The sequence below is a fragment of the Corapipo altera genome, unplaced genomic scaffold (assembly GCF_003945725.1).
Source record: "Corapipo altera isolate COAL_440 unplaced genomic scaffold, ASM394572v1 95, whole genome shotgun sequence".
NCBI lineage: Eukaryota > Metazoa > Chordata > Aves > Passeriformes > Pipridae > Corapipo > Corapipo altera.
In genome coordinates this window covers 2518063-2589833 of record NW_020884947.1, presented here as the reverse complement: position 1 = coordinate 2589833, position 71771 = coordinate 2518063, and the positions used below count along the sequence as shown (strand labels likewise).

At 46.8% G+C, this 71771-nt stretch overlaps 1 protein-coding gene and 1 long non-coding RNA gene across 3 annotated transcripts; one reads left to right on the top strand and one right to left on the bottom strand.

The window, feature by feature from the left end:
- Nucleotides 1-12919: 12919 nt before the first annotated feature.
- NAT8L (N-acetyltransferase 8 like) lies at nucleotides 12920-41088 on the bottom strand. Its single transcript, XM_027662720.1, has 3 exons — nucleotides 40527-41088; nucleotides 39071-39235; nucleotides 12920-13334 (listed from the first exon to the last, which is right to left on the bottom strand). Exons 1-3 carry the CDS (start codon nucleotides 40858-40860, stop codon nucleotides 12967-12969), a joined length of 867 nt encoding a protein of 288 aa, XP_027518521.1. The 5' UTR covers nucleotides 40861-41088; the 3' UTR covers nucleotides 12920-12966.
- A 9001-nt stretch (nucleotides 41089-50089) lies between these two features.
- LOC113956324 lies at nucleotides 50090-53037 on the top strand. 2 transcript variants are annotated; one of them, XR_003530808.1, is made up of 3 exons: nucleotides 50090-50206; nucleotides 51411-51523; nucleotides 52869-53037. It is a non-coding gene; the product is annotated as an uncharacterized LOC113956324 (long non-coding RNA). The 2 variants fall into 2 exon arrangements; XR_003530809.1 differs by lacking the exon at nucleotides 52869-53037 and adding an exon at nucleotides 52732-52862.
- The last annotated feature ends 18734 nt before the right edge of the window (nucleotides 53038-71771 follow it).

The following is a 71771-nucleotide window of genomic DNA, read 5'->3' as shown; positions in this document are numbered from 1 at the left end:
TCCTACCCTTCCCAGGACACTGACATCCCACCCAACATTATCTGAAACAGAATGTGATGAACAGAGCTACCTTTTTTCTTCTGTGTGTAACATCTACAAAACTTAATTGGAATGGAGGTAGGGGTAGGTCAGTATAATTTTCCCTGCCATTTGAACCTCATTTATCACATTTGGCAGTGCAAAGGATGTATCTCCAGTTGGGTTATTTCTTACAGTGGACTCAGTGGAAGAGGTAGGTGTATAATATACATCTGTACATTCATAAGAGAAAAAAAGTTAGCTGCATTACAGAAATACATATATATTTATGAGTTTTGATATGAACTGACATACATGCAGGCTAGCAATAATGCTTTTCTTGCATTAAGAGAATATTTTGAACAGAAAGCTAATCTTTGCAATGTGAAGTAGAATCACAGTCTGGGGTTTTTTTCCCTTTGTTAACCTCAAAGTTATTTCAGGTGATGTTTTGCTGGATATACTGCACTAAAATGAAAGGAAGAACTGCTTCTCTATCATGCAGTTGTCTCTGTGTATATTCACCATGGGATATGCCCACAGTGTCAGCTGGAGACCCGTTTGCCTCAGGGCATCCACAGTGACAGACCTGACCCTGCTCCCCTCACACACACCACGTGTTCAGCTCTCAGAGCCTTGACACAAAGTCTCCTGGTTTTGGAGCCTCTCACCCACCTTCGGGGCTGGAGTAAACATTTAGCTATTTGTGCAGTTGTTACATGCAGCACGAGGTCATTATACCAGGCACAAGGCTTTTGTCAGACCAAAGCAGACTAAACCCTACAAACACCTCTTGGATTGCTCAGCTCCTCTATATCCATGAAAAAAAAAACAAAAAGAAGAAGAAAATCATTATCTGAAGAGGGCATCCAATCCTAAATTCATTTTCTGGTGTGATCTTTTTGGGTTTGAAGGCTTGACCTTCTCTCTCTAATGACTGTAATAGCTTTGAGACCCCCCCTTGCTTTAAAAGCAGGAGGAGAGGCTCATCACTGATGGGACACCATGCTTTGAAAAAGGCCAAGAACAAGCATTTGTAACTGTTTGCTCATCCCTCCTTCAAACACTCTGACGCTTTGGTGAGAACATACTTTCCCAGGCGGGGGTAGGATCCATCCTTCCCACTTTGTGGGTCCTGGTCCAATACTGAATCCTCTTCCCTTTGATGCTCTGCCCAAATGTCTTCCTAGAGCACATTACTTATAGGGTTTTAAATGGTCCACTGACTTCTAGATTTTCTTCTGTTCCTTAACATGTTCCTAAAGAAGTCACAACCTGTAAGACTTAAGTATCTACTTTTTTCTTTGTTTTCTTTACCTTTCCACAAAGAAAAAAAACACAAAAAATTTATTAATGGAAACCTGTCTCATCATACAGACCATTCTTTCCTGTTCTTGAGAAACAAGATCTCTTCAGCTTAGAAGGCTGTAGGAGCTTCTGTTTTTACTGAGAAATCCACCAGCTGTAAACCAAAGTGGTCCCTAAACAATGGAATTGAAAGAATTATCTTAATTTTTAATGGCTATTATTCAGTGTTGCTGTGAGATAAAATATGTATGACAACATAAAGCAAATAAAGAGAAATGAAAGATAATTCAATCTGCTGTAGTGTTCCTTTCTTCCATCCCACTTACCTCTCTGCAGAGAAACACAGAGTAGCTGTTTATTCTTTTCCTACTCTATCAGTTCTTTCCTGTTTAGGTAAAAAAAAAATCTAAGTAATATAAATGTAATATAAGTACTAGGGGTGAATAATTGATTTTCACACTAGTAGATGGAACCACAGTGCAGCTAACCAATGCAGCTGGACCAGACTAATGACCACCTGAGCTTTTGCAAGTAATTTGTCTTTACCATAGCATCAAACCTTTGATTCTTTAACAACCAGGAACATAGTTCCCTGTTAAATCTTTAAGCTTCAGGGATTGAATAAAACCACTTACCTTTAAAGCCCCAATGAATTTTTGCTAAAAAAAATGATAATTTTTCCTTCAGCTTCCCTGAGTTCTCTGGTACAATTAAGCTTCTCTACAGAGGCATCATGTTAGGATTTATCTCACCTTAGGTATTTCTAGGATAGACATCTACTGCTGGGCCAGTCTAGACACACCTTGAACTGGTCATTAATGGAGAGAAATGAACACTTCTGGAGCGTGATTCATCTGACCCTGCCTTTGACATCCAGATGAGAAGATTTATCTCTCTACAAAGCTCATCCCTCTACTGTTGTAACTGACATGAGGTACTAAATTTTACTTTATTGACTTTGCAAATTCAGTCAAGCACAGAAAAGAATGAAAATCTACCACAAAGAAACTAATAGTTTATTTTCCTGGCAAATTTCGTAAGAAATTGTATTATCACAAATGACCATAAATATGGCCATTTTCTCCCCCTACTAATAGTTCATATTCCAACATTTTATATGCAATTGCTGTTGACAGAGCTGATAAGTCTACAGATTTCATCTTGTAGGAATATCAGCCTGGAAAGCTTTGGTGGCAAGAACTGCCAGGGCCTGAATGTATTCTGGCAATTACACAGAAACACTGTGCCAAACCAGGGGTTGTCAGGACTTTGGGGAGTCAAGCAAACCTCCTGTGGTGCCTCACTCTCCTTGATGAGGATGCCAATCCAAAAAGAAGCTCTCCTTGAGGTGTTTGCTTCCCAGGGGAGTGTAATCATACCTTGAGATGATGGGGCAGTAAAAAGAAGCTGGTTTGCTTTGCTTCTTTGGCCAGTAGTGTTGTAAAGAGCTGCAATAAAAAATAATCTTTGGGACAGGACACCTTCACCCTCATGAGTTTTTTCTATTTGTTAAAATGGAAGAGATGGTAATTATGGTGTCTAACATTTGTGTAACAGAGGTGGCAGGGGGGCAGAGGGAGTGTTGTGAACCAGAGATGCTTAAGGGAGTAGAGAGGGAAATGTAGCAGAAAGACTCTAGAGAGGTGAAGGAAACTTCTGGGTGACTCCTGCATGTCCTCAGGAGCACTCCAAGAAGACTCTGGCAGTAACTAAGTAGACAAGTGAGAGCTTTCTGTCAGACTGGCAGGTGATGGTGGGATGGCTTTTAAAGGGGAGTGATTGCTGGAGTAGAAATGCAGCCTGGAGCAGCAGGACTGGGTGTCCAGCCACAGGGCCAGACCACGTGTCCCACTGTGGTGACCACACTCACCACTTGCACTGCTACAAGTGCATCATTACCCAAATGTACCCTACCTGATAAACTCAGAGTCACCTAAGCCTGAACTAAAAGACACAACCATAAGGCACAGGGGCACATAATCCTCCTTGCTGCTGGTCAGCCCTTGCTGCTCAGATAAGCAAAGGGAGGTCCAGTTTATGACTCCTGGTGAAGCCTAGATATGAAATGACCTCAACCCCTGCAGCTGTGGGGACACAGGGGAGACTGGGGGAAAGCCAGAGGCCCCCAGATCTTGCCACAGCACCCTTTGCTCAGCCTGACAGACAAAAGCCAGCCAGCAGCAAGGAGCTGTCCAGGAGAGCAGTGGGCTTGTGGTGGAGAGTGGTGGGAACCTCCGTGGAGACAGCCCTGTCTCTTGGCAAAAGGTGGGACAGGACGGCTGGGTGGATGGACAAAGGTAGATAGCTGGATAGACAGGTAGGCAGATGGAACATTTTGTGGCTGTTTGGCTGAGATAAAAGCAGTTTTGTGGGTTGGATGTGCTCAGCTGTTAGATCTGGGGGCCACCCTGCCCAGTTCCAGCCTCAACCTCCTTCCCTTCCTTTGGGAGAGTACCAAGCCCCTGAGGGAGGCCATGGCTGCAGCAGAGGGGTGGGCTTATGTTGCTGCTTTGCTTTGGCTTTTTAGGAGGCAATAAAGTGCACGGGTGTACAGGGAAGTCTGCAACAGGGAAGGGGGTCACAAGGTCCTGTCTCATCCACAGCATGAGCCATGTACCTGGAAACACTGGGTGTGGAGGCAAAGTCCTTGTCCCCATGAATTCTAATTTTTTTTATCTGGAGAAAGTCACCATGAAGGGTGAAAGAGACCAGGACAGGGATGTATGGCCTGTTAGTGAAGAGTTTGAGCCCAATTAGCAATTAATTGAAGTGCTTTAAGGCACACAGCACACCCACACTCCAGCTTCTAAAACCAACACAGCTTTTGTTGCCACTTTTCTGTAATTTCACTGAAGCAGTTTTAGGGTAGAGATGATTTTTTTTTAGCTCTGGTATAAATTAAACGGTGTGCACATGCATGAACTTCGAGCTGTTTCTCCCCAGAACCTCCCCAAATCCCACAATACTTGCTATCAGTCCCAGAGGTGTACTGCATACTCCTCTGAGATACTGCTATCGGTGTCTGCACCTCTGGATACAGCAGGGAATTGACAGGGGCCGGATCCACATGGCAAAGGCATTAACCTTATGCTCCACATCCCTGCCTGACTGTTCAGCCAGATAACCCTGAACATCCCAAAGCTTCAACCCACACTCCTGGGAGGGGGATGGCCCCCAGTGCCCTTGCTGGGGGTGCTGCCTGGGTGATCTCCAGAGCCAGGTTGCCAGTGGGATCTTGCCTGGGTGTCCCTGGCTGGCAGGGCCCTCCTGCAGCATTTATAACTGCCTCCAGAACCTGCTGTTCAGGAACAGACATCCCCAGAGGCCATTTCAGCAGCTATCAGTTTATTCCAGCTGTATCTAATTGGACTGAAGGCGGGAGCCCCATTTCCCCTCCCCAGATGGAAGGCCAGAGATTCTCTGCCTCACAAAGATGTTCCAGAGTTGGTCAGAAATAGCATCCTGTAGGTCTCACACACAACCAGTAGGGAACAGCCCATTTATGTTGTTTTTTGCATAAGGTACTGCACAGGTGTAGGGAATAGAAAGGGACTTGTGTGGCTCAGGGAACCCTCCCCCCAGATGCATCTCCACCACAAAAGTATCCTCCTCAATAATAGTTTTGTTTTGAACTCTGCTTCAATGGGATGCTCCTCAGAGCTACCTTGGATCTCAGGTGGGATTTTGGGTGAGTGCTCAAGCAGCATATGGAGGCCCTGGCCACTGAGGCAGCCCTGTGCCTGGTGGCCAGGACCAGGTAGGGCAGTGCCAGCAGTGCAGCACCCAGGGCTGGCTCCACAGATACTGTATGGAGCCCCAAGAACATTTACACTTCTGAATGTGTTCATATGAGCTGGAATGGCATGGAAATATAATCCAAGGACATGTATGAGACACCCAAAGATATTCCTACTTATCAATGGAAGCAGGAAGAAGTGGTGTTTGCCCATGCTGGAGGGGGAGCTGGAAGAGACGCAGGCACCATCTGCACTGTGGTGTCAGTAACTTGACAGCAATACAGTTTAGGAAAAAACTGACATAAGTTTTAGATTTTATTCATTCGTACATTATTTACAGCAGTTGCTTTCATATTACAATTCTCTTTCATCTTTTCAGTTTTCACTTATAAAAAATTAACCAAATAAACCTTATATAACCAAATTTATCACAGCAGGTCTGGTTAATTTTCACAGTTACAGCGGCCATCAGGAACAGAACTTAAGTACCTACAAGTCATTTGTCCAGAGCACCTCGCTTGCCCCTGCCTGAGGACACCCTGCTGCCCCTCGAGAGCTGGCTGGCTCCCGGGGCTCTGCCCACTGCAGACGGAGAGACCACACCCTCTCACAGGATAAGCTTTGTAAGTTGGAGCTCAAATGCTTAAAGCACATCAAGGGATAACTCGGACACATCTTAACACATCCTGCCACATCAGAGGAACAGGTGTGTGTTGATACCTTGACAGTATGCAAACATCTTTCCAACAGAGCTGACTCCTGCTTCCCTCTGTAGAAAATTAGAGTAATTGATTCTATTTTCTGCTGTTGTGGAGCCCCAGTTGTGCAGTAGCAGAGTACACTGGGATACAAGACTGTGGCAATGAACGTTTACCTTCCTCTGTGTGACTGACAGCTCTTCCTTGTGTCTGTCTCTCCCACCAGGAACGGTATTTACAATAACTTGCCCTTAAAACTTTGGTGAAAAACCTGCGCTGCATAAGACTCAAAGTGACTCAGGTGGAGGGACCCCACATGGGCAAGTTCTTGGCCAAGGTGATGTCTAGTCCCAGGATGGCCTTCCCTAGTACTTAATCCTGCTCCCCAGGTGCAACAACAGCACTGATGCCAGCATGTTCCTAATGGTATCACCTTCATTAACTATCTCCCTGGGCTCTCCCCCACGTGCTCATTTGCTTTACAGTGATAATTATTGCTGTTTTAGAATATGTTTCATTTTTCTTTGAGGACTTGTAGCCACTTCCCATTACAAAGTACAGTACATACTATGCTGAACATAGAAAACACAAGACTCATTTCACATCAGTCTTGTACAACAGTGAAGAGATGCAGAGTAAGAGGCTGTTTGGGGGAATCCAAGTTTCTATTTAGGCGTGAGTGAATAAGCCACTGCCTTAAATGTGAGTAGTTCTGGTAAGCAATTTAGCCTGTTTTTTTTTTTTTTCAACTGACATTGGACATTTTCCAAATGCATACCACACATCTGTTTAACACTACCAAAAAAATATTTTTTTTTCCTTTACCGCTTTTGTCTCAAGAAGACTTTTGCTTTAATAAAATAACACAAGCACACAAACTGCTTAAAGCTAACGGCCCAGCACAATCATAAGTACAACTCACAAAGCAACGGATGCTTTGTTAAACCTAATTACATTTAAAAAAAAAAAATCAAATATACATATTACAAGGCAAAAGGATTAAGCTTTGGAGGAAAAGAAATTGAAAACAATGTTAGCTATAAGTTCATTATGCTTATATACCAGTAGCTGCTTCTGCATTCAAATGTGTTACTTGTAAATAAATTTACAGTTGCATCATGTGTTTGTTATGCTCTTGGTCTCACTAAGTCTGTCTTCTACTATTTAGATGTTAAAAGCATATTCTCTCCTGCAGGTGACCATTGTGCAATACAAAGACAGCACTGAACAGTGATCAGACTCCAAAAGCTGACTTAGAGCTTGTTATTTTAAACAATACTGTGTTTTGACTAAACTCTCACTTGTTCGAATTAATCTCTTGTTTTATTTTCAGTGAAATGTACTCCCAATCACCCCTAAGGTAGCAGGTTTTGGTAGGAAATAAACATAAGCTCTGTTGCATAGTCTCTAGGACTGGGGGATGCAAGAGCATACCAATTTTTTTCTCAGGATTCTGTGTGGATGTATTTTGAGGGAGAAAAAAAGAGAAAATTATCCTTTTGCATTTTAAAGCTTATTTAACACTTAGTATTCCTTTCTTTTCTTTACATGGTACAGTATATTCCACTGCAAGACTCCCATTAGTGTGGAATTAAAATGCCTTTATTAAATAGAGTGGATACCAACACTATCACACTAGCACTAATGAAACACAGGCCCCAGCACAGCAAAAATGAGACTGTTAATTCAGAGGTAACCAGAGGTGGTTCCTGACTTTGTGTGTTTGGCAATTCGGAATTCCCTGCAGTCAGTCTCTATCCATTTGCACCTCAGCCAGCAAATCTGGCAAATTAAAAGGCAGCAGACCTGCATCACGGATGGGTACAGATCAGCAGCAGCAAGGATTGTGACAAGGCTTTGCAAAACCACAGTTCCCTTGGGAATTCTGATCATGAGACTTTCTGTATTTGCAGCTGGTCACTGCAAGGACAGGGCCTGAGACCCCCCAGGCACCAAACACCTTCTGCTCCCAGGTGTGCAGCACCAGGACCCCACAAGGCATATACTGTCCCCAACAGCCACCTGCTGACCCTTAGTCCTGCCTCTCCTACAGAGGGACTTAGAAATTCTGACATCATGACCTAAAGCTTCATCCTCATTTCCCATGACAATAAACAACAGGGGGGTGGGGGGAAATGACTCCCCAGGTCCCAACCCCCTGGGACAGATGTCCTCAGGGTCATTTTCCCCCTGCATTTGCTGAAAGGCAATGCTGAAACAAGTCCAGATGCAGATCTGGCCCTTGGGGATTTTAAGAATTTAGATGCATCTATCTTGAAAGAACAACTTGTGCCCTGTGAGCTGTGACACAAGTTTCGGGGGTGCAGCTACCTCTGCAGCATCACAAAGGGCAGTCCTGCCTCTGTGCCCCACACCACCCCCACTGCACACAACCAGCTCAGCCCTGCAGTGCTGCTGCACCTCGCACCTGAAGAGCAGAGCACCCACATGGTCTCCTTTCAACACTGTTAAACTCATCTTGCTTCCAACAAACACCTTGAAAAACAAGCCTGTTTGTCCCTGACAGGGTCACAGCTGTCTATCTCCTTCCAGCCTGAAAAGCCCTGCAGCCAAGGCACCCCCTCTCCTCCCTGCGGCAGCACCCACTCCCTTGGCTGCTGCCCAAGCTGCAGGGAAGAGCACAGGTCCTGCCACTCAGTCCTGTGCATGGGTACAGCCTGCAGCATGTCTGGAGAGAGGTAAAGGCTCTCACATGGGGACAGAGAGATGAGGGAAAAGAGTGGCTTTCAGCTGATGGCACTCCAAAGGCAATGCCCTGATCTTCTCTGCACCTCCCAGCAGAGACACATAACAGTTGCCATTCCCAAGCATCTTGCAGGTCCTGTCTGATTCACAGAGGGAAACCACAGTGTGAATTCACAACAAATATGAATTTAAGGGTTTCAAGATAGATTAGAAACCACTTTGTTGGTTTCATTGCTTAGCGTTATTGGCCTGGATCTGTTCAGGGGCCAGGTCTCCCAGAGAGCTTATTGCCAAATATGACATGTGCTGGAGATGCCAGTTTGCTCAGGATGTGCAGGGAGTTCCCACTCACTCAACAGGGAATGGCCCAGGCTGTGCTGGGGACTGGAGCAGCCCTGAGGCCTTGGACCTCTGCCACAGCAATGCAATTTTCCCCTTTTTTCCTTTTTTTTTTTTTTTTTAACTTTTGGACATCACACCTGGTTCCTGCCTCAGGGAGAAAGGGCTCTGTCCTTTCTCCCTCCAAGCAGAGGGCACTTGAGCAGTGCCTACTGCACAGGGATTAGCAGAAAAAGCCCCATGCTAAGGAGAGAGAAGCCAGGTGAGGAAACTGCACCCCCTGTGCCACCAGCTGGCCCACAGCACAAGGGCAGGGGGCTGTGACAGCCCATTTGCACTGCAAAGTAAGAGCAGGCACCTGGCACTTCTGGAGGAAGTGCCTTCACATCTCCAACACATCCTCCACCTAAATCTGAAGTGGTCTTACTGGCCACCACATTTACCAACTGAGGCCCAAACCCAAGAGATGCTCTATTCTTCCTCACACTTCAGCCAGAATTATCCTTGGAAAGAGAAATCACGAAAATAAATCAGGAGCCTCCCCTCCCATCTCACAATGACATGAGACTTTGTGGCAATCAAGACTCAAGAACCGGCAATGGGATATCAAAGGGTTTTCTGGCAACAAAACCAAACCCACAACCATCTTGTGCTGCTCCGCACCCACCCAGCCACTGAACTGGGATGGGAAGACTCCGGAGATGATGCTCAGGCCCAGAGAAAGGGCTGTGCTGACCACAGCTATCAGGGGCAGGAGAAGCAAGAAGTTTCCCAAGGGGGGCTGCAAAGCCAGGACTGGGGGGCACAAATGACGAGCTGTGGGATCTCTTCCATGCAGCATTGTTTAAACCAGCACACCCTGAAAGAGGCAGAGCAGACGAATGGATCTGCCAAAGGCAGCTCAGCCTCAACACGTTGCCCTGCAAGGTGCACTGTGCTCTACCTGTACACTCACCCAGGCAGCAGGGGCAAGGCAGGCTGGGCCCTGGGGGCAGCGGGAGAGCCTGGCATGGTCCAAAGCCCCAGGGACACACAGAGTGGCAACTGTGTGGCTCCAGAGCTGAGCCTGAGCTATCACATTTAGGGAAACTTCCCTTGAATGTAGACAAAACAACAGTATCACTTGATGCTTTAAAGTCCAACCTCGTCTAATCCTATTCAGAGCAGCTCTGGGTGGGAGAACAGCAACAATGCCGGAGGTCGTGTACCCCTGTCCCACCACTGCCACAGGGGATGCAGCTCTGGCAGCCCTCTCTGTCTTCTGAGGAGAGCAAATCCCAGCCTATTTGGCAGCCAGCCCTTTCCTTCAGAAACAAGCTGTCCTGGCTGGAGAGCTGGGAGCAACCAGCTGGATTTCTTCCAAAAAGCCGGGTCACAAAGCAACTGGCAGAAGCGTTAAGGGAAAAAATTTGCTTGGCTGCTACCGGCCAAGTGGCAATGACTCAATCCTTATCTGTGCATCTCCAGCTGGGGGAGGAATGCAGACAGCACCTTGAAAGCCATACCTTTCCAAAGCACCTCTTCCCCAGGGAAAATCAACAGGTATTACGCGATCAGATACTGTAATATCATCAGTTAAGGTTTACACGCATTAAAAGAAAATACTGGTAACCTGATGGTACTTCTGCGTCTGTGGGATCTGGTGGGATTTATTCCAGTTTTGGATATTCTGACAGGATGTGGAGTTTTATTACAAAGGCACAGGTATCAAATAAAACCAGCAACATTATTTTAATTAAATATCCTAATAAAAAAATTAATGCTCAATTTAGGCTTTACATATTCCTCCCTTATTAAAAGACTAGTTTTTGTTTCTGTTTTCCCTCTGGAAAGGTTTTAGTGCAGTGATTATATAGCAACAGAAAAATAAACTAAAAAAGGCACAAACTGTTTTGTTTTTCTTTCAGCTTTTGCTAACACTTTATATTTGTCTGTTTTACTTCGGTTAATAAATCACTGAATGCAGCAAGAAAATATTCTGCCGATTTCTGTACACTATACAAGAACCCCTACCAACAGTACATTATTTCAGCTTCAGGAAAAATGTACAGCATAGAAAGACTTTTAAAAATATAGTGCCCCATACAGAAATTTTGTTAATTAAACTCATGGTATCTTGCTACAGTGCCCTTCACCATCCTTATTTCTCCCCCCTTATTGCTGGGACACACACTGGGACTCTGTCCCTCCAACTCCTTACAGGCTGGACCAAGCCCAGCCCACCACTGAAAGCGCTACCGGTGTTGTGCCAAATGGCTCCTCCACCCCCAGCATCAGTGCCTGGTCCATAGCCCAGCAGGGATGGGGTGAATCCCCTCCCCTCTGCTTGCATTCAGCATCACTGGCCATGTCTCAGTGCTGGGAAAGCTTTCGCCTGGAGAGGAAAGGGCAGCTCCCAGTAGGAGTGAGACAGACAGAACCCCCTGTCCAAGGTCCATGCTGTCTGCCCCCACTTCCACCCCATGGTTCCTTCCTTCTAAGGCTCTCCCGCTGATGCTTCCATTGTATTTGCAAGTGAAAGCATGGTTAACACATGCTCTACCCTTTCACCAAGTTCATGACAAGGTGGTGAGGTTACCCCCCCAACACACACATAATACTTCATAAAATAGTAATTATTTTTTTTCCCCAGGAACTGAAGGGCTTTTTCCCTTTAAATGTATTAGCTGAGCCAAACCCCTCTACCCACCCCAAATTAAGTGCAGCCAGAAATGGTTTACTGTAATACCTCTGACACCACGCTTTAAAAATTAAAACCTACCGATCTTCTTTTTCCCCAAGACATAATTCATGCAAGGTTGCTATTGGTTTAAATAAGTTATAAAAGTTGATATCTCAGGCTAGAAGAAGCTGTAGTCTTGGTTATTCTTTAGTTGGCAGGCACTGTACATACATACTGGGTACAGACACATGCCGAATCTGCTTTGCATTGCTTTTTGCATTGTACAATTCACAAATCTGACATCATTAAAGCAGTTAATTACCTTTGATGGAAGGCTGCAGTGAGGCCATCTACATTTATCAAACAAGCAGCTGGTTAAGATAATAAGTACGTTTTCCCCCCCCACCCCAGCACTCCCCAAAATGCTATTATCTGTCACACGTTGCTTCTCTGAAGTGGTGAGATTTGGTGCGCACATTAATGTGCAAATGTGTTGCCATAGGAACTGCAGCCTCCATTACGCCTCAACGACACCATTCAGCAAAAGCCAAAACTAAAAATAACAACAACAACAACAAAATAACCCTTAAAAATAAAATAAAAACAAACAACAAAAAACCCCCCAAAAGGCAGCAAAGAGAAAGTCCAACGCACATGCGGAGTCTGGCCCAGGACTGCAGGTTACACGTGGCTACGGAACAGCGCAGGAGATATTTAGGTTTGATCTTAACTTCACGCTATGGTACAATGGGGCTCAGTTCAGCCGGTCCGAGTCTGTGCTGGCTTAGGAAGGAGGGGGAGGTGGAGTGGAGTTGTGGTTACCGGATGCACCCAGGGTCTCTCAGGCATTTGGCAGAATGAGGCACATCCAAAAAAAGTGCAACACCAGTGCCGTGGTGGCAGTGCGATGTGTTTGAGTGCGTGCACGCGCTTTCCTCTTCATGCATTGTAGCAAGCGGGTTGGGGCAGGGGGGGCAGGGTTTGCCCCCCACCTTTTCTTTGAAAACTATTAACCAGTAAATAACGGCAGGACGAATGCGTGTTCTACTTTACTGGTGCGTGAAATACTGAAAACTGCATTCAAGTAATATTTCTGCACTATTATGAATGCATCACTATGTTATATTATCTTACATTTGGAAAAGGAGAAGACTATGTACACCAGAGCAAGTGGTACTATTTTGCAGTTAAGTTTCTGTGCTTTACGGAGGTACCTGGGAAGGAGAGGCCGCCGCTCCGCTCTGCCCCGCCGGGTCGCAGGACTCCCAGCACCACCACCTACAGCATGCGAGGAAGGGCTGGCCCGTTGAGCTGAACGGAGCAAACCAAAAGGTGACATGAGGGAACAAAAACTCAACCCAAAATTGGCAAATCAACGGTGATGAGAAACAGAAGGGTAATTTATTATTTTTGAAGGGGGAGGAAGAGGAGGAAAAAAAATATTTTTTTTTTCTCATTTGTTTGGTTGGGGTTTTGTTGTTTTTTGTTTTTTTTGTTTTTATTCTTCTCGCAGCTGCAGGCGGTAGCGGTGGTAGCGGACCTGGAAAAACATTCTCTCCAGTAAAGAGCGTGTCATCCCTGGCAGGGCATAATGTTCGACGACACCCACGTGCTTGAACCCCAAGGACTCATAGAGCTTGTGGGCTGCCATCTTCACAGCCGTGGTTCCCAGCACGACAGAGGAGTAGTTGTTGAGCATGGCAAACTCCAGCACTTTGCGGCCCAGGGCCTTGGCGATCCCTTTGCCGCGGTAGTTGGAGTCGACGGACATGCGGCGAAGCTCCACCGTGTTGTCTTCCTCGTTGCCCCGCGCCGCCACGATCCCCACCACGTTGCCGTCCAGGATGGCGACCCAGAAGCAGGAGCCTGTGGGAGATAAAGCAGCACACGTAGTCACCAGCCATCCCGGACAGACAAGTGCCCATTGCCAAATGCACAAGTGGGAGCAAGGCTTGAGGTCCAAAATCACCTGTCACACGTGGGGACTAACGACCTCCATAAATAAGGACCAAACTCTTTTTTCTTGACACACTGAAGGGAATGTTGCTTTCCCAAGGAAAATGCATAGCAAAATCCCTACGAACCAAAGGAAGATACCCAGGGACCAGGTGTTATGAAGTGCATTTGGCTGCCTTCACAGACAGGAAACAGTCCCCAGCCAATGGTGGTACATGATGGGCAACTTCTGACCTGCTCGCAGTCGCACTCTCCTGTCCTACCACATAACTTCACTGCAGCGAGTCCCCAATTCCTCTTGGCAAAGCAAAACCCACCCTGGCTCCTTGTTGCATCACACTCTGTGATGAGGGGTTGGCACAGGCAGCCTGTTGTGTTCTTTGCTGCCAAAATCCTCCTTTACTGGAGGTTGCACTTTTCAGAAGCTCTCATCTCCAGGTCAACAGCTTGACCGAGGCATGGGCAGGACATCATCGGGCTGGACTCACCAGCTGAGAGTTGCTGATGTGCTCTGGGCAGACCTGTGGTCTCTGAAGAGAGCAGGGGCAGCACTTGCAGGCAGGAGCTCATGAGGGAGAAGCACAGGGCGGTGCACAAAGCATATTTGGAGATGTAAGAGGGTAGGATTCAACTGAATGACAGTGAGGATGGGGAAAGGCTGAGCTTCTTTCCCTAGTGCTGTGGTGAGAGGCAGGGAGCCAGCTCAAAATAGGATGGGAGCCTCTGTGGTGGGGGATAAGGAGCTGGTGGGGCCTCCCCAGGTTGGGGAAAGCTGTGCCTGCTGTGGGGCAGACACATTGGGACTCATGAGGATGTTGCTTTTCAGGTGTGATGCAATAGCTGTCCTGACTGCTCAGGACTCCCAGTGGCTCCTCTTGCCATCTGCTTCTCTATCCACAAGGACCTGATATGAAAAGTTAAATAAGTGACTGCCTGGCTTATTTCTGACCTCTCTCCATGCACATCAGATATGTAAGTGCATTCTCCTCTTAGAGACTTCAGGGCAGAACTTGCCTAAGACAGCTTCAAACAGAAAATCCAAACTGGGCAGCAAGATGCTGGTAGTGAGAAATTGGGACCGTTAATGGCAGCATAACACCAGCAGGGGAAAACAGCATAAACATCTAGAAAGAGCACCTCCTGTGCACAGTCAAGATGAGGCTCACCAACTCCTTCCCTGCAGGTTGGGGTGCTTGTGGCCAGATCCCCCTTGCTCTGGAGCTACTGCTGCTCCTCTTCTGCTGCCCTGTGCCAGGTGAGAGCCTCTCATGAGCTGGAAACACTGTGCTCAAGCAACTCAGGCCAAACCCCCATAGTTTCAGCAAGCAAAACCAGTCCATCCTCATTTACACTGGTATTGGTCAGTGGGCACGCTGCTCTGGGGATGAGGATGCAGCTTAAAGAATAGGCTGTGCTTTTGAGGTACAGGGGGGTCAGCACAGTCACTCTGCTGTGAGGTGTCTTGCCCAGAAGAAAAGCACTGACTTTCAGTGCTCTGGAGCAACATGGCTTCATCCAGGGGAAGAGGACCCTATCACAGGAGAAACCCCTGGTGCAGGCAGTGGCCTTCTTCCCCAATGCTAAGCAGAAGAGAACCTGACCTGGGCAGCAACTCCATCTTTAGCACCATCCCTGCCAATCATCCAAACCCAAATGCACGACACATCTGTGTAAAGACCAGAGTTAAACAGCCCAGGTGGGTGCTCAGGGGTGCACAGCACCACTTCCCCTACAAAACTGGGGGGGAAAATTATTAAAACAACTCAGAGTACTTTGTCACCGGAAGAAAGCAAAGCACTGGAGGGGCGGTGGGAGGTGCCTCCCCAGCTGCTGCCTGCAGGACACCTTGTGACTCCACAAAGCCATCAGAAAGAAACGGGCCAAGGTCTTCCCCGCTTCCCTGCAGCACAGCCCAGCTGCCAAGGAAGAGTCAGGTACAAACAAAGGGTGGGGAACCAGCCCAGGTTGACCCCAGCACACCGGGCTCATCCCCACCTTCTGAGCAATGCACAGCTCCAGCGACGCTCACTTTTGTTCCCCCTGCAAGTCATTTTGCTGCTGCTATCTAGGCCAACCGCTAATTTTTAAAACACCGGGGCCCATCTTGACCCATTTATCACGAGCAGTTAAGATGTCTCTACTCCACTGCCGCGTTGACAGTGTGGCTTGTTCCCCTGTGCTCGCTTGGATCTCACAACGTAATTTATTCAGACATGACCCCAGATGAACACCTACAAGCACTGAAACCCAGCAGCCGCCCTCCCTCCGAATACAAAGCACAGGGTAGAGAGCTCACTGCTGTTTTTACACTGTTCCTCACGTGGTGGTGGTGCCCAAGGCACTCCCCAGCCCATCCATCACACCCCTGGCCACACGGCAAGCACACCACAACATCAGGGCCACAGGGATCCTCACCCCTACATGCATGGCCATTGCTCCTGTGGTGCAGTCTCAAAAGGAGGTTCATCCCCAGCACGCACCCAGTTGTGAGGCAGCCCCCAAAAGCTCCACAAAGCAGACATCAGCTGGTATCCCCTGAGCTGCAGCCAGCAGCACAGCTGTCACATCCCCCTCATCCAGCCCCATGGGCAGCAACTCCTCCTGGAGCTGCTTCTTCAGCAAGGTTGTCTCGATTTCCTCAAACCAGAGACACAACCTAGGTTCCTCTCAACCTGAGGTTACACAATTGCTTCCGTGATTGCTTCCCATTTTTATTCCCTGCTTTCCCTTCTTAGCAAACACCTCTTCTCTGTCTCTGCCCACCAAACCTGAGAGGCTGCTAAAGCTCACTCAGCAACACTTCCCACATTTGTAAAACGGCACATTTCTAGTACTTTGGGGTATTCTGCCTATTCAAACCCCAAATCTGGACATATCCACCACAGCAGACCCCCAAAACCTCCACATTTCCAGTTCCTCTGACTGCCCTTTCCATACCCCCACCCCTGTCCCTCCCAGCAGGGACCGGCCCTGGTTGCAAGCAGGATGACAGCAAAGCTGCGCTCCTTGTTAGTTTTTACTTACAACTTTAAAGCTTAATTATAATGATTTTGAGTTCAACATGAAAAGAAACAGTATCTGGCACATCTCCCAGTGTGTGTTGTGCACATAACGCTTATAATTAGCCACAGACAGGACACATCTGCTCAAACAACACGAGTCGTGTGCAGCTCTCGCTTACACCAGCACCACCAGGCCCCAAAAATTCGACCCTACTGCTCACCTTGTGTCTGCATCTGCTCCAAGGATCACCGGTGGCCAGATCCTTCACCTTACTGAAGACACCTCAAGTTCCCAAAGGTGGCTACAAGCCTAGGAACAGCTTTCCCCTGTGGGGTTGTCAAATCCCTCCTTTAGGCAGCTGCCTAGAGGATTTGCCACTGAAAGCTGTCTTGGGATCACACCACATTCTGCTGACCTTGGGCTGAGACTTTCTCTCCTCTGGTAAAACTCTCCAGCTTCAGAGCAGGAGTGCTGAAGGTCTTCAGTTTGCTTTTTACCTAAACTCAATTAGATGACCTTTAAAAGTCCTTTCCAACTCAAACTATCCTATGATTCCAGGTTTTCCGAAACGCTAGCCAGCTGCAGCTCCTCACCATATCCACTCTTCCAGCAGCACTTATTCTGGAGCAGCACAGAAGCACTCCGGAAAAACCACCCTGCACTGCCACATCCCAAGGTTTGGGGGGGGGGGGGGGAAGGTGTCTCCTCCCCACCTTTTCTTTACCAGGGGATTGACTTAGAGCTTGGTTTTGAACTGTTTCCTACCTAGGATGAAACAAACTAACACATCTTACCTGTCAGTAATGAGCAACAGCCTTGTTTGCAGTTCTATTAATAGCAGGAGCTGACGTTTTACTCTCTCACATGCTATCTGAAAATAATCACTGCTGCAAAGATAAACACAGACCCTGACAGCTACAACTCTCCCTACCCCTTTCAGATACTCATTTTGTGGCAGCATCTCTGTCTCTGCCTTCCCCCTCATTTGCAGTCCACCTGCCAAGCCATCACTATGGTCATCCAAAGAAAGCCCTTCTAGCTCTCTCCAAGATCTGTTCTTCATGGATGTCTTGCACGTAACTAGAGCTGCCCTATGAACAGCACTCTGAAGCACTGGAAGTACCTTCCAGAGGCATGAGCTGTTCCCAGCCAAACACCAAGCCTCTTTGCAGCACTGTTCCCTGCTTCCTTCAGGGCTGCCAACTGCAAAAGTGAGGAGAAGTGGCCATGGAAAACGCACCACCACCTTCCTTAGCTCTCTCCACTCCCTCAGCTTGCTGCCTCATCACACAACATCAGGAACTTACAGGCAAAAAAACATAATAAAGGAAGAAACCTTTTTACAATGATGGTGTCGTGAGGCACTGGAACAGGATGCCCAGAGAAGCTTGTAATACAGCACCTATGAGAAAGGCACAAAATGGCTGTGATGTATGTAACAAGGAACATGATTTTGGGTTGTTCATGCTTCACAGCAAGGTCAGACATGGTTCCTCAGCTCATGGTACCCAGGGCCTGAAAGCATACAAGATGGCAGTGTCTTTCTGCTCTAAATTTAAGGATGATTCCCAGCTTTTGAAGACCAAAAGAGAGCATTCTTCTAATCCACCCACCCATCTCCTAAAGCACAGGCTGCCCTCAGGCTCCACACACTGCTGCTGGTGCCACACCCCGAGGACTTCCCTGGAGCGGTGGTGGCACGCTGGCCACTTATTCCCAACTCCTGCCAAGGAGGACATGCCATGCAATTCTCTGGCTGTGCCTGCAAACCTGCTCTCTCACCCTCCTCCACTGTCATGAGCTGCACAGCTCTCCCCCACACAGCCGACAAGGATGGATGGTGGGTGAAAATAAATTCATTTATTTTTGCTGCAAATTCTTCTACACCTTTTGATGAATAAAAGGCCAGTGGGTGGATGGGTGGAAAGACTGGAGCCAAAAGCAATAGCAGAGAGTACTGCAAGAAGAGAGGGGAACAGAGAGACATCAGCCTTTCCCACCAGCCTGAGTCCTACATGACTGACAATAGCAGGTTCCCACACCTTTCCTAAGACACTCAGCACTCAAGGACCACTACCCCAAACTCCAGAATTTAACAGCAATGTGTTGCTCTGAAAAAGCAAAGCTCTGTCTTCCAGGTAGGTACTTTTCAAATCCATTGTTTCCTAGACAATTCTAGTATTCCCACAAGAACAAGCACAGCTCTGCTTCTGCCAAACATCCTGAACTCACAATTGGGTCCTCCCTAGTGCCAGCACCTACACACTGAGGAGTGACTTTTCTCAGGGCTGGAGAGGGGACAGAGCAGCTCCTGCAGCCACCACTAACTGTTGGTGCTAATTTCACATGGGTGGGAAGAAGTTTTCCTTGGAAGTATGTATGAAAGGCCCAGTCTTCTCCCTCTTTCTTTGGAGGTACACTACTATCTCCTGCAGCAGAGCTGTCATTAATTCTCAGAGGCTTATTTGTGGAACATAATTTCCAGACAGACACGCAACTTCTCAAGGCAATATCCCTCCAAGCACTGACTGTGACTTTCAGTTCTGCTTTGGCATGTCACAGCGACACAAGTATAAGCAATTCCCCTCTCGGCTGAAAGCTGTCCCAGGTGATGTCCTTGGAGCACCCTCCAGATGAGAGGACTAGCAGAGATGCTCAGCAGTTACCATTGCTACTGCTGGGAAGGTACCAGGCGAGCATCAGCTCCTCTGCATGCTTACAGCAGAGCCAGGAAAGCATCCAGGGACTGGCCACCGTGAAAAAAGGAAGCTGATAGTAAGAGAAACTCTTTTGGAAGGCCAGGCCTTCCAAAATTAAAAATAGGAACCTGCATCCCTGGCAGAGATGTGACATGCAGGTGTGAGCTCTGGGATGGGGAGGGAGGCTGCCCACAGGCTCAGTGTGTGTCTTCAGGGCTTTGCTGGGAGAAGCAGCATCCTGCACAAGGCAAACATCCCTCTCCTACGTTTCCCTCAGGCTTCTACAAAGAGGCAAAAGGGGGAAAAAAAAAATCAAAACAGCAAAAAACTCAAATTCATCCCCATGCTTTCCATAGGACAGGATCTGCAATTGCCTGTGTCCCTTGTTCTTAATATACCTACATAAAGGCTTCCCAAAAGTGACAGCCTTGATAATCCCAGAGATCCGAATGCCCCCGACTCCTCCCTGCAACCTGCTGATGTTCTATGGCACAGCCTGGTGTGACACCTCTGCATGGAAACACTGAGACACAGGAAATGCAACACGCTGTCCCATCATGAAGCTTTAAATATTTGCCCTTGGAGTCACTTATACAGCCTCCTGTGCCATCTCTTGATGTGATTTTGGCCAGAGCAGCAGCCCTTTGAGCCAAGCAGGGATGATTCAAGCAGAGTAGTACAGAAGGAACCAGGGGATCCTGCACTGGACACAGTGCAGTGCCATCATTACCTATTTACAGATAACCCATTAAAAAGCCCCGAAGTTCAGTGTCTGGCCTCTCCTCCTGCCAGTACTATTTATATACATCGCTGTCAGTGAGACAGACTGTGAGTGGCAGCAAGTGTACAGAGTCCCCAGCCCAAAGCTGGCTGTGCCATGGCTGTGTGTGGCTGATGCCATTTAAATCCCTGCCCTTTTATCCTGTCTGGGTTTTGAAGACGGAGCAGAAGAACTACTGAGCACTTGAGGCAACTCTCCCTCCTCCTTCTCCTCCATCCTTGGTGAAATGCAGGGCAGACCAGCCGAGTTAAATCAACATCAAGGGAGAAAAGAGGTTCTTCTGGGGACAGCTTGGCTGCTGTGATGTGAATGCTGCCAGCAGGAGGAGTTTGGGGCATGGACGTGGCAGAGTGGCTGCCACCCAACCAGACAGGGGTAGCCTGAGCACAGGGACTAACCAAGGACAGGCAACAGCTGTCCCTGCCACTGACTGCAGCTGCTCAGCTAGCCAGGATGGGGAGGGATTTATGTCTGTGTTTATGAGGTATGCCATTATCCCATTATGCCTCCTTACCTCCATCTTTCCCGTGCGTTGAGTTTCTCTCCACCTTTCTAGTTTCCCTTGGCTTCAAACAGGGCTGCATGGCAGCTCCCACAAGTTCTGCTAATAACTCTACACTTGACTTCAGTTAAAGGCATTCCTGGAGGGCTCCTACAAAATAATGGCATCCCACTGCACCACATAAGGCCCAGGCATAGGGGAACAAAAAATGTCAGGGACACAGGAATTATTCATGCATGAAATTAGAAACGCTGTGAGACTCCTTCCTCCTCATAAATAACTCCACATAACCTACCACTGCAGGACTTATTGCCCTGTTATAAACAATTCCCTGCTGGAAGAGCACAGGACAGCGCATCTATATGCCAAGGGTGGGTGACATCCCTTGATTCATGGGGCATCTGGGCAGCAGGTGATGAGATCACCAACACAGCATGAAGAGAGATGGAGGATTTGGTTCTGAGCAACCAGTTAATCTACTTCTCCATATGCCTTCTTTTCTATCCTGGTTACCTTTCACCTGTGTTGTTACCAAGGGCTGAAGCTACTTGCAACAACCCCTAAGCTCAGGCAAAGCCTCCAGAGCTGCAAGCAGCAGGGAATCAGTGGGATGACAGTGACATCCAGCATTTGACCATATGTCCATGGAACCACATTAGCTATCAGAAAACACTGTGACCACATTCTACCACAACAACGGGTCTCAAACTGCCCCAGGAGACAAGAATTCAGAGGTGGCCTCTGCATCTGACAAACCTGAGCATAAAATGAGAGACCAGGCAATGAGGTTTTGGACCGCAGGCAACAGCTGGCCTACACATCTGTGCAAACCCAAAATCATATTTGTATTCAGACTGGTATATGCTGTAGCGTGCCAGTGCTGATAAACCTGCAGAAGCAGCACATGCTGTACAGGTGACAGTCCCACTGGGGGGTTTTGCTGCAGCCCAGGTTTACCTTCACCAGGGGATGGAAAGGGTGGTGGGGTTGCAATTTAGAATAACAGTATGAGAACTGACTTTCATCAGTGCCTGCTCCGCACTTCCTGATGGAGCTGATCCTTCCTCAAAAGCACCCAACTACTGCACCACAGGTATTCCATTTTGGGATGTCAAAGCCCCCAGAAAACCCCTAAGATGTTAATGGCTAGCTATAGTTTACTTTCACTCTAATATTTTGACAGAAGAAAATAAAACTCACATTCTGCAGCAAAGGGACTTCTGGAAGTGGCCAGGTTTGGTCCTAAACAGCATCTCCTGCTGTCACTGCTGGGGACATAACCTAGCAGGCATTCTAATCTTCTTAAAACCTTTGCTTTAAACCTCACCCTGTTCCTTTGAAATACCTCTATGACAGTTCCTGCCCACGCACCTCACCCTGCAAAGCTTTGCGGGGGCCCAGGCTGGACGTCTGGATCAATGCAAGCTGTTAGTGGCCATGCCCCCCATGTCAGCACTTCACTGGTTGATTTTTCAAACAGGCTCCAGTCCCCCAGGGCCCAGAGTGTCACTGTGTGTGACAGCACCGGAGGGGGGGCTCAGCAAAGCCCCAGGAAGCGCTCAGCACAGAGCAGGAACAGGCTTTTGATGAGACAGCTAGAAATCCAGGCGGTGCCGCAGATGGGATAAAGACAGCCCTTCCAGCACATTTCAGAGGGTGCTATATTAAGAAGTGTAACAGCAGGACTTTAAAACCTTCTATCAGGCTCTTTTTGCTGGCCATGCTGCACCTTGAAAAGCAAAGACTGAAATAAAGCCAATGTATAACAACTGTTCAAGAAAAAGCTGCAGAAGCAGTTGTGAGGGATTAGAAATTGCCTGGTTATCTGGACAGATTTAGCCTGGCCCATCTCTCTGCTGCTGAAAAGAAGGACACAACACTGACAAGGGAGATACAAAACCACTGATGTAGCGACCAGGGCTCTCTACCTGCTGCTGGGTCATCAAGGGAGAGCACAGACTGAGAAACCAGGCAGTGCCTGTGGGTTTGGCATGTGAGTAATTGTTATCAATAAGCAAAGAATTAAATAGCTTAAAGGAGTGAATAAAGACTAGAATATGTGATTTTGGCATGGCATTGTCCCCAGGACTGACCGGATGACGAGTCCCGGCACAGTGGAGCTGGCTCAGCAGAACAGACTGGTCTGCACAAATGGGAAAAACCAGGAAAAAGTATTTAAACTACTTTCAGAGTAGATGTTCCCTCATGCATGCAAAATCCACATTAAGCCTATCAATTGCAGAGTCAGACCTTAACTAAACCAATGCTTTATATTTTAGACTGGTTTTTAGTTAGAAGTTTAAAGGAAAAAAGAAATCAAGCTTTGATAGCCTGGGTCCTGCCAGCTCCAAAAGACTGATGTGACAATCAGCTCCTCGTTAGTGAAATTAGTTTATAAGATGAAATGTGCTGCTGGTTGTGTTTTAACCAGCTCCTTAAAAGGACATTGTTAAGGCTCAGTTTCCATCTTCTACATCAATCTTTCACTACATGGCTTTATTGTTTTCAAAAGGTACTGAGTTCACCTTACAGCAATTTCCACTTGCAAACACTGAAAAAACTGGAAAATCTACAATTAGTAGATGTTCTAGAATTCATTATTTGTGGGCTGACTTTTCCTTTATATGCTTTACTGTAAAAAGGGATAGAGCAACAACCATTGAATGTCTTCCTTTCGCTTAGCAGTTGGCCTAGCCATAAATCATGCAGGGAAAATGGATAGAATCGATCTGATTTTCACCATCCATCATTACTTGTCTGCTCTAAATTTAGCCAAGACTCTCTTTATTCAACAGAAGTGCCTGTATCTACACAGGTATTGCACCAAATGCTTTACAGCAAAGACGTTTGTTTACTAAGGTTTGTTTACTTAAGGTTAAATAATAAACGCAATTCTGAGCTCTACAAAGATTTCCAAGGAGGTTTATGCTGCTCTGAAGTCAACCAGCTTTAAGGTGAGTCATGTTCTGGGAGAGCCCCTCTTCTGCAAAAGATCACAGCAAAAGCCTACAGAGGTCACTGCAACCAACTGTTTTCAGTCAGGAACAAGGTAGGCAAGATAAATTACACCCAAGATGTAGGTTCATACTTAAGATATAGCATAATGGTGCACTAGGACAGAATAACATCTGTGCATGCAAACTCTTTAAATCACTCAAAAACAAGGCTGAGAGGTGCCTCCCCTCCTAATAGCATGAGGTGAGGCAAAGAGAGCGACTAAAAACATTTACATACTTAAAAAGTGACGGACAAACCCTAAAAGACAACAAACCAAACTTCCCCCACCCAAAATCAAAACACAGCCCCAAACAGGACTACATTGCATAGATTACTCTTAGGAGCATCAGCGTGGCAGAGCTGGGAATAGGCCACCCCTGGCAGGTAACTGACTGCATTTTGTAGCATGTAATCCCAATGCACAGGACTGGAATCCCCAAGTGCTTGGGCAGATGCTGGTTGGTTCTGCAAACACCCCCAAATCTACATCTGCAAGGCAGACAAGTGACAGAAAAGGCCAAAAGCACAACATTCAGCTGTGAGTTGGGTAAAGTTGTGTGCATATATTCAGCCAAACCATGCTGTACAGCATATTTCAGTGGTTCCGAACATGTTTCCCCCTCCCCCCCTTAGCACATTCCTGTTACCCTACGAGCCTCTGAGTGGGAGCTTTCCTACCACAGCAGCCAATGAGCGACAATGATGAAGAGCAGTGACCAATATTTCTGGTGCAGAAACACTGAGCAGAAAAGTCTCAGACCTCAGGGCAGCTCCTCCACTTTCCTCCCTAGGGTGTGCTCGGAACTGACAGACAGGGACTGCACTTCACCAAACCCCACACGGCAAAGAGAAGCCACCACAATACTCTCCTAATACCAATGACAGATAGGGCACTGCTGCATTCAAAGCCTTTCCTTCTCCAGATTACCTGAGTTTCACAAGAATCCTACCTTGTTACTAACACAATGAATCAAACCTCCCTGACCTCTAACTTTCCATTGTATTAATAATCTGCAGGAGTGAAATAGCAGTCACAAGGAGTTATATTTCCTCTGAAACCACAGTAAAGAATTTATTACTCAACACAGAGGAAGACATAAGAAAAAAAATAAAAGGTTCAGGGCACAGATTTGGTACTAACTACAGTCTGAAGTCAGGTAGTACATGGCTTGATCTCCTTGAGTCTATTGCAAAGAATAAATATTTCTTCCTATTTCTAGCACAACAGCTTGAAATGGTGCTGCGCACATACCCTTCCCAGAGCACAGGCATCCAACCAGGACACCAGTTATCACCACTTGGGACCAACCCACCCCATGGTATCAAAGCATGTGAATAGTCACCAGCTGCTGCACCAAGATGAGCCTCCCAAATCCATTGCAATGGACTGGGAAGAGCTCAAGAGTTGAGGAGTGAGGGTGGCACTGAAGGACATCTCACAACCTCTGTCCTCCACAGCCACTCATCAAAGGTGTTCATTTGGGCACTTCTCAATGAAACCAATCCTGCCTGACCTGTCCTGGTCAAACCTATTCCCCTAACCTCTGGGTAAGGAGCAGGTGGCTAAATAATAAGGAAATTGAAATGATAATAAAGCTGCTAAGGAGAATCAGGCTTGGGTCAACTAACTTCAGCCTCTCTGTCCTGCTGCCATTGAGGTGGCACATTGTCTCTGCAGAGATGCTCATCCTGGCATGGAAGATGATGGAAAAAAGAAAAGCAAGGCCTTTCTCTTTGAACAGTGCTCTGACATGCACTTTTGACATCCAAGGCTAGAGGTAGCAACAGGACTAATACAGTTCCTGACCCATATAAATAAATGAATAAATAACTACCAGACCCCCCCGGAAGCAAAACTTCATAGTATCCCTGAAGTGCTTTTAACACCATCATGCTTCTAACACTGGAGGCCTTCCTAAAGCAATGACTCTCTCCCTACAACAGGCCAACCAGTCCATCCTACTTGGGAAGAGCAGGGAAGGAAGTACTCTCCCCTCCACACCCCGAGGTGCTCCCCAGTGCTGCTGTGGGGCTGAACCTGATCCACTGACAGCTGCAGGTGCCTCCTGGTATCTGCACCTTCCCACATCTCCAACCCAGCTCTCAGCCAGGTGGGTGCTGACTCCAACGACCAGACAAAATCAGCACAGAGGTACCACTGCGTTCTCATCGTGCTGTGCTTGTAAAGCCTGGTTGCAGGAGATGCTGAGCCTTCCTGTGATGGTGTCTGGGGGTCTTCAGCCCTTCTGAGGTAACTGGGGTGTTGGGACAGCCAGGACTCCCAGGGACACTACTGCAATGAGTGCTCTTTCCTTGAAAATAAGCACAGGCTTTTCTTCCAGCAGGAGAAGCCTGTGAAGGCAGCCTACAATCCTTCAAGGACCACCTCCCCATGGCCACCCCACTGCAGCTCCCACTGTAAATGAACACCTTGCTTGCCTGCAGCCCTCTTACTTCTCCACATTTACAGTGAATATTTAATCTCTGGGGGGCTGTTATATCTATACCTAACTCAGCCAAACAAAGCCCTGGTGTAAGGTTGCTCCAGCGTGTCCCATGTGTGTATGCCAAGGTAAAGGGCTCTGCTGGAGCCCTACACAGCAAGGAGGAAAACACCGGGTCAAGACTTCACCTCCTGTCATGAGTCATAGAATCCTACAGTGGTTTGGGTTGGAAGGGACCATAAGGATTATGTAGTTCCAGCTCCCTGCCATGTGAAGAAATACCTTTCAATAGGTCAGGGTGCAGACCCCAGCAAGGCCTCCCAAGCAGCACAAACCTCCATCACCATACATTGCTTCAATCTTTAACTCTCAGCAAACCAGTGGCAATGCCCCATGTAAAGCCAGAGCCCTGCTATGATGCAGAAAAACACATACCTGGATGCCCACTCTTGTTAAAATCAACACATTTCTATATCCCGCTCCCAGCACAACAAAACCAATATGGCTTTGGTATAATTCTACTGAACTCCACCACTCCAGACTGAAACTAGCACATTTATTTAATGTGGCAGCATAAGAAAATTCTACATCCATAAATACATGAACATCTGTCAGGCTGGGCACAGACAATGGACCTGTTGTGGATGATGCATTAGCAGAAAATGAAAATTACATGTGCAAATCTCTACATCTCTAAAATTAAAAAACGGAAAAAAACCCACTTTGCCACGTGTTCAGACTACCATGCCAGACCAATCAGGTCAAAACATCCCTACAAAAGCCTAATCCAAGATCTCCTGTGATATCCATCTATCACCACCTTACACTTCACATCCACACGAATGGGGTTCCTTGGAGCCCCAGCCTCAATATCAGTCACAGGAGCCAGTGATTTGAAAGACATCTGTATAATAAATTAACGGAGTGAGTAGGTAACAGGTCACATCTCATTCCATCAGGAAGACATACGGGAAATGAAGGGCAGGCTGTTCAGGGCCAGTGAAAGTAGATACTTTAATGCTGTGCACCATCAGACTGTGGCAAGCTCATTCACCAAGGATCTGTGGAAGGGGGATCAACTTACAAATATGAGCAGCGCTACTGCAAGAAGAGGTGCAAGTCCACACAAATCTGGGTAGAAATGCAGTGTTTTGAGGATCTGTTGGATTTTCTCAGCTACAAAGACAACACTAAATGCCCTGTACCCAATGCTAAGACAGGGTAGAATGAATGTATCTAAGAGCAGGTTCACAGCTACAAGTCCTTTCCAAAGCACCAGTATTCCCTAAAACATCATAAATTCATCTTGCAGGCAAGCTGATAGCACACACAGCAAACTCCACCGGTTTACTCCACCACTGCACTTTCCATTTATGTCACAGGTCTCCACTAAATATCCAAAGAGCACTTGGACCTATACTGAAGGATGCCCCTAAGTAATACACTCAACTCCCAGCAAGAGACAAGGGATTTCAGACCATGATTAAGTTAAAGCAAATGCTCCACTGAATCTTTAAGCCAAACTGTCCCAAGAGTTCAGTCTCAGTGAATATGGGGTGTTATGTAAGATTTTTTTTAAATTTCACTGAAATCCTCTTTAGCTGAGTTATCCATGAAAAATGTTCCCACTTCTCAAGAATCCTTGCAGATGCTTTGATGTTTTTCAGACTACTGATGGCTAAAAAAAAGCCCCGTAAAACCCGATGATGGCTTATTCCCAAATGGAAATCACTGTCCGAGAGGCACAGCTTGATGTTATCCCCTGAACACTGGGAGGTTCTGAAACCACACCACACACAGATTTTCATAGCCATTAAGTGAATCTAATTCACTTTACAGGCAGCAAAAGCTTGAAAAGGTGTTTTACAAATACCCCTTTTAAAGTGTTTGGATTTTAAAAAAAATCTCTCATTAGCATCCCTATTGTACAACAACTTACTCCCTGCTCACCTTCCCCCTTTAAGAAATCCCACCACTAATAATGTAATTCCAACAAGGAGGACTTTACTAGCCAGGGATCTGCCGTGCTTTTATTGCTATTTCTAACTGACAATCATCTGAATTGCTTAGCACTTAGAAATGGCAGGTGCTCCAAACCAGGCTGTTTTCTAAAGCTTCTCTTTGCAGTTCTACTATTTAACATTATTTTAAATTGAAAGACTACAGATTTAGGTCTTTCCTGGATTCCCACTAGAAGTGTTACACAGTGTTTCTGATGCTGTTATCTAGTTCCAGGGAGGATGAACAGATTTGGCACCTCCAAAAAAAGAACAAAAAGCCCTGATCTCAGCAAATGAAGTGGTTTGGTTGGGGTTTTTTTTCATATTCTGACTGCAATAATGATTTTATATATCCTGTTAAAATTCTTCCTGGGAAGAATTAGGTTTATAGGAAAAATCATAGCAATAAAGATCAACAGATACATCTGGAAGTGATGTGGGTCAGATGCTCTAAAGAAGGTGTAAGAAATCCTGTTGTAGACAGTTCATTTGCCTTTAGACAAAATGTTCCCCCCCGCCACCATCGACAAGTGGGTTTTGTGCACTGACGCACTGTTTTCAGCTTAGCAGACACAATATCCTCGTGCTGCTGACTTCTATTTATTTTCTCATCTTTGCTATTCTGAGTCTTCTACCAAAAAAAAAACAAACAAAAAACCAAAAAACTTGTAGTCACCATGCAAAATATCTGAACAGCAAACTAAGAGAAAGAAAGTACATATACAATGCAATTAGACAAAGGGACATAAATTTAAAAGTATAAGGGGAAGATCAGAGATACAGAGGGATGCTGTGGATGGGACCACCACTCATGGGAAATGCCAGAAGTGATGAATGAAGCCAGAACTAGACCAGACAAAAATCACTGGAGAATTCAACACAGGGCTGGACAATAAAGACAATGAGAATTCAAAGGATACAAAATGCAAATATTGCAGTTTAACCCAAGACTGGAAACGTGGCATACAGAACTGCTGTGGTAGGGGATGGACATGAGGAAAAAAATGAAAAAAAAATTACTTCAAGGAACCCCTATTGGTTCCCAGTAGCAGATGTTATTATCTGATAGTTGTTGAAACGAGTGTTGAATGCAAGGTGCACCGAGGAGCCACTAACAGCCAGACAGCTGGTCCACTGCCCCCCATTTCAATTAGCAGTGCTAGCACAGAGCCCAAGAGCTGCAACTGTAAAAAGCAAATAAACTTGCATGGCTGATGCTGGTTTCCAAGTCAGGCTTCGAGCACACTGGCAAGAGAGAGCAGGAGCAGCTTGTATAGCTATTACCGGTGATAGAGGATAAATCTAGGCAAGTAGCTTGCTTAAAAATGCAGTTTTTGTCAACGCAAAACAATTTACACATTTGTCCTGGATTTACCAAAGCTGCAAAATGAGAGGCAGAGGAAAGGTAGGCTGGCACTAGTCCTGCACACAGCTCAGCTCCCAGTAACCAGCACACTGCTCAGTCCTCCCTGGGATCACGGGCGATGTCCCAGCAGCCACGACTTCAGAGATGGAGCCCCCCAGCAACACTTCTTCAACTACTACAGTGGTGTAAAATACCTAAATATGTAATTTAAACAGGGCCTGGGATCCAGGCAACCCCAGCACTGACTCAGTATAGATTTAATAGTGCCACGCAAAGAACAACAGAGGGACCTGCCTGAGGGGTAACAAACACTAACTGTATGATGGCTCTACCATAATCAGTATTTTTTAAGCATACACTTGGGTCTGACCTTTGCTTCTTAAGGAAGCCTGTAACAGAGCCAACAGTTTCGGTTTGGGCTGAAAAAAGCATTATACTCCCCACTAGACACAGATACTTTCTTCTTCATAGTGAAAAAATGGAGAGGGAGTAGTGAATCAGCTTGATTTGGACCAAAACTATCCTCCCTTTTACTTTGCAGTTCCTGAACTGAAAAATCATTTTCTCATAAAACCTCTGGTTTTCAGTTTTGCCACTTGGATAAGTCATAGAAACAGCACATGAATTTCAAATGACAAATATTACTTGCAAGTTATCATTTCAAGCAGGACACGCTGATGTGCAACTAATGCACTTTATTATTCTATTAGCATTTACACTGTTGCAAATCCAATTTTAAATAACCATATCTCGTGTAGACACTTAAAAATACAACTGCAATATATGTTTCCCGTTACCTATTTTGAAATGTCTCCTTTCACTCACAGAATCCTACTTTAAAGCAGAAGCCCAGCTTGGTACTAAACCATGGGAGACCCAGGTCTAAATTTTAGAATTATCCCATAAGAAATAAATTTTTCAATTTTTGAAAGAAACACTCTTCAGTTATAGAAGACAGTGAATGATACTGTATATGCTGTCATAAATTGTTAATTGATTGCTGGGGTCCAGCAGGTCAATAGATGACTTAAAAGAATGGCTCAAAGCCATCTGTAACAGACACCACAGCTTGTACCTGGCTCTAACCAGACCACTATGAACTAATTTTTGATGCACCCTTATTAAAGGACATGAGGCTTCATGGTGATTCCACTTGGCCCTTAGCAAAAAAAAAAAAACCAACAAAAAACCCCCACACAAACAAACAAAGAAACCACCAAAAAGCCGAAACTGAAACCCTATTATTTGGTTACAAGGAATAGATTTGTAAATAGAAACTGGGTAAGACAGGCTGCTATCTTTAGATTCTCTTTAAGAATCCTTTCATTAGCCACCTGTCAAGACAACAAAATGATTCTACGGGGGGGGGAAAGGGGAAAAAAACCCTCTAAAAATACATTTGAAGCTCCCTGTTTCATTGATGCAGAAAGTGACAACAAAGGCTCGTACATTCCTCGGCTCATTGCAGGACCAGATACCAGCAAAACACTCCAAGTCTCTCTCTTTACTGTAGACTGGAAGGGAGTAGCATCAAAATGTGATTATCTGTAACAGATCCCCAGCACTGCACTACCAAAAGAAAAGCACATGCTTTCGGATACACCAGTAAACAATGCTGAGAGCTCCTGGAGCTCGTGGACACCCTGACAGTTGTTCCCATTCAGAGTAATTAAATATGACCTGCCCAAATCAAGATCTCAGCCTACAAAAGGAACTTCAGAAATCCACTCTGAAATTTGGGGAGATTTTGAATGGTTTATCTTCTTAAAAATCAGGCCATCCATTTAGACTTTTACTTGAAAACAGTATTTTTCAGTTTATTTAGAGGTCTTCAAGTAGAGAGCAATGCCTAATGTCAATTTCTGAAGTATTCAAGCTGCTGGTCATGCACATTGGGAGGAACCAACTTGACCACAGACACTCTTGGATAACCCTAAGAGGCTGAATGTAATAAATAAATAATGTGTTTGGGAATAAGATTTTTCAGTTCATGCTTCTACATCCAAAATTCAGAGTCAAGAGGGGCTCAAAGCTTTAAACCTTTAAACTCTTGCCACTAGTTAGATATCTGACACAGAATCTAAATTTAGACTATTATGAAAATCTTAACCTGAAACAGACTTTTAGGTAATTGTTTTAAATTTTGGTCATTCCTAAGAAAGCACGAGAAAAAAGAAGAGCCATTGAAAACCCTTTATAAGAGCAATACATTTTCGTTTGAACTTGTGCTGAAAATTCTGGAGTCAGAAAATTTTTAGGTTTACTTACTAAGACAGTCATGAGAAATTGCATACAGCCATGCCAAAAATCATCCAGCACTGGAGAAAACATTAAAAAAACTACTCAGAGCCAGAAAAAAAAACACCCCAGACCACCTGATGTTCCTGCCTCCATGTTCATAGGTCCCAGTGTGGCTTGTTTGCTGGTCCTGAGAAGCTAACTGTGCCTAAAATACTACTAATGTTCAATTTACACAACTGGTTACTTCTTGTACTGAAGATTAATGACCAGCACTGGCACATACTGGGGATTTTAAACATCTGCAGGCAGAGCTTACATTCAGGAGCATCGTATCCACCCAGTCATGGCTACAGCTCAAACACCACTGCATTAACTGATGGTCAGGTCAGTGAGGGACTGACTACTTTTAGAGAGAATTTTTGAACATGTGGACAAAAAAAAAAAAAAGATTGTATTGCTCTGCAAAATTTACTATAAAATCTATTTTCTTCTAATTTTGACGTGGGACCGTGCCAAAGCTTGTGGATCTAAAGGAAGAGCTATTTTTGTGTTATGGATATGTGCATTGAGGAATGGGTTTGTGCACATGTTCCTGCTCCAGTGATAAATAAATAGAAAGGGAAGGCAGGCTGCAGCAGCTTGCCCATAATGCTTATCCCATTAGCGTGGATGACACAGCCTGGAACCCACAGACTTCTCCCCTTAAGAGGCAACTCCAGCTTTGCCATGTTGGCCCTTGGCTGACAGTGCCGCACTTCTACTCTGTACTACCCGAACCACCCCCAAAGTGGAAAAAAAGTTAATAATAAAGGTTTTGTGGGGTAGAAAGACCCTGAAGGCCCTCCAGTGGGTTGAGCAGAGCTGCCCCATGTGGCTCAGCACTGCAAGGAACCCAGGCTGTGTCACCTCCAGATCTACACAGCACTTATCTTTAGGGCTGCAGGGTTGGGCTGGGACCCAGCAGAACTGCCTGTGGCCAGGGCAGCCCTTGGTCAGCTCTAGGAATGCGGGATGGGGGTTAGGAGCTGGTGCCAGCAGCGCTGTGCCTTGCTCACTGTGCCCATGCTCCTTGCTTATGGGACGGGGCTGCCTCCAGATGGAAAAGCCAAGGCTCCAACGCAGTGAAATGAGGCAGCCACACGTGATAAGAGTGCCAGTGTCAGATGAGGTGGGTTTTGAGAGGCAACTCAACTTTAAAGACATTTTACATTATTCAAATGAAACCAAAATATTTAAGTCCATTGTTAACACTGGACAAAGTACATCCCTAATTCTTGGAAACACAAGTTGTTTTTCCTATTGCTTCCTGAGAAACTCTGCACTGGCAATGAGAGATGCCAAACCAGGAAGTTCCTGTGCTGCTAAATTGTAGAAACCCAAAAGCAACAGTGAGACTTGCTGAGCAGCAGCATCTCTGACTGTCCTCTGGCAGTAGGCCAGCTTTGGAAATACTTTCTGACAAAATACTTCACACTATAAAATACATGAAAGGTCTGTAATCCTAATCTGGTAGGATCTTATACGCAGATTGCATCCCCTGAAGCACACTCACGGAATTGCAGAGATGCCAGCAGTGAAATGCTCACAGGACAGACCCACCTCTGCCTGAGGAGACCCAACCTCTGTTCCCAGCAGTGGTGTGGAGCAGAGCTGGAAACATCCAGGCATAGATAAGGACACAGCCTCTCCCAGGGGTTTTCCAGCTCCCAGCCCCACTCTGAACTCCTCACTGACCTATGCAGTGTGTGGGAGAGGCACAAATGAAAATCCCAATACAGGACAGACAGCTCAGGGGTTTGGCAGATGCATGAGGTCAGGGCACTGCATAAGCCAGCAAGAAATGCTGAAGATAGGGATGCTTCAGATTCCAGCTGCCTCTTGGGCACCAGGAGTGGGGCAGGGCTCTCCAAAAACACATTCCTCCACTGGGAAGCAGCAGCCCTGAGCCTTCTCTGGCGTCAGGTAACTAAGCCCTTTCTTTGCAAAGCAAGGGCTGCTCTATTCTTTCCAAACAATGTTATCATTTGGCAGCTTCCCTCCTGCTTATCTGTCAGCCTGAGCATTACCCAGAATGTGGAAGAACTGGGCTCCATGGCCGACCCTCCGCCCGGGGGCTCAGTGGCGGGAAGAAACACTCCCCCTGGCCCCCTCTCCCTGGGGCTTCCAAAGTGTTTGGGCATGACAGAGCAACCATAGCTCTGGGGCTGAGGATCTCCTCCCAAGGTAGACCCTGTATTTTCCCTGCACCCCAAAACTCGCTGGTGCTCATCCCACAGTCTCTGCAGGGCTAAGCACCCACAGAGCAAGGTTAACAGGAACCACATGATTTATACCCAGCTGTTCACCTTACAAACATCTGGGTTCAATCCCTCTGGCATTGAATCCACTGCCAACTGGCCTGATCCACGAGCAAAACGCAAATATTTGCTTGTTACCCAGACAAACATCCCACTGAACTCAAGGAACACCTCAAAAGGCAGGAGCAGCAAACAGGATCTCATCTCCTCACACCACAGCTATGGCTCCACTTCAACTGGTGTCCTTCTGGCAGAAGGATACGAAACCAAAACCTCTGCCAAGAAGGGCAGGTCATCCCTCTGTTGGGTTCGACTGAGTACTGTGTCACCCAGGAGCAGCAGAAATTGAACCCTAACAAGGCCCTCTTCCATAGGGCCTGTCCCCGAGGGAAGTTGGGATTTCTGTGCAGGCACTACTTCATCTGCACCCTCATGTACTGAGAACAAAGGGCAGCAGGACGGGAAGGCTCTGCTCACCCCTGGATGGAGGCAGGAGAGCAGAGGCACCCATCCTGTCCCAGCATGAGGCAACCAGAGGGACCCACAGAGCAAGAGCTGCAGATGTGCAGGCACTGCTGAAAGCCACAGCCCTCAGCACAGTGAGGTTAATGTGACCTGACACCTCCTGCAGCAGCTACTCCAGCTTTGTCTGCTGCACTGGGCAAGGCAGATGCCTCAACGCTCCATCAGGTCCCGCAGCCTCAGCTCTCCAGGTTGCCCATCTGTGCTGTCTGTCCATCCTCCTCTGCAGCACTGGACACTGCTATGCAGCCACCCAGTTTGTCACCAGTCCCTAAAACCCTGACTAAGGCCAGCTCCCACCACCACTAGGCCTTTGCACCAGCAGGAGATGTATGCACACCCCTCAGCAGACCCAGCTAGGACAGCCAGCAGTAGGAGACAACTCTTTAAACAACCACAGAAAGACAAGCAAGTTCGTCAGCCAAAGCCCCAGCTCCACTTGCTTTGGAGAGCAGCGATTTTGCTTCGGAGGCAAAGGAGTCCTGGTTTCCATCAGCACTCCAGCAGAGACCTCAGCCTCACAAGAATCTCTCTAACACATCAACCACTGCAAAAAATATACAACACAACCAACGGGGACAGAAGCTTGAAGAGACACTGTAAAATTGATTAGTCATCAAAATCATCAGACCATAAAACGAGCTCCAGCTGTGCTCCTCTTTTTTGCATAGATAAATGCAAAAGGCAAGGCTCTTTTTAAAATTAATTCCTTTTTTTTTTTTGTTTACTAGAGCCTAAGTTACTCTGGTTGACAATTAAGCCCATTACCCAATTCCTTTCTTTTCCACCACTCCAGTGTCTTTTTTCATAGCCTTTGAAGAAGGAAAAAAAAAGTGAATTCCAATAAGTGCTATTTTAAAATGAAAAATGCAAGTTTACAAAGAGCTCAGGAAGGTGTTTGAACCATATAACTGCCTGTGTTAAGACCCCAGCATGGGACTCAACACAATTCCTTTCACATTAAGAACAATTTCAAGTCACACCACTGTGTACAAGCTCCAAGTTAAGCACTGGACCAAACATTCTGCCAGACTCTTGGCATAAGTGTTGGAGGGCAAGAGAAAAAGATTTAAATTTTGGCTAGTGTACTTCTGCAGAATCACTGTCAGCACATATTTTTCAGTTCATACAAAATCTAGCAGAGGAAAATCAAAACCATAACTAACTTGGAGGTGAGCGGTTCAGATAAACTGCAGAAGAAAAACCCTAATACAATGTAACTCATGGAACTGTTCAACACTAATCATTAACCTGGGTGCTTATGATATCCTATTGCAAACTGGGTCCTTTCAGTTTGGTCTTAAAACTGACCCACAGTTTTTGCGGATGCTTTCACAAAACCAGCAAGAACAACCCATTTTAATAGTTAAAATATCCTCTCACATAGATCCCTGCCTTACCAGAGGCTATTTGCTGTAGATGCTCTATACAACTGTACCCCAACCCTGGGCACCACAGGGAGCCCCCTGCAAATATGTTTTCATGCCGGGGTACCATGGATTCCAAGGGCAAAACCTCACCAAAGCCACAACCAACATCATGATCCAAGACCTTAAGACCATGTCCCAGTTCTACCATGGTGTTCATCACCCTAGGAAACAGGAATTCATAACCCCATCACAGAAAGATGCTCCCTTCCTCTAGTCTCCATGTTGGAAAAAAAAATATTCAAGCAGGTAAACACAGATCCTCCAAAGAAGGAGCAGGAAGTTGCCTGGTTGTACTCCCAGCCAAAGCCAGGCCAAGTTGCAGTTATATCAGGTTGGGTTTAACTCATCTAGTCAAGCTCTGGCCATCTCCAGCCTCTCTGTGCCCCTGTTCCTGCACCCTGTTACCCTCACTGTGACCAGTTCTTTTAACACCTCATTGAGAAAGCTCTCACTAATATCTCAGCTGCAGAAACACAACGAGCCCTTCTCATTCCCACTGCAACCATTTCTGCCTGGGTGCTAATTTGTAAACTGTGCAAATAAAAGAAAAACTTGGGGCTGGAATTTGTTTTATTGCCATTGTTCTGTCCTTTGGGTGGGATGGGCAATGCCAGTGTGGCTCATCACTGCCTTTCTCCCAGTGTTCCGACAGACAGCCTTCAAAGCGCGCAGAACTCCAGGATTTTCCAAGAGGACTGTATTTATACTGCTATCCTATAGGAGAAGGTCTACTCTTTTATATGGATCCAAATCAAGGGTCATCTACCGCCACCACCTGCGACTCCTAGAACGCTTCCATCAACACTGTCTCCGTACAATCCTAAACATCCACTGGTCAGATTATGTCACTAATACGTCTGTTCTAGAACAAGCAGCAGTCACAAGTATCGAGGCCATGTTGCTGAGAACACAGCTGTGCTGGGCAGGGTACGTCTCCAGGATGAAGAACCACCGCCTCCCTAAGATCTTGCTTTATGGTGAACTTGCCACCGGCTGCCGCATGAGAGGAGCCCCGAAGAGAAGATACAAGGACTCCCTGAAACAACATCTCAGCCTTGACCATATTGGTCATCATAACTGGTCTACTCTGGCCTCCAATCGGGAGGTCTGGAGACACACCATCTATAACGCTGCTGATGCTTTTGAGAGTACACACAGGATCACTCTCAAGGAGAAAAGACAACGCAGAAAGAATCGTATCTTGCGGAATATAGCACCTAGGGAGTCTTTCTGCTGTGCCTTTTGCAACCGGACTTGTCTATCTCATATTGGCCTTTTTAGCCACCAGTGTGCTTGTAACAAACGTGGGTAAAGCCCTTCCCAAATCTTCGTTCGCGAAGCCCAGCCATGATAATGATGATAGGAGGAAAAAAAATTCCACCAACTGCATTTTTGGAGGAAACGTGAGCAAACTCCTGGACTCATGCCTTGTGCACAGCTACACCAAATAGCACCGCACGGCTTCATGGCACACAAACAGGCATCACTGAGGGTGCTGCTCCCAGCATGCAGAACCCTTTTCCTCCCCAGCCCCCAAAACCTCTCTGGTCTTTATCCAATTATTACTCCAGCCAACTTGCTTAACACCACTATCATCAAGAACCTTTAACAAGCACCAACAATTCCATAAATCTGCTTTTTATGGCATGGCAAAAGCCTAATTACATGATTAAATTCTGTCAAAAATTACAGCCCACACACACTTGCAATTAGCCCTTTCAGGTACCAAATAAAAGCAATGCTAACGTTTCAAAGACATGTTGCTAGCACAGTTGAGCAGGATTACATTACTGACCCTAAACAAATTGAGGGCATTACTCTTCCTTTGAGTCCTTTTCCTTTATTTTCTGTATCTGTTAGTGTTATAAATACAGGCACTGCGACCCCTTTGACCGCACAAATCCTGAGCATTAATGAGCAAAGCAGCTCAAACACCTATTAACTCCATATTACATGTTCTTATTCTACTGGAGTCTCCTGCTACTTTCTCCAGCACCTTGCTGAACCTCACTACAGAGGTGCAGAGATGTTTTGCTATGAACCCTTTTATTTCTGTGACACCACCTTTAAGGAAGGTTGAGCTTTTTAAATACAAGTCAGAGATCACTTAATTTTTACAAAAACAAGCCCTGTAAATGAAACAAACCCTATGTGTAATATGGGACAAAGACCTGGACAAGATAAACACTATAATGGAAAACGAAACCTAAAGCAAGCAATTCTAAGCTATTTGGGGATTTCCCTACCAGGAGGAGCAACATTTTAGCAAGGTTACATTTAGCAAAATGTAACATTGCATGTTAAAAGTGAGGGAAAGTTTGTGGCTAGGGTACCACCTAGGCGTCCCCGAGGTTAAAGTGCCCAGAAGAGGTCTGTCACACCTGGGGATCCGCAATGATACAGCAAAAACACGGTCACATGAAAAAACAACACAGTAGATACCCAAGAAGAGAGCAGGTACTCCGAGAAGATGGAACTAAGGTGGGATACTGGCATCACCTTGCTCTCCCAGCTCACCATTACCACCAAAAGCAAACCTCAAACCCCGAGTGACTGGCCAGGCATCCCCTTGTTCTGGTTCTCGACATGGGTGTGTGCCTACAAAAAGGGAAACGGCAACTCGCAGGTTCTAAAGGGACTTTTTTTTTTTTTTAATTATCACATAAGGTATCTTTTATAGCTTAACCAGAAAATATCATAGTGAGATACTGTATTTTTAATTATATTCATACAAGTAACAAATGGATGGACGCATATTACTTCAAACTGATGTGGCAACAGTCCTTTACACATCTGATCTGTGCCTCTTCCAAAACACCTACATTAAGGAATGTTCTTGAACAATATGGGAAAATGGGCACAGTAGCTAAAATGGGCTCCTCCGTGCATTTGGGCTAAAAGGCCTTTCATGTCCCTCTCCTCCTGCTGTCAGAGCTAATACCAAGTTCAAGGAGCAAAGAAATAGCAGCCTCAAGACATAAGGGCTGGGGTGGACCCAGCCTGCAGTGAATAACCTGCATTCTCCACCATCATTGTCCCTGAGCACCCACGCCCGAGTCCTTGGGCTGGCTGTGGGACCGGGCAGTGCTGTGCTCACAGGGTGGACAGAAGGTGCCTTGGATGACTAGGCACCTTGTGGGGGTAGTGAAAAAAAAACCAAACCAAAAACAAAACAAGAAAAAAACCCCAGCCAAACCAAAACCAGAGGTGGCTTTGTGCCTAGTGTGGCTAAAGAGCTGCATTCTGGTGACTTTTGAGCTTGCTCAGTGCTGCTGACAGGAAGAAAAGGCGCCAGCAGCAGGGAGCAGCCATGTTCCCCAGCAGGCTGGGAGAAGGAAGGCTCCCTCGGGGAATTTGTACTCACCTGGCGGTTTCATGTAATATTGCTCAATATCGGACATGTCCGTGTGCAGCGCACAATCGAGATAGTGCAGGATAACTTTTCTACTGAAGTAGTACCTCATGCCCATCAGAAAGATGGGCAAACAGCAGGTCAGCAGGAAGGACTTGGTCACAACAAAGCACATTACTATGGAGATAAGGAAGAGAAATAAACGACACCTGTCAGAAAAGAGAATTTAGTGTTGATTTCGGAATACAAACTCATTATAAAAATAAATAAATAAAACAGTCACAGTCAAAATATACATTTGCAGTACACACACAATTCACGCTCTCGAGATTATCACGTTAAGGGCAGTGTATCGCGACGAGATAACCCGGAGAAGTTTATGGGGTCCTGGAAGGAGCCGGTGGGGAGGATGCCGCCACGCCACGGCAGGTCCCAGAGCCCCCCTGGAGCGGGGCCGTGGGGAGTCCCAGGGGCCAGCACACCGCAGGCCCCCTTCACACTCCCCCGGCGAGGCCGGAACGCGGCCGGGCGGAGGAGCCGCGCTGCGGGCACCGCTCCGCAGCCATGTGTTCGCCACTGCGGCAGCGCTATTTCCATCAGCACCTACTCCCAGGGCAGCCACCCCGCCCGCCCCCATCCCGCCGGGCTGCCGAACACCTGGGGGGCTTCTGCGGGTGCCCCCCAGCCGGCGGCTCCCCCCGGCATGGCCCCAGAGCCGCCGGCTGCACCCCAACGCCTGCTGGGGGTCCCCCTCCAGCGCGGGGCCCCGTCCTCCCCGATGTCTGGGACACGGGGTGCGACCCTCCTGCAGCCACCGAGGGCAGGAGACCACCCCAAAGCGCGCCCGGTGCGGGGGGCACACATTATTAATCATTATTGGCACGGGGACGGGACACCTTGCAAGCGCAATTTTGAGCACTGAACTCTGGGAGGTGAGGTGACCCCCCCTCCTCGCCTCGGCCCTGCTGCAGGGGACACCCCCTCCTCACGCCGGGGGAGGGCAAAGGGAGGCTTTCACTGATGGGCCCGGCCGTCTCCAGGCAACGCCGGAACGCGGCTCGTCCCCCCCCTCTCCGGGCTGCGCGGGGGCGGCCGGTGCGCGGTGCGGGGCGCGCTCCCTCCCCTCCGCGCACCCCCCAGCCCCGCAATAACCACAAGGACGGAGTCCACCCTCACCCCCGCGGCGGCCTCCCCTTCAGCGCTCCTCACCCTTACAACCCGTGGTAGGGTCGCGCATCCCCCGGCGGCGCAAGGCTCCCATCCCGCTCCCATCCCGGCTGCCTCCGCCGCAGCGCTGCGGCTCCGCGGCCGCCCCGCACGATGCTGCGGCGCTCCCGCTCCTCGCACCGCCGCAGCGCGCCCGAACACCGGTCACCGGCGCCTCCCGCCGCTCCGACCATTTTGTTTAGACCCGCAGCCGGGGAATAAACCCGGCGCCCCCCTCCCCCAAAAGGGAGCGGATACTCACCCGCCAGCAGCCCGTAGAGCAGCTGAGTGAGGGGTTGCTGCTTCAGCCCCCTGAACGCCGTGTTGGGGATCCGCTCCATGATCCCCTCGTAGAAGATGCGGCGCACCACCTCCTGCTCGGAGGGGTGGAATTCGCGGATATAGACATTGTCGCGCCGAGGGTCTTCTTTTGGTGGGGTGAGGGGAGGTGTGGGGGAGGGAGTGGAGCCGGCCAAAGAGGGCCACATCTGGGAGGAGGAAACAATGATCGTGTCTTTTTTGGATCCCGGGATTGATTCATGATCTTCCGCCACAATCTTGGTCTCACAAACCATCTTGGGAGACAGACAATGCATGCAAACCGGCCGCGGGGAAGGGGCGAGGAGAAAAACGGGAGGGGGAGGTCAGAAAATTAAAAGAAAAAAATAATTTAAAAAAAAAAAAAAAAAAAAGGAAAAAGGGGAGGGGGAAGGAGCGGGGCGCGGAGCCGGGACGGAGACCCGCGGGAAGCGGGGCGCTAAGCTGCGCGGCCGGGCGGGACGGGAGGAAGGAGCCCCGCTGCATTTTGGAGAGACATATATAGGGCGGGGGGGGCTTCGGGTCCCCGGGGTCCTAGAGCCCCCCGCATTGGCTGCGCGGGGTCGCCATGTGATCGGGGGGGGCGGGACACCTCCCCCTTTCCCCCCCCCATCCCTGCACCGCCCCTTGCAAATTACTACGGCGCGGGGCTGCGCGGGCATTCGGGGGCCGAACATCGCTGCCCGCACTCACCGGTGCGCGGGGAGAGGGGGGAAGGGGACGTCATTTCTTTATTTTTTATGTAGTTATCTATATATACACTGCGAACGCACCGTGCGCCCGGCGGCTTTCTGGAACAGTCGCTGCGGGTGCGCGGCGCTGCGCGGGGCGCTGCGGGAGCCTGCGGGGCGCGGAGCCGCGGGGAGGGAGACTGGGCCGGCCCCGCACCGCGTCCCGCAGGGCTGCGGCACCGAGAGTCGCTCTCCACGACCCGGCGAGTCCCTGCGCGGAGTTCCGCGGGGCGCGGAGGGTGCTCCCGCGCCAGCTCCAGCCATCCCGCGTGGAACGCTCCGCGGGGGCAGAGGGGAGCGGGGGATGCAGTCGCGAGGCTCCCGGCGCCTCCCAAGCGAATCCCCCTCCCCATCCCTCGGTCAGTAACTTTTCCAGCCGTGCCCACGCCGCTGCGGCGTGCGGGAAACGCGGCCGGCACCGCCGCCTCCGCGCCCTTCCGCGGGGCGGAGAGAAGGGATGGAGGGGGAGGGGGGATGCGCAGGGAGGAGGACGGGCTCCTCCTCTTCGCAGGACCCGAAAAGCTTCGGCCTCTCCCGGTTGGAACCGGCCGGCATCTGCCCGAGGCATGCGCCGTGCGCGGCCGGTGCAGGGACGGGACTGGGCGGGGGATGCGGGGCGGGGAGACGGGAGGCGCCGGACCCCCGGTCTTGTGAAGTGCATCCCCCGAGAGCTTCATCTGCGCCTCCCCCTGCCCGCTGACAGCCCCCCGCGGTAGCAGCTGTGCCTCTCCTCAAACTTCACCTGTGTATCCCCCTGAGACTTGCACCCCCCCCGCGAGCCTCAGCTGTGCCTCCACCTGCAAGGTGCACCCGTACACCCCATGAAAGTTTCATTTGTGTCTCTTACTCTGGTAAAATGCACGTGTGCACCCCCCTTGCACCCAGCCACCTTGGAGTTAACATTCCAGTATCCCCCTGCCAGGTGCACGTGTCCCTGTGAGGTGCACCCATGCGCCCTTCCTACAAACTTCGTCGCTGCACCCGCCCGTCAGGGAGTGCGGCTGTGTCGCTGGCATTCTGCGGGATTTGCTGCCCTGGAGCTCATGGGGTGCACTTCGGTCCTCGGGAAGATGCAATGACTGGATCTTTGCTTCAAGCTAAAGCTTGATTTTACTGTGGTGATTTCATTGTGCTTTCATTGCTTCACTTTTCTATGAAAAATTTTTTCGGGAGTATGAGGGAGGGGAAAAGAGGAAGGATTAGCTAAGGACTTGGAAACCTTCCCACCCAGCGGAGCAGTGCCAGCACCCCACAGGCTTGTGCTGCATCAGGCGTCCCTGGTGAGAATCTGCTCCTCGGGTAGCTGTGGGACCTGCTCGTGGCCAGGCACTGCAGCGCTGCCAGCCTGCTGGAGCGCCCGCAGAGTTCCCATTCCTAACGGGCATCGTCTGCAATTGCAGCCAGAGCAACCCCCAGCTCCCAAAGCCTGTGACTGTACTGGAAATCAAAATGTAGGATTATAAAAGTCATGGTGCAGGTACAGTAGTGGATGAGTTGGAGCCTCCCATGGGAAGCAGATCACCCCACTGAGGAGAGGCGAGGCATGCAGCATCCCTGCATCCCCCCATCACATCTCATCTCATCAGGGAAGGAGCAGTTGGACTCCTGCACTTGGGAGATACCTGGCAGCCCCAAATTCACCAACACAAAGAGTCTGTGCATGGGGGAAAAAAATTTAAAAGATTGGGGCAGTGTTTGCCTTTGAATTCTGAAAGCTTTGGGCCAAAGAGAGGAGGTTGCTGTTTCAAAAATATAATTAAGGTAATGCTTAGATTCCATATGCCTGAGTTAAACAGGTATTTATTTTTGTTTCATCCTTTCTAGTCAGATGCATTCCTTATTTATGAAATTACTACAGTAATAAAACCAAACCATTCCTTAAAAAAAAACCAAAAAACCAACCTGCTGCAGTTATGTAACAGCCAAGGGAGTTCCCAATTCCGGTCCCAAGCTTTGGACCTGAGTGTTTGCAAATGAGTTATCTTTAGAAAGGCACTAAATACTTGTTTATGCTGCCACATTTGAGCATCTAATGAGCAGTAATTAATATCTCCTATTCCCCCGAGATAAGAGGGTACCATCACTCTCGGCCGCAGTGAGGGAACTGAGGCACAGAGGGACTCAGTAATTTATGCACCATCATGCAGTGACTCAGAGAAGACACAAAGCACCAGACCAAATTTCCCAAGTCCTTCCTCACTGTCTGAATGCCAAACTTTGCCTTTCTTGTTTCAAAGCCAAGATTTCAGCTTTCTCTGTAAATGGGGGTGAAGGGTAGATTCTGAGGGTGCTGCACGATGGGCAGGAGGGAAGGAGAAGGAGCTGGAAGCTGTGACTGACCGAAGCAAATGTCAGTGAAAATTAAGGGCCTCTCTGAAATCAATTGCAAAAGCCAGTCAGGTTCGCAGACGGCAGATTTGGATCCCTGGAATGAAAAGGATATTGTTAACAGCAGCTTGCTGGCAAGGCAACTGCTCTGCCAGGAGCTTTTGGTCTTTAAGAACACAGTTGTCATCCCAAGTCACTGAGGATTTTACTCTTGGGTTTACTTCTGCTCCTCCAGGACTTGAGGGTAAATCTCCCACATGCCATGACCGACTGCTGAACCTCATGGATAGAACTAATTTAATTAAGATGGACAGTTTAAAGTTTGAATGTCGTGCCAGTGCTCTAAGCAGCTCTTGCTCCTCGGTGTAAAACAGGAGATTGTACAGATGTTTGATCCATTCGTATGTTTGGGAAAAAAAACTGGGATAATGAGGGCAGGCTCTGTGGCTCTGGGGGCTGAGGATGTTTGAGTATTTCAGTAAGAAACATGCTTTACCTTCAGCAGGTCTGCTTTAGCCTGACTTTGCTTTGGATTAGCACATCAAATCAGAAAGCCTTGGAAATGGCATTATTTATCCTTCCCAAAATGGCAGCTCTTGTCTTGGGTCAGGGGGAGTCACTCCTTTTCACAAGTTGTAGGAAGGATCCAGCAAAGGTACAACAGAATTACCTCTTCCCCTGCTGACAAGCTCACACCCTGCTCTCCCTCTGAAATTTGAGGTTTCTGTCCACCTGTGGGCTTTGCATGACTTGAGACATCTTCCAACTAGATTTTACTGTAACTCATGAAGCAATGAGATCTGTGTGATAGCAAATAGAAGCAAACAATTCAGGATGAGCAGTTGCTGTCGCAGAGCATCTATCCCTAAGGAGTGGGGAGCACCAAGGCAGGTCCTCTGCAAGCCTCTGTGACCCACTGCTCACTATCTGCTGGACAAGGAGAGGTCCTGCTGGCTCTTTTTTCTGCAAGAGCTACAAGCAGCCACAATCCTTTGCTCATCAAGGGCTGTATCTATCAACCTCAGAAATTAACTGGTTGACAGCAAAAGCTGCCCCAGGTTATATTAATGCAGTGATTTCAGAACAGTTCATCCCAGCAGGATGAGTCTGTCAGGGATGGCTCCCACCCTGTCCTTTGCAATGTCTCTATCAGTGAGTGAGAGAGGAAGGTATCTGGGTTTAAAGATGATCTTCTCAGCTTACCTCCAAATTCTCCTCCAGCCTCAACCTTGGTCATTTCAACTGTTTTTTCCACCCTTGACCCAAGATGCCCAGAGCAGGCTGAGCACAGCCAGCACCACTGGCTGTTTGGTCACAACAACCTCCCACCCTCCCATTTTGCTGGGCTGGGAAGAAAGTAAAAGCCCCTTTGTTGACTGCAGATGTGCATATGAATGTGAGGCATTTGCCTAATAAATATCTTCCCAAAGGGGGATTAATTAGCATCCTAGGATTTGCTCTCACTTCGCTCCCTCTGACTGCAGCAGCTCTGCAGCACCTTCTCTTAGGGATGCTGTTTTCCCCCTGAGAGTGTGTTGCTGGCCACCTTCCTGATGCACAGACCCCCCCAAGGCTGAGGATTCATGAATCTTCTGCTCAGGAACCGACACTGGCAGTGGCCCCTGTGCCATGAGAGCGGTGTTGCAGTAACCACACACACATCCTGGTTTCCCCAGTCCTGCCACACTGTGACCCATCACAGCAGTGATGAAGGCTCCCTCCTTCCCTGCCTGTCTGGGTGACGGGAATAAGTCACTACAAAACCTGACATGCCGAATTATTTCCAACTGGTAAAAATCCATGAATTGGTAACCAGGGCCGGAGGTGGGATCTGTTGTCACATACAGATCTCTGCTGGCATTGGAGCTGGCTGGCCTCTGTTTTGGGCAGAGCAAAGAGGGAAAACAGGCCTCTTTGGAGTTACAGAACCTTACAACCCAACATGAACCTCTAAAATAGATTGAATGAATCATACGCTAAAAGCTGAAACTTGGGTTTGTATGTAAAGGGAGTTCAGGGTGACTAGTTTGGCTGTGGAAGTCTCCCCAGGGGATATCTGAAGATTAATCTCTTCCTACAACTTTTTTTGGGTTGAAAGAATTTTGTGGGTTGTGAATTAAATACAAATGTTTCCCAAACAGTGTGCACGCCCACAGCTGGCTTTATCCTCTGCCGAATGGGGATTCTGGAACTTTCGTGTATGTTTAATGTACAATAACATCTATGTTGAAGAAACCCCACTCTACATCAAAGCAGCATTAAGCAGCTGTGTAGCAATTATTAAGAGATGTATCTAGAGCATCTCAGTGCAGCTATGAGAAATACTTTCAAACAAGGAAGTCTTCAAGGCCAGGCTGGATGGGGCTCTGAGCAACCTGGTCTAGTGGAAGGTGTCCCTGCCCCTGGCAGGGGAATTGGAAATGGATGATCTTTAAGGCTCCTTCCAATCCAAACCATTCTGTGATTCTATGATTCTGTGGAGATTTAAAACATCTTCAGCTAAGGTACCTGACACTGGGTATGATGTCCTGTGGAGACAACATGTCTTTCTTCCTGAAAATATTTTTGTTGCAAACTTAGATTAAAAAACGTTGGGTTTTCTTTCCAGATTTTACCAGAGACTTTCACCTCAATTAGCTGCAGGAGACAGTGCTGTGAAAGCAGAGCACAGCTCTGTGATGTATGGGAGAGGCTGCCCAGGGGCTGTCTTGGGACCACAGTGCCATGAAGGAAGGACCAGGACTACACATGCCCTGAGAAAAGCTGAGAGCATGAGAGCTCTTGTGCGTGTGGGAATAACACAGGTGGTGTGAGCTCATTTCTTGGGGTTTTCAGTGCAGGACTTCGCACCTTCTTTGTAAATTAGCAACACTGCTTTGGAAAATGACCTGTCTCCCCAGTCAGTTCCTTCTCTTGCTGTAAATAACTTCCAGCCACCTGAATTTTGGCTACCTGCTTGGGTCAGCAGGGTAATGCTGTTACAAAATCTGCTGCGTCATAAACAACTCTGTCAATGTGTATCCATCTTTGTTAAGGAAGAAGAGGAGAACATGAAGTTAATGACTGTACTTTTGACCAACAGCTATTTTGCTGGTGTTTTAAACAATGATTGTTTTAACTAACGATCACTAAAGTATGCCTGTAGCTTTATGATGTTGTAAGGAGGCTGATGGGACTTGGATGAGCAGTATCTTATTTACCCTCTGCGTGGCAGGCACTGCAGCCTGGCAGCAGGCAGGGGGGAAGGAGTTTGAAAAGGACCAAGGGGAGGTAAAAGGAGGAAAGCAGAAAGAAAATTGGAGCAGAGAAGGGATGAGGATATTCTGTAGCAAAGTGAAGAAAATTAGATGTCAAACCAACCACAGAGAGAAAAACTTTGAATTGCAGCTACTGAATGCCCTGGCCCAAGATGAGGTCTGCAATGACAAGGCAGGAAAAGATGTGACAAGGTTACTTGAAGTTTTTCTGGCTTTATTTGAGAGTCAGTTCTGCTTCTGAGCAGAAAGTTTTTAGCTTGGCCTGCAAGGCTGCCCTGTAACTGCTTGCAAGGGCCAGCAAGTGACCCAACTCCAGCAGCAATGTACATGTAGCCTTAGGGCAGGCAATATAGATCATCCCCTATGTGGGTTGGGCTCATGTCAGAGCTGATTTTACACTGGTTTTTCCAGCACTTGATCCAGGCTGGGATTTTTCTTTCCTTGCATAATGCCTTCCAGCAAGGAGCTGAGGCAAATTTTCAGGTATTTCCAGTTTTCCTACTCAGTGATGCCTCCAGGCCCCAGTGCTGCAAGGCGCAGGCCCCAGGTTCCCTTCCCTCTGTACTGGGGTGAGGGGACACTAGCTCTGGATGCCATAGAGACCTGGGCTTTTTCTGGAGCAGCAAAGCCTATGGAAGAGAGAGGCATCTGACTCACCCCCCTCCTTTGCTGTCTGAGAGGCCTTAAGCTCTTAAAATCGCACTTCCCACAGCTTCCTGATGCTTTGTCTTCTTCTGCACAGAGATCCAGGAGCTCAGCATCCTCCTCAGGGACAGTGTGAACATGGGGAGAGGTGCTGGGCATTGTCAGCTAGGGTCTGCAAAGGGGTTTTCCAGGAGTTGGGGGCAGACTCTGACCTGGCCGCAGGCAGCAGCCCTCAGATGTGATCCATGCCCTCTGAACATCTGCTCAAGGAATGTTTCACCCCCAAAGCTCACAGGTGGGGCAGAAGGACAGACCCACTGGAACAGGACACAGTCCCACATCATTTGTTTCCAGTATCAGATGAAGACCTGCCTGGAGAACCAGAAGTGCCTGTTTTCCTAGGGTAGACAAAGCTTCAGCCTGGAGTCTACTGAGAAGCCCAATTTGGTTTTCTCTGTGTGTGCTGCTTTGATTTTGCTGGAAACATGGCAAGTGCAGTGTATTTCTTCTTCATAAGCCAAGAACGGTGGGGTTCACATTTTCAGGAAAGCCATGTGCGTTTTTTGTTGCTGCCACTTGAAAAAGCCCATCGTTTAATATCTTCTTGATCTTCCAAGATAAAATGCTTGTGAAAAATGGCAATGCTACTCCTTTCCTGGGCCTGGCCATCCTTTTCCCTATGCCATCCTTGTGCCTCCTCCCTCCTCAGCCCAGCCTTTCATCCTTGCACATCCCTTACCTCTGAACCCTCTCAGCTCCTGTGGTGCCTTTGCTGCTTTCTTTCCTTCCATCCAGAGCATGCAGTCCACCACAGCCCAGCTGAATTTCAGTTATCTCTTGCGCAGCCTAAACTGAGAACTAGCTGGTGGATATGTAACATGGCAGCAGGTTTCCAAAGCTCAGTTAAAGAAAGCCATATTAAGGTTTTGTCTGACTCCTTGCAAAGCAGACAGTGAGGCTCCTGTGACTGCTGCTTACTTTAGCTCTGCTCTCCCCTCATAGAGAGGTCCACCACTGTCATCTGGAGCTCCTGGCCAGAGCAGAGTGGTGTATGTGGTGTGATTATAGGTAAGGAGCATCACAGGGGTATGTCCAAAATGAGACCTTCAGCCCTGTAACCTCTGAGTGGAAACGCTTGGGTTCTGAGTGTGGGTCAGACATGAAAGTGTGGTGGCAGCTCCCAGAAGCAACAGCCCTGGCAGCTGCCAAGCACCAAAGGCAGCTGACTCACAATGTCCAGGCTCTGAAGAGTGAAGGAGTGATTGGTCCTTTCAGTTTTCATTCTGTTCTGAAACTGAAAGGGGAGGTTTGACTTTCTCCTCTGAGGTGGCAGGGCCACCACATGGTAGTGGAGGATGCTGTGATCCTGGGGTGCCATGTTTCCTTTAATAAACTGAAGTCCTAAAAACTTGTGAAGTTTGAAAGCTGTGGTGAAATTTTCATAATGGTGATGTTGCTGTGTTGATTGCACTGGGCAAATTCAAAAAAATGCAGTGACATCCCATGGCATCACAGCCCAGAGCAATGAACACAGCCTGGCACCCTTCAGAAGCCAGAGCAGGGAAGAATCCATCCTGCCATTGTGGATGGATAAAACTGGGCTGAAACACAGCTGGTGTGAGCCACCCTTGAGCTACCTGTGATCCTGCATCCTCATTGTTGGTCCTGAACTGCTGCCTCCGTGTCAGACAGCCTGCGTTGTGCGTGTCTGTTTGTCCAGCTGAGACAGTGGGTGAGCACCCTCCCAGAGTGAAACTGCTGTGCAAATACACACTCATGCCATTATCCTACAGCTCACAAGCAAGTTTGAACTTGATTAAAAACAAAGGGAGGGAAACGGATGCAGCAGGGGCCAGGGAAGCAATGATGGGGATACAGGAAAGAGGTGCAAGAGTAGAGGGGCAGGGACTGGATGACAGGAGGTGTCTTGAGAGAGCAGGAACCTGCCACTCTGAAAAAAATGAGCCTTATAGTGAGAATCCCGACATTGCCCCATCAATGATCCCAGCCAGCCATGGAAAGGAAGGAGGTTCCACATCCTGAAGGTAGACAGCTTTATGCTGGTCTGTCCTGAGGATGAATTCACTCCAAACTTGGGTGATACACAAGCAGCTCCTTGCTCAACAGAGAGATGGTGAGGTTTCAGCTGCAGGAGGTGCCTCCTGGGCAGAGAGGAGTCAGACGAGCTAACCCTCCCCATATTCGGGTTTTGCTCTTGGAGTTTTGCCCCACAACGGAGCCAAAGGTTGTTTGGCTGAGGCTGCCCTGGGATGTTCAGAGGGCAGCAGAGCCACCCCATGGGTACCCGGGCTGGCCCAGGAAGGTGGATGTTCTGTGCTGGCCAGGCCAAGGCAGGACCCTGAGATTAGCTCAGTTGGTTAAAGCCTGGTGCTGATAGTACCAAGGTTGTGGGTTTGATCCCCATGTGGGCAACTCACTTAAGAGCTGGACTCGATGATCCTTGTGGGTACCTTCCAACTCAGAATATTGTTATTCTATACGAGTGGGGTTTATCCCACACCGTGCAGCGCTGTGCAGTGAGCAGGAGAAAGCAAATGCACACAGACCTCCAGTGGCCCTCCTGAGTACTACACGGCACTGTCGCTGCCACCCTAGGGATGGAGACCTCGCCTGGGGCATCTCTTCTTCCCCGGCTACTGCAAGTGGGTGGACAAGAGCTCATGCACAAAGTGAGGGGTCCTGTAGGAAAGCAAAGAAGTATGGGAGAGATACTCTTCCCCTCCCCGCTTCACTGGCCGTTGCCTCAAGGCTGAGGCTGAAGGTTGTGCTTCAGGTCTGGGGGAGGAAGACAGTGAGTACACTGCCTGTGCAGTGAAGCACTGTGTGTGTGCCACTGCCCCGTGGCACTGCTGTGCTGCCTTTCCTGTGCTCGGTCTGACTTTTGGGGCCCAGAGCTTGCAGCTGGTGTAGGAGGGTGCTGTCATCATCATGGCTAGGCTTCGTGAACGAAGATCTGGGGAGGGCTCTACCCATGTTTATTACAAAGGAGGGTGCTGTAGCCACAGAAAAAACTACACAGTCCTAACGTGAGTCTGGGACCTGGTGTGGGCTCACCTCATCTGCTTACAGTCCCCGCTGAGCTTTGGAAACACGGAGCTTTAGAGCAGGTGAGACACTCAGGGATTTTATTTCCCAGACTTGACCATGTGCTTTCTTACACTGAGGGACCAACACTCAGGAAGGCTCAGTGGCAAACATACTGAAGGGCCAGAAAAGGTCTACCCTAAGGATTTTTACAGTGCATCACCAGGACAAGCACCACATGTAACCTACTGCCCACAGGAAAGGGCACAGTATGGAAACTCCGTGTCTCCCTCCCTTCCTGCCCTCCCTCTTTGAGACACACAAAGGCTTTCCTGTGCCATCCTCCTCCTGGTGTTCTCATCCAGACAGGCACAAGGCTTGAAATCATCTGCTTCATTTGATCTCATCAAAACCCTTCTAGCAACCAGCACTTCTTCATATGTCTCTATTGTAAATACCTCCATAAGGAATGGTTACTCATTTACAAGGTAGTGCTCTACGTGCCAGTCTGCAGACCCTGGGAGAAAAAAAATGTAGCAAAATAAAACTCTGGGGTTTGGTAGTGATTTCTCAGATTTAACAATGATTTAACCAGGGAATTAAGTTTGATGCTTTTTTCTTTTGTGACCCCTTTCTACCACATGGGAAAGCATTTTTTACTTAGCATATTTTCTTAGCCCCAGTCTCCTTCATGGTTTTTTCTGACTTACCTGATGTCCAGCACCTTCCTGCCATGCCCTCTGCAAGAGGCAGAGTCATCTCAAAATTCAGCACAAATGATTGAGATACCAAGGAGGTATCTTGTGTGGCTTCAACAAACAGGTTTTATAAGGGAAAAACCAAGAGCAGTGCTGAACACAAAAGGGAAGATCAGAGGATTTGAGTTCAAGGCTTAGTGTCTAATTTCAGCACATCCAACTGAGGATTGAAGCCTGGTAAGAGAAACCTCCTTCCTGCTGTTCCCTATCCACCCGCTGGTGCTCCCTGGGGAATTGCTGCTGACTGCTTCAAAATTCAATTTCTGCACTAGCAGCAGCACGTTGGGCCTGGCAGTAATTGCTTTACCAGACAACTGGCTGCTCATCACCGTCTGCATGCTGGGGGGCCGGAGTGGCTGGGAGGTGGTGCTGGGGTAGTGCCATCAGACACAGGGCTGCAAGAAGCCCCTTGCTTTTGGGCCAGCACCCCCCTGCACTCAGCTGTGTCTCCCTGAGAGGCACACCAAGGCTCAGGACTCGGTTCCTTGCTCTGAAGCATGGTGGTTTTGCTGAGAGTGGAGCCTTGAAGCAGCAGCACTGAGCCCACTGCCTTCCTTATCCCATCTCTTCCCATCCTGCCTGGTCTCTGCTGCATCCTCCCAGTATACACTGGCATGCCCAACCTAATGGGAAAGCTTTTGGTGGTCCACAGGGTCCCTTGCTGATGCTCACCCTCTGCTGCTCCCTGACTACCCCGTGCTATTTCCAGCACATCTCTAGAAAATAGCTCACTCCCCCCAGCACAACTGGCTCTCTACAGCGGGGAGCAAACCTCAGCAGTTTACCAGAGGGATTCTGATTCTTATTTTAGTCTCCTATTTTAGCCTTCTTTTTCTTTTTATATTTGTTAACTTAATCCCTTTTACAGCTCTGGTAGCAAGATGCTGCCAGTGCAGCATTGCAGTGCCCACAGCCCCACTCCCTGCAACCTGATTCCTCATCTTTCCCCCATGAGCCTCCTTTAATTTGGGCAATAAAAGATGCTCTAAGCTAAGCAGCTGCTTTTTATTACTATTATTATTTTTAAAGCTGCAAATATCATCCTCTCTTCAACTGCAGCAGAGTAGGTGAAATGGCAAATGTGAGGTTTGGGCATGCCTGGTCCAAGATGGCAGCAGTGGTGTTGTTTGGGACTGAAAACTGCAGAGTCCTAATATAAATCAAAACTGTGGGTTATATTCATTGCCTTGCTAGTTGCTCCATCTCCATATCCCTCGTTGCAAACGGCCCTTCCCAAGACCATGCTTTGCCGTGAGATCTGCCTTGTATCTGTTGTGTGTGGAAATCTGGTCACCAGAAAATCTGTGTGTAACATCTGTGGGTCATCTCAGTTTCAGTGGATGGGAAGAGGGTGGTATGCTGTGGTCATGTGAGTCTCTTTTCAGTTGTTTTAGCACATCAACACGCTGGTACAATCAACCCAGATGACATCTGTTATTCCTGCAATGCCAGCTATGTATCATCTTGACTCATTTTCTATTAGATCCAGCTGTTCTGGCTGATATGCTATTGACCTTTTCAGCTGGTTCAGCACTTGGCTACCAGGAGGTCATTGGACGCCACTTTGAAACAGGCTCAATGCTTACAGTTATTCCTGCTGGGATGAGGAGGAATTTCATCCACCTGTTTTGAGCATGAGCACCTTGAAAAGTCAGCTGGCCCCTGCCTCCAACACGAGGTCACTGCCATATCTGCAGGCTTCAGGAAGCATCAATAAATCACTGGCTCTGAAGTTTCAGTAGTCTGTGTAGTCTGGAAAGCGCAGCTCAGCAGCTCATGCCCCCCCTCTTGAGAACCACAGGTTCATATCGCAGCAGGACCAGGTCCTGACTTCAGCTTTGTTAGGTAGAAGGAGATGCCATAGAGATACGTGTGCTAAAAATACCTATTAAATAACATGTAGCAGCCCTGATCCTTGGGAAAGCATGGCCAGGGCTTAGGAAAGAGGAGAGGACAAAAAGGCAGGGTGAGGGACTGACCAATACACATAATTGCAACACAGGAGATGGGAACTAAGCAGAGCATGAAATGTTGGGATGCAACATTTCACAGAGTGATTTGCTCTTGTGGGCAGTGATTTCCCAATCACTGTAACTTTAGAAAGAAAGTAACTTTATCTTTTAATTTTGTCCATCTCTTTGCCCATGTTCAACCCCTAAAACAGCACTTCTGGCTGAAATAAGGCTAGAAGTTATGGAGACTTCCTTTGCCAAGTAAGGAACAAGTATTTCCATACTACTCCTGGTCAAAGTCAGTCTCATCTTTTATTAAAAACCTTTGGAGATGGGGAGTCTGCAGCTTTTTTCAGTAACTTAATCTCCAGTTTTATTGTCTGGTGTTTAAATCTTTTTCTAGTTACTTGTCATGTCTAACTTGAGTCACTTTTGCTGGATATTACTCCAATTACATCTTTTCCTTCTGTCAGGAGCTGAGGGACAACAACTGACCACCTCTAGCTTTACAGCAACATTTTATATGTTGGAAGATTATTATCTTTTGGCATTTTAGCCTCCTTTTCTAGACTAAACAAGGCAAATTCCTTCAACTTTAACCACAAACCTTCTTTTAATTTAGAGCATAAGACTAGACTGACGAGCTTAGGTTAAGACTGAGGAAAAAGTCCCTCTCCTCATCACTGCAGTTGTGCTGGCAAAATCATCAAAGCAGATGCAGCTACATCCATGATGTGGCCTTTTGTTTGGTGCTTTTGTAGTCACATCATAGAGAGGCTGAGTCAGCACAGCCCTTCTGCAGGAATTTCTAGCCAAGACTAATCTGAAACCTCAACCTCTTTTTGAAACCACTGTGATTTGCAGTGTATTCCTTCCTTGGTTCCCAGTGGCATTGCCATGGCCCATCTTCTCCAGGAGGCTTCCCAGGAGAGGGCACAACCTGCATCTTTGCCTTTTAGCTTCCTTGTGGTTTTAGCCGCTTCTGGTGCTGTGGACAGGGAAGAAAGTGGAGCACAATATGTCCTGCAAGGCTTTTGCTTGGTCTTTGCTCAGTGCAAAATCCTGTGCAACATCCCTGGAACAAGGCAGCCTGGGCTGGAGGATCATGCCTGGACACACTTTTCTTCCCCCTCCTGTAGGGAGAAGATGGAAATCTGCTCTCTTTGGGTTTCTCACAGGTTTCCTTTCCTCTCTGTAGGTGAGAGTTTAGTGACTGGTGTGCTGTCACAGAAGGCCACCTGGTCCAGACATCCTTCACCTTCTGGGAAAGTGAGGGGCAGAGTAGGACAAAAGGCAAGACAGACTCCAGACAGCACATCCATACCACGGTGAGGTTTGGTTTCCTTACAGTTGGGTCTGCACTGATACCCAGTGATGAGGATAAGTTTTGAAAACTTCATTTCTGCATTTGATAATTCCCCACATGTCTCAGAGGCCCCAAGGGGAATCTGCATCCTGCTCAGGGACTTCCCTCCATGACTCGTGGAAGGCATAAGGTTGTTTGTGGGCTGGAAGGACACACTGGGAACAGCACATTTAGCTCGTTTTACTATCTCAGTGGGACTGATTGTAGGGAACAGCTGGTCCGGCCAGGAGAGAAGTGCGATAGCGAGATGCCAGATGAGTAAGACTGAACAGAGCAAGTCCCAACTTGCCTGTCCCTTCCAGCAGATCAAACCAAAATTGACCCCAAGCAAGTCACTCAGGATTAGAGGCAAATGAAAGTCAATGCCTTAATTTTCAAAAGGCACCTGACCCCACAGGAAAAGACCTCTTCGAAGTACCCAGAACCCTGACTCTCTTGTGCCCTGCCCTGATGCTCAGAGACTTCCAGGGTTTTTTTACTGTATTGCTAATAATGCCCAGTTTTTCTACCAGAGGCAATCCCTGTTGTAAATCATGGTTGTAAATCCTTGTCAAAATCATGATGGGTACAGGTCCTACAGCTTGCTCCAGGGACATCCACCTCCTCACCGCAGAGGCCTGTGGCCATTGTAGGGGACACACCAAGTCTGCTGGTGCTTCTCACCCCAAGGCACTTTGCAAACCTTTGCCTGTCCTCCTAAGCCAACCTTGGCTCACTGTGTGTGGGAGAGCAAGCTGTCAACCACTGAAACCTCTTGCCAGAGTTTAATCCCTGGTTGAGACTAGGGATGATATGTGCTGGGACTACATAAGAGCTTTGGTCTGAATTTAGAGGTTTAACATTAAGTGTCCGGTTTGCTCATGGTGCTCAATGTCAGGAGAGAGATGAGGTCCATCCCCCAGACCCAACTGCCTCAGCAGTGGCAACAAGCTCTGCAGGAAAGGATATGAACACAGCCATTATCTCACTCTCCCAGTAACATTCAGATAGAGTTTTCTTTTTAAGCAAATGAAGACAGTATAGTGTTATACTGTTGTTGCCCAAACAGAGGAAGGTGATACCATTTCATAGCCTTCCTGGTGTCCAGCTGCTCTGTATGGGTAGGATCAGCCCCTAAGTCTCCTAGAGATGGTCCAGTGCCCACAGAGCAACCTAAATGATGCTCTGCCTCTGCATGGGCTGCTGAAGGGGACCCCATGCTGGCTCTGCTTTGCAAAACCAGCAGTAGATCCAGACCCTGGTGTAGGTAGGCAGTGCCTGGTGGGGACGCTTGCATCCAGACTCCAAGATGTCATTGCTGGGGACTGGAGCAGCTACAGTTGCTCTGAGTGTTGACTGTTAATAGGACTGTTTGTGTTAAACAGGCAATTACACAACTGGGCTTGGGGTAGCCCTTGTTTTAGCTGTACACACTGCAGCCCTCCCTGCCAAACAATGTCTAGCCCCCAAGCGCGTGTAGCCAGAGCTCGGCAGAGTGTGGTTTTCTTTCCCTGTGAAATTTGCCAGGGTATCAAAGAAAAGAATAATAAATCTGTCATGAGTTGCCATGAAAAGACACAATCACAGAACCATTTTTCCAGCTGTAAACCCGAAGAAAGATTCCAGTGAGCGCGACTGAAGTGTTTCACTTCCATTTCAAGAGTGCAGTGACTGCCTGTCACCCTGCTCCAGCTGCAAAACAATACGTGTTCAACGACCTCAAGTACGGTTCAAAAAAATACTTTTCCAACTTGCAAAATTACTTGAAACCAACTTTTTTTTTTTTTTCACCAGAATACAATGTTTTTAGGTCATCTGATCAATTTTTAATTTTTCCATGAATCTCGTTAGCCCAGCAGCAATCCAATAAACTCCAAAGGGTAGCTGGGCTCTGCCATTTCTATGAGCACTGGAGGAATAAATGTGGCATGTGGAATGATTTATGCAAGTTCACTTGTGTTTCCCAGTTGTGGTTGCAGTTCCCCTGCAGCTTTGACACTCTTCAGGAATCTTCTTGCTTCTTGCCCTACAGCTGTGCTCCTGAATGGGCTGTCTGGGTCTCCTGTCTGTGCTGCTGTCTCCCAGCCCACCCATACCAGATCAACCTGTCACTGTGATGAGAGTGGAAAAAGGAGACAGGAGTGGGACTGAGAAGGGTGTATGTCAGCCCACCTGCCTTTCTGGCAGTGTGGGGCCAACACCTCCACTAGCCCTCTGTGACTATGGCAGTGAAAGAAGGAGACATCAGAGGAGGACACCAAGGCTGGGGGAAACAGTGGCACAGAGGGTTTAGGAGTTAGTGGCATTGGAAGTTTATTTCGTAAAGATGCATTTTGGAGGGAGGATTTCACCTCTATGCATGAGGAAATGTCTGGTCAGGGAACAAGATGGAGGCAGACGTTTTGTTATTAGGCATCCGAGAGAATCATGGATTTCTGATGAGCTCTGAGACAAGCAGAGGTTCTCCTGGGCCTGAGATGTGAAGTCAAGCGTGGGATGAAATCAGTTCCTGGGATGAGATAATATTTAGTATTATTGAACAGAAATCAAGAAAAAGAGAAAAAGCAGGGAGGGAAACTGCACATGGCAGTCAGCCCTTGTGTCCTACTGAGCCCAGGAGTCAAGGAAAGAGTCCCAGATGGGGACTCTCTCCCTCAAGGCAGACAGGCACAGTGATTGAGCCAAGGCAACTGGAGAGCAGGGATCCCAACTAGATCCTTGCAAAGGTATTCCCACTGCTCCTTCAATCTCTAATTGTTGTTAAGGACATACTTAATAACTCAAGTTATGTTGCTTGTGGGGAGTCATTGTCCTTAAGAAAAAAAGCCAAGTGGAGCTGAGATCCCAGCAGTACTTATAAGTTCCTCCTGGATGCTAAACTCTTCCGGGATGACAAATTCCCTGCACTATTTGCATGTGCTGTATCTCTAAAGCACTTGGTACAGCACAAGCCTCCTTCTCCTCTCAGGTCTCTGCAACTGCAGCAGGAATATGTAGCTCTGGTGTGGCCTCATGGGACCTGGCATGTCTGTGGACTCCTCTCCAAAACATCAGGAGCTGTCAGCTTTTCCACACAGCCTTCAGCCTGGTTGCAATTCTCCCCAAGGCACACTGGGCAGGGATGGCTCCAAAGCTCCCCATCACTTTCTGTGTTGTCTGGGGTATCGGGTGATGGCCTCAAGGGTTAACAGCCACTGCCAGCTGTGGCTCCCCAACAGGGACAGAGAGGGCCCAGGGGCACCCTGCCAGGAGGTAATGCTGTTTGAGCACTGCTGGCAAAGACTTCAAACCCCTCGGCTAATTTCGGATGTTCTGCTTGTGACACAGAAAGCTGCATTCCCATGTAGGAAAGAGCTCTTCCTTGGGACTAGGAAGGGAAGGGACTATTTATTAATATAAAGTCGTCAAGAGTGGCTTTTAATTTCAGATCCATTTTTCTGAAAGCCCTGGTTGAGTTGGTTTTCTTCATTTGTCACTTTTCCTCTAAGGAGCCCCAAATATGCTGCAGAAAAGGCTGTCCAAAACCCTGGGGACACTATGCAGGATAACCACTCCCTCTTATTCCAAAAGTTTGAGAGAATTAAAAATTGCAGGATATTAAAATCAGAGAGAAAAAATTGGGTGAAGTCATGCCCAACATTTCCACATTGGCAAAGTTGCATATCGTTTTTTATATCCAATACAAATAGTTGTATCTATAATAAATACAGCCTTTTCTTTAAGCTAGTTAAAAGAGATTTTTAGGTGGGTCAGGCTTGAACCCCCCTTGTCAAGAGAAGAGCATCCTGCCTGTCTGCAAGGTCCAGGTAAGAAAAGAGGAGCATGCTGGTCTCCAACCAGAGAAGCTGTTTGTTTTAGCTCTCCCTGATTTCGGGGATACTTGGGAGCACCTCAACATGAGAAGAACCACCCAGGCTCCCTTCAGTGCTCCCTTATGGAGACACAGTCTCTTACTGCGGTAGAAGACCAAACATGGAAACCCATGTATCCGAGGAGGCTGGATTTCCCCATGTCTGGCCCAGGAAGTGTGAGCAGCACTGTGTCCCTGATGGGAGTGGAGACCTTTTATCAGCGAGGGGTTTCCCAGGAGTATGGTGCTGACAGATGCCAGTAATGAGATCATGGAAGAGGGAGCAGCATCAGATGACCAGATCAGTCTCTCTCTCTCCTGGACGTGTGTCTAACCCAGAGCCTGTACCTTGTAATGCACTGGGTCTGTGGCCTATTGACAGCATGAGATACATGTGGCAACACTTGGTGAGGCTGAAAGAGCATCCTCTAACCCTTGCTGAGGCCTGTCTCCCACCTTCTCCAGTGACAGTCATTGTGATGATCAAGGCTGCTGGATTTAGGAAGTCTGAGGCAGAGATTGATCCCTCTCTGATGTCAGCTGTATGGTGAAGTGCTATTCCTGGCTGCTTGGTTCCCCAGGGAAGGTGATATCTGGTAGTAAGGATGTCACCATCAATACCATGACTCTTTTAGGGAAACAGGGAGATGCATTCATTCCCCTCCTTTGCTCTCCCCTTTAGGTAAATGTGTCACTGTGCCTTATGGACAGACCTGCCTTAGATCCTGTAAATGTGGTGTTAGTACCAGTGCTGGGATTTTTATACCCTAATCCCCCCAGGTCTGGCAGCCCTGTGTTTCCAGCCAAAACTGAAAACACCCTTGCAGGATGGGGATGAGGAATCCTTGCTGATCCCAGCTTCTCCAGACCAAGACCTTCTGGCTTTAGCAGTGGGAGAGTGCTTCGTGCAGGGACTGAGAGGGCAGTGAGGATCCTGCCACACAGGGGCTGCTGCTGCTGGAACACTGGAGAAGGAAGAATTCGTTCCACTGTCTCTGACAGCAAATTGGAGAATTTGGCATCATGTCCTTCCTGTTCAATTACTCGGTACTTTGTAAAAATTAGGCTTAGGGCCTGATTCTTCCTCCACAATGGTTAAAAAGGCCTCTGATCTATATGAATAAACTTGCTTATTTTCAGTCCAGAAAAAAGAAGGAAGGTCATGTACTTCCCTACTGTGCTGCAGGTTTCCCTCATGGCTCAGGGGACATGCAACTGAAGATCAGGTCTCTGCTGGGCCTAAGGGACACAAAGAAATTCTTGGCATCACTGCTGATGACCTGAGTGGAAAAGCAGAAAGGGAACACAATGTCCCTGCTGAAACGAACAAATCCAGGCATCAAAAATGCAGTGACATCCACAGCAACATGGAAAGCCTCTAGCACAGATAAAATCTCCTCAGTCCCCTATTTTGCCCTGACACTGTCTGCTTGTTATGGCTGCAAAAGCCTGCAGGAGCACAGGGATGTGCCCTACAGACCCTCTGTGATGGGGTCACGCAGTAGCTGATGTTACTGCCACAGACGAGGGTCCCCCGTGGCTTCCAGGGAATCTCTGTCTGACTGTTCTGACCCTACAGCACAGATGTTCCCATGGTCAATGGATATGCCAGGATTTCTGGACATCTGCTTTGCCTGGTAAGAGCGGCTGCCCCAGTCAGGCTGCCTGACATCTGTAAATTATAGACAAATGTGCTACAACCTACAAATACCACCGTGGTGGAGATAGAGAGCATGTCCCCAGAAACCTGGAATGCTGGCTGCCCTTCCCTTGTTGGCGATGTTTTGTGCCCATGTAGCAAGTGCTTTCTGTCACTGGCTCTCGTATATCTTCCTTACAAATCCACCTTGGCTTAACAGACCCGCTGCAGAGAGTGGGGGTTTTTCCTTTAGTTTATAAATGCAGTTGGGATGTGAGCTGCATGGGTTCACACATTTGGCATCAAGACCCACTGCACAGCTGTGAAGGAAGGGAGAAGAGAGGACGGGGAAAGAAACCAAGAATGGGGAAAAAGAGGTGTTTGTTTTTAAAAGAGGAGCAGAAAGCCAAAAAAGAAAAAAAAAAGAAAGAAGAAGAAGAAGAAATAGGGAAAAATTAATGAGGGAAGAGGAAAGAGCAGGGAATGAAAGAGGGAGTTTTAGAAAATCAGGGGATGCATTTATTGTACTGCAGGTGCTTGCCCACACCAGCCTAACATTCAGCTGGTTCTTAGTCCTCACAGAGAGAGAGTTGGCATCCCTCTAACTACAAACCACATATGTGCAAATAAAACCCAGAGCAGCTGAAAAACCCTGAGATGAAACACAGGAGATTAAATTACAAGCTAATTGGACTGAGATGCTTTCAGAGGAGTGAAAGTTTCGGCAGGAGGCAATTTCTCCAGAGGTGATGGCCCTGTCAAACCCTTCTGTTCTTTTCTCCATGAACCAACCTCACTGTTTCTCTGCTGAAAAGGCTGTGCAATTTTTTTCTTCCTGTCGGAGGTTTCCATCCTGGGCAGGTCTCCAAAGGACTGCAGGACCTACTTCTGACCATGCATTAAACTGATATTTGCCTGCTGTATTCCGTATGGGAACTACATGCCTGGGCTTCTTTAGGTCCCCAGTATCAAAATACGTTTCCATTACCATGGTCATGGACGTCCTGTGCTTCTGGGCTCATTTAGTCTGGCAAAAGGGAGTTAAAGGAGAAATTGAGCAGTTGCCCCCAACTCCTTGACAAGCAATGATAAACATGATAGAAACAAACCCTTCTTAGGAGCATAGGGCAGTAAGAGAGGGCAGTGGCCAGTCTACAGCTTGGGAGGGACAGCAGAAAAAATCATAATTTCATGAGGAGTGTAATACAGCACTGGAACAGGTTGTACTGAGGGAGCTCAGCCTCTGTCTTTGGAGGTTTTTCAAAATGTGTCTAGCAAAGCCACATCTGACCTAATGTAGAGTTGTCAGTAGTCGGTCTTGGAGCAGGAGGGTGGGCAAGAGGCCTCCAGAACTCCCTCACAACCACTGAATCTATAGTTCTACAGTTATTTCCATTCAGTTTCAGCATTTTATGCTTGAAAGGTGTTTTGATTCAGTATTGCCCAAAGTGATGGTACTTGCTCCTAGCAAACCGTAATATTTTATTATTTCAGCTTCTGAAACTCTCTTGCTATAATTATTTTCCTTTTAAAAAGACATCCTTAGATTGTAGCAGGTAGGACTTCCAGCAGGTAATTGAATGTCATCCACCTTTAGGATGTTGCTAGAAAACTTTTCTAATTGCCAAAACTGCCCAATTTGTGTATTCTGGAGATAGCTAGGAGCACAAATTGGATTTGAGATTGAACTCTATGCAGTTGGGCTCTTGGGTTGAGTATTTTATTTCAATTTAAGATTTGTTTTCCTTTTGTTAATAAAATATTTAGCTTTTAATGCCACATAGTCAAACAACAGTTGGAGAACCAGTTGATTGGTGGTTCCAATTCTGCAGGATCATTAGGAAACCCATAACATTTATCAGCTGTTGAAAGCTAACACATGATGTGTTAAATCTGTGATTTAAAATGAGCTTGATATATAATCCCTGAGACACCAGAGCATCAAGGTTGGATAAAGTTTCTCTGTACGCACTTAAGAAAGCCAAATTAAAATAGTTGGGGTGAGTGACTTTAATAAAAATTATTTCATACTATAGCAATTTACTTCTGACTCATGCAATTTTCCCCTTTTGTTAGTCCAAAAATTAAATGGAGGAAAAGCTGTGTTTTTGTGGAACAGAAGAGCTGCACAGTTTTTCTTTGGATGCTCTGAAGCTGAGCTGAGCAAAATCTGATTTACTCAGATTTAAGCCTAAGTCATATGCTTCCTGCAGGAATCCCACAGCAGTATTCTATTTTTTCAGGTGCAGAAAAATGGTGTGGGGTTTTTTTTTTAATTTTATTTTATGTGATTATTCACTCTGCTGACATATAAGGAAATTATGATCTGTTTCCCCATTGTGTATAAAAACCTTTCCCTTTACAGCAAATATTGCTTACTTTTTTCCTAATCCTCCACTGGTCAGGATGGTACTGCATTACAGCAAGTTTCATACCTTCTTGGTTAATTCTTTTTTGGACTCAAGAAGATGTGGTATGCAAGTGAATTTCCAATCTTTCAAATCTTCTCCTTCATATTAACCCTTTTGATCCTGTTAGAAAATTACAACCAGAACATAATCAGAACAATTTCTTTTTATGATCCTCAGAAAACTTCCTGGAAAAAATGCCCTACCAGAAATACAAGTATTTTTCAAAATCGCTGAACTGCTGTACCCCTGGTCAGCAGCAATATTTCAGAAAAGCAAGGCATCTGGAACACTAATATAACTAAATGCCAGAATTTAATGAAAAGCTGTCAAACCTTGACAAAAGGTGAAGAAAAGGGGAGGTCATGTTGTAGAGGGCACTTCCCTGTGCTCTGGTGATAACAGATTTGCTCTTCTTCAGGGTCTCTTCCTGGCATGAACACTGACAGCACCGATTTGAATGTCTCGACTCCTTTCAAACAGTTATATTATATTATATCATATTATCTATTGTTGTCAGGTTTGTTGTTTTGGCAACTTTAAATGATGTTTACACAACATCACTGTTGCTTTGACTCCTGAACAAGAGCTTTGGGATAAAACCATCACTCTCAGTAAGCCCTTGGCTCTCTCCCAGGTGTTTGCTTTCTGAGGAGGCAAAATGGTTAACAAAAACATGGCCAAGAACTGCTTGGGTTTTCTGATCACTGCCTGAAGGGTTAAAGATTTCTTAATGCAAAGGAGAGGTAACTTGTGTTTGTAGGACTGTCCTATATCCCTGTTGAAGGTGTTCCTTTGTAAACTTTTAACTGCTTGTTTATGAGCTGGGAATTGATTTCTTGATGGCAGTATTTTTTCAGACTTTTCACTATATATAGCAAATCCCTCCAAAGTCTCTTGATGCCCCTAAGGATTATAGGTAGTGACTGAAATATGTCATTATCTTTCTTCTTTTTTTTTTTTTTTTTAAAACTTTTTTACTTCTGGGAATTCCGGGATGCCTTGTGAAAGCTGGTGATTTCACTGCATGTTCCTCAACTCCTGCTCTCTTCATTGTATGGTGACTGTACTACAGAAAGCAAAACTGTGTATTTATTTATGCTCGAAGTACTTTGTATATTATTAATATACATATATATTACAAGCAGGGGTAGATAATTAATTAAATTAATTAATAAAGTAAAAAAATACGAAAACCAAAGGTGAAATTCCCATTGTCTGTCCCAAGGACCCAGAGCACTCCTGTCTAGATGCACTTACAATTTTGGTATTTTATTTATATAATAAATGGTACTGGAGCATGTGTGACTGAGCCCCCAGGAGCATGGATGCAGGAGGCAAGAGCCGCAGAATCAGGGCTGCAGGGGAAAAAGGAAATAGTCGTGGTTCTCACAAGCAAAGGGAGAACGTACCAAGATTCATTTACTGCCTGTGTTCTCCCCTATCTGCCAGGTTTATGGTGATATCAATATCCAGGGAAAACAGGAGTCCAGACAAAATGGCAGGTGAAGAGGAGAGCAAGAGCCAGAGACATGAGTCTGGTATACCCTGAGAGATAGTGAATGCACCCAGCTTACTTTGGAGTGGACACATTGTATCTTAGAGGGTGTTCAGCTTTTTTTAAGAGGTATCTTGCAAGGTGAAGCTTCAAAAGCCCTGGACACAGCAGGACAAATATGCAGAAAGGGAAGCCTATTCAGGGCTGGCTGAGGACTGGACACTAATGTGACCAGACTTAGTCCATGCGGAGCTGGGAACCTTTCACCAGGGACCTGCTTCCGTGTAAGCGAAGAAATGACAACAGTAAATGGGAAAACTGACATGGTGACAGTACAGGAGACACACTACAGTGGTGAAATAGGGTTTGGGAGGGGCTTGGTAAGATCATGCAAAACTGCAGAGGCTATTCACTGTGAACAGAAGCTTCTGAACAGAGCACAGGGCCTGGTTTCTGCCAGCCCTACTCAGTCACCCGCTGAGGCAGCACAATGAGAAGAGCCCTGCAGCTCCCGGGAGCTTACTGCCCTAACTCTGCAGTGGGACTGGGAGGGAAGGCAAAATGCCAGTGAGTGTCAAGTGTTGCTAAGACAATATCAGAGTATATGCAAGGAAAACAGAGTTGTAAGGGACCTCTGGAAGCTTCTTGCCCAACCTCATGCTGCAAGATGTGTACTGCTGACTCTAGTTGTTGGAGACATGCCCACTTCCAGCTGCTGATCCAGCATGGTCCAGATCTCCCATAGTGCCCATTGGGCACCTACCTACATAGCTCTGCCATAATGCACATAACCATATACTCATGACCATCTTAGATGGCACTGGGCCCACATTCAAGCAGCAGAATTGTGCCTTCAGACTGGATATACAATTGGCATGACAGGATACATGTAAGTCTGTTTCCAGGGTTGGGGATCTTTAGCAGTCGCTTCAGAATTTGGCATAAAGACCTAGAGACCAAAATAAGTCCATGACTTAATATAAAGACTTAAGTGGCCTTCCCCTGCTCCCTCACAAACTGTGGTGAAGGAGCAAAAAGCCAGACCACCCCCAAGAAAAGCAGGTTAATGTAAACCACACATCACTCCTGCAACTGGAATCTATTCAGCCAAGAAAACACAAAAACGATGACAGATGTGCCAACCAGCAAACTGCCCGTGAGTGATAATCTTCCTTCTCTCATGCTCTTGTTTTACAGCTTGAACCCCTTGAAAGGGTTAACAAAACTGTGGAGCAGGGAGGACTCAGAGGGCTCTCAAAAGGCTTTTGATAAAGTCCGGCACAAGAGGCTATTGAGAAACTTGGCCAGGGGTGAAAGGTAAAGTCCTGTCATGGATTAAAAACTGGAGAAGAGATAAGGAGCAAAGAGTAGGAACAAATGGCCAATTCTTAGCATGGAAAGAGATTAATCGTGGGTAGCTGCAAGGACAGGATTGCAGATTGGTGCTGTGTTTACTTACCCCTGGCCAGCCAGGAGCTAAAATACAGTTTTGGCTCAAAATGCTCAGGATAGCCAAGACTAGGGAGATTTAATACAAATCCAAGGAAAAATTAACTTAAGAGTCCGGTTCTGCCAGGAATTAATATCACCCTTCATGTTATAAAAGGTATGAAGAGAGTAAAAAGGCAAGTTTTCATGAGAGGCAAAGACTTGACAGAAACAGGCAAATACAGGCTAATGCTGAAAAGACAGAACAAACACTTCTCAACCTGTTGTCATGGGCAGCATAATTAATGCACCAGAATTAAAAAGCTAAAAATGTAGGAAAAGGAAAGCCCCAAGGGCACCACATGGCACTGTGCTTGGATTAACTACACTGCCACCCACATCACCTGACGGACACCAATGGATAGGAGTAAAGCAGGACCGAGACCTTTCTATGAATATGAACACCCTACACAATTGTACATAAATGACAAGAGCTCTCCATCCTCCTGCTCCCTGTTTACACAAATAATCACTGTCTGAACTCTGAAGGGGTACTAGTGCAGTTGTGGTTTTCCACTGGAAATCTGTCTCATTGGAGAAATAAGTTTTGTAGAGTGTTGCTTTTTCTTATATGGGGTAAAAATGGTAACAAATTCAATTTTGCTCTCTGCATAGGGATTTAAAAACACCTGACATATATTAGCAGCTAAAATTTCATGGTTGCCCTCCTATCATACCTCATAAACATTATTGTCTCCATTCCACGTGGAACATCACTGCACTACAGAGGCATTACTACAGTCAATACTAACCTTAGAGGTGAGTTACTTTGCTTAACTTAAACATATTTGGTGTGGAATGACACATCCACAAGTGTGTCTCTTCCACCTTTCAGCAGAGGAGGTCTTGGTGAATACTTTAGTTTAACTTTATCTTTTAAAAGGTCAGAGCATTTTTGTTGAGTCCCTCCTCTAGTGCTTAGTGCCAGAGACAGAAATAGTCCCCAAAACTCCTCACTCCCAGTGTTGTATTCAAGTGCAAGTGTTCATAAATGTCCTTTAAACTGCCAAGTGGAGATTGTTCTTGACGTCTTTTGGCCAGGTAAAAAAACATCACCTCAAGTACAGAACCACCCTTTGAAGGATAGAAAACAGATGTGGAAATTAATATGCCCTGGTTAAATCCATCAGATGTAAAGGTAAACTAAATAGTCAAGAGTTATTTTTTGCAATGAAAGGTGAAGGAAATTTCAACCTACATCTCATTTATATATGATCTCTTTAGGATTCAGCATTACATAACACTGTTTCAGGAGTATATAGCCATTCTTTTGCCCTTCCTGCAATTTTGTTTCTCCTCATTTATGATTCTTTTGAAAGAGTATACAGAAAGGGAATAGAGCAAAATGGACACAGCAATTAAAAAGCAGATTGCGTCTTTCCTACAGAGGAATCATCTTTGGCTGACATGAAATTGTTTGGAAATATCATGGATTCCCTTGATGACATCATTGCAAGTTAATTAGGTGCACAAAGTCAGGTAATTAGGTGAATGCAAACTGGCAAAAGTTGAAAGCTTCCCTGCTGTAAGAAATCTCAGATAAATTGCTTACCCATAGGATCAGATGGATTTCCTCACGTATTAAAGTCTTCCAGCAATTTGTATTATGCAAGCTGCAGAAATTTGATAAATAGCAATGATATCTATTCAGGTAGCATCAGCATGGTGTTCTGAAGATTAATCAGGCACTGTCAGAGGAGCTGGCTTTGCTTTCTGATGCTTATATCAGGAACCTTCCTGTCATTTCTGTATCACAAGGGAATGGTGACATTGTCCTCTGCAAATGGCTGAGATTTGCCCTGAAGGGGAAGAGATAAATAACTTAGGTTGAGTACAAGTAACCACCAGAGGTTCCACTTTGTCATAAATATCAGCAGGAGGAGTTTTTCTTAAATGTGGTCTCTGTCTGCTCTCTTCGAAGTCAGTCAGAAAACTATTGAATTAGTGGGCAATGAAGCTAAACCAGAACCTAAGGCTGCTGATCATGTCCTCTTCCTCCCCAGCTCTCCAGTATGTTCATATAATAGAGCTGAAAAATTACAGCCTGTCCATGTGGACATCTAGGTGAGCAGGATCAGCATGCATAAAACAGGCTGGTGAACTGGATCATCCAAAGGTGCAAACAGAAAAGTTCAATTATGAGCTGAATATGAATGAGCATTGCCAGACATCTGCTGTCTCGTTCCTATCAGATACTACTCAAGTGGCAGATTTAGTAACTCACTAATGAGCTCAGATGAGCAACTAAAGCCTGAGCTCATCCCATCTAGCTGCAGGCACTGAACTGCGGTCCCAAGTTTGGAGTCTGACTCCTTACCTCTTTTCATAGTCAAGTGAGATGTAGAGACTGTCTGATGGTAACTGAATAATCAAAAGGAAACACGTCAGAAGGGTCCATCCAAAGCCAGGACAAAACCAACCTAATGCATCCTGTGACAGCTGACTGTCAAACCCACTCCTAGAACCCTTCAGTGGTGGAGATTTTGTCCTCAGATGGTCTGCTCCCATTTTTAGGGGAAATAAAGTGGTTTTCAAACATCCAGTCTAAATGTCCTCAAGTCTAACCTCAGATTTCCTGCCCAACAGCTCAGGGATGGATTCTTCAAGCCAAGAGCCAAAGCCACATCTGTGGTGTCATCACACACCCTGTGATACCATCACACACCTGGGCTTTCAGAGCTGTGGTAGATTAACATGATTGTGTCTTGCTGGAGCACTTGCTCTCTTCTCCTTGCCTCTCCCAAAAACAAGCCCCCCAGGACTGTGGAGAGTGTACTTCCATGACTGCAGCACCTGGGCTGGCATGATTTACCTGACCTTCCTTGCAGCTGAGGACAGGGCATCCTGCGCCAGCTGGTGCTTGGGCCACAACAGGCAGCTGCTGAAGGCAGCACCTTTGCCCATCCCAAGGATTCTCAGTGCAGGGCTACCTGACAGGACTCTGTCTAAGCTTGCCATGTCATTTGCACAGCATGGGATCAGTCAGGTTGGGTTCACTAAATACAAACAAATGATTTTTGAAAAAAAATACGGTGTTCGCACCTGAAAATCAGGCTTTATCATTTCAGATTATTTTAGGCAGCAGCAAGAGCAGGGCAACCACAACCCAGGCAGAAACATCTCTCACCAGGACAAGGTTGGTGAGAGAGAGAGAGGTCCCATTGTCACATCAGTGACCATCGGACATGGCAAAGTTGTGAGGTCCTCCCAGGAATAATTATTGTTATAGTTACTGTATGTACCTAAATCTTTGTTTGCGAAGGCTAGCCATGAATACTGTATGTCATTCAAGTAGGAAAAAATTGTATACTTAGGAAAAGCACTTATTTAAAATTCTAAAAGTCATATTTTGCTTCCAAACTACAGTCATAACAGTTCTTAAACGTCAGTTTTGACTTTCACATATTTCTGTATTTTACAAATAGTTTCATATTTCTTGAAAATGCCTTTTTAGTTCAGTGTTTGAACCTCAGCTTAGTATGAGTCTGGCAGAAAGCACCTTATAATTTCTTATTCAACAAAACAATTGATAGTAATGTGCAAACAGAGACAGAAATACCGAATATCCGAATATCTTCCTTATGCATTACATTTACTTGTTCTTCTTATGCTCTGCAAATATTTCAAAGCCAGCTTTCAGCTAAACAACTACATCCATGCTCTTTGCCATGCATGTGAGGAAGACAAGATGCAGCAAGTACAAGGTGATATGAGAGAGGTTCAGGCCACATAAAAGGAAAAATTCTTTCATCATGAGGACAGCACAGGAACAAGTTGATCTTATAGCTGGCCCTGCTTTAAGCAGAAGATTAGACCAGAGACCTCCTGAGGTTCCTTTCAGCCTGGATTATCTTCAGTCCTGAGTGCCTTCAACTCATCTCACAGAGACAATCCCTCCTCCACCAGCTCTGTGTGATGGGCTCCCTGTGGAAACCTACAGGGCTTTGGTCTTCTCCAGGCTTTCCAGAACTTCCTCTGGAAATGACAACCAGAAGACTCGGCACCAGAAAGTCTCCACAGCACGTTGCTGGGAATCTGCAGCTCTGATCCACCTTGGTACATCCACAGAGGAGCACTCTCAAAGCTATTATCTTCATTACACTCCTGCTGTAGGAAGATGCGTATGTCTAATATATGTAGACCAAATTGTGTTCTGGAGTTGCCTAATTTTCTTCTGAATAAATATAAAAAGGTAAAAGACTATTTTCGGGAGGACTACCCCCCCTTCCCTCTTGTCTGCTCTGGTTTTCTGAAGTGCCAAACTCAACTGATTGCAAAGGAAAATTCAGTATTAGGTGGATTGGATTTGCTCTCCCAAGTGTCTAAAATCTCGTTGAGGCAGTGCCTACATTAGGCAGTGATTGATTGCTGCCATTCTAGGCGAGAGGATGATGTGAGAGGTAGTGAAGTACACAAGTACAGAGTTGATAGCCCTAACAGAACGCTGCACAGATTCACTCTGGTGCATGGAACATCCAGGGAAATAGTTCCAGCAAGAATAATGCAAAACTCATTCTGAATCTCTCTACCAACACCACAAATAGCATTTATAGAAATCTGTTGCTGCAGAAACGGGCACAAAATGAGCCTCCTGTTCTTTCTCAATAAAGCTAGATCTCAGTAGGGCTATTTTGCATAGTGAACCAATTAATCAGCCCAGGCATTAGATCAGACAAGTGATTTCGCTCCTGTGAGGAGCTGTCAGCACGCTACAATGATGAAACCAGCTAAGTATGTATGGAACTAACTGGGAAAGAAAATGATACCTGACCAGAATATATTTTCTGCTCAATAATGCCTGCCTGAATTTAGCCTCTCCAGTCACGTCAAACCTCAAGTCTGGAAAGTACATTAGGAGGAAGAGTAGGTCTGTCCAGTGCAAATTGAAATGTGTGGCACCAAAACACATAATAGCTCATGCAGACATCATTCATGCCACCAGTCCCTGGGCCTTCAAAAATGATTTCTGAAAACCTCACCAATTTATTGTGCCATCTTGATTTCTTATTCTTGGACAGAATAACAGAGAATGACACAGTTACCAGACCTGCAACACAAAACATCAGCCAACACTGGTGCATTTCTCAGAAAAGGTGTAGACCAGAACAGAACAGAGGGACTCCTACGCTTGTACTGAATGACAGCCTCAGTACGAGTGAATGGATGATGATTATCCATAATTTAATCACCCAAATAGCTTGGAAAGTCTGTCGTTAGTCATTTGAACCCACTCTTTCTAAATGGGAATTGCTCCTCTAGAATATTTTTAGAGAAAGACATTTTGAGGTACTCATTTAACATCTCTAAAGCTTGTCTCAACATGACATTTGAACAATTTATAGGGATGAAAGCACCCATAATTGTCATTTTGCAAGATGAAGTTGTTTCTTTGATTTCCTAACATCATTCAGTTCTTTTTCACAGGCCCTATAGTATGACCTTTTGATTGATTACATTTTTTATTCTTTGATTTAGTGATTCCAATTCTTAGGAGCTTATCAAAAGCTTCATAGAATTCAACACTTATCTTAAAAATCTTGCTCACAGGGCAACTGATTACATAAGAAAGTTGCATTTTATTCAAAAGAATAAGTTTCTAGTCCTCTGGATTACAAAGCAAATTTAAAACACAGAACTGAAATATCCCAATGGCTTGGATATCCCAGAAGAAAAATTGGAAGAGTTCTTCTTTCTGTTTCTCGTTATTTTGAAGTCAATCTTCAAATGGAAGACTCCTGTAAATCTTGTAAAATGGCAATTATAGGTGATTTCCTCCATAGAAATTGCCTCTGTGTCACACTGAGGCAAGTTTTAGAGAAGCCTGATTCATGATTTCAGAATATTTGGAATTAGCATTGCTGTAATTTGAAACCTGTAACCATGAACATTGTTTGGGTCTCCCTATTCAGACATTGTACATTTTGTGTGAGAGTATGAAATCTCTGGCCTGTGCTTATATTTATGCTCCCGCTGACCAGCTTCCCAAAGAGTACACACAGATATTGCATAGACAATGTAATTTCACCAGATTAAAAAACCCCCTTCATATCAATTACCTCTTTCACTCAAAAGTGACAGGCAGATGACACTGCTCCGACCAGAGCTTTGGGTCACCCCGCTGAATGGCACAGGGTGGATATTCAGCTCCTAAGGAAGCAGAACAATGCTGGTGAAGACTGCCTGGTTAATTCCACCTCAGGTGTCCCCTGAATATGATTCCAAAAACTAAACTTTGCTGTAGAATG

Excerpts from the sequence above, each read along its gene's own strand:
- NAT8L (XM_027662720.1), bottom strand. The coding sequence starts at position 40,860 with ATGCATTGTCTGTCTCCCAAGATGGTTTGTGAGACCAAGATTGTGGCG. Across the intron at positions 39,236-40,526 it reads GCTCTACGGGCTGCTGGCGG|TAATGTGCTTTGTTGTGACC; the intron begins GTGAGTATCCGC and ends TTATCTCCATAG. Across the intron at positions 13,335-39,070 it reads ATATTACATGAAACCGCCAG|GCTCCTGCTTCTGGGTCGCC; the intron begins GTGAGTACAAAT and ends TATCTCCCACAG.